The 72,089-nt window shown below is 36.7% G+C and overlaps 3 protein-coding genes across 6 annotated transcripts in view; 1 reads left to right on the top strand and 2 right to left on the bottom strand.

Moving 5' to 3' along the window:
• The window catches only part of plekhg5b (pleckstrin homology domain containing, family G (with RhoGef domain) member 5b), a 209,339-nt gene extending 198,552 nt beyond the window's left edge, over positions 1-10,787 (bottom strand). For both annotated transcript variants that reach the window (XM_061925156.2, XM_061925166.1), the window contains exon 1: positions 9,903-10,787. In XM_061925156.2, coding sequence (XP_061781140.1) covers positions 9,903-9,984 — 82 coding nt within the window. In that variant the 5' untranslated portion in view covers positions 9,985-10,787. The remainder of the gene's footprint in view (positions 1-9,902) is intronic.
• Positions 10,788-18,558: 7,771 nt separating this feature from the next.
• nol9 (nucleolar protein 9) lies at positions 18,559-49,122 on the bottom strand. The gene is made up of 13 exons (XM_061925133.1): positions 48,666-49,122; positions 48,010-48,447; positions 43,679-43,889; positions 39,715-39,845; positions 37,563-37,698; positions 36,181-36,277; positions 36,014-36,111; positions 32,309-32,476; positions 31,764-32,016; positions 21,497-21,611; positions 21,221-21,395; positions 21,010-21,143; positions 18,559-18,825 (listed from the first exon to the last, which is right to left on the bottom strand). Exons 2-13 carry the CDS (start codon positions 48,430-48,432, stop codon positions 18,706-18,708), a joined length of 2,061 nt encoding a protein of 686 aa, XP_061781117.1. The 5' UTR covers positions 48,433-48,447; positions 48,666-49,122; the 3' UTR covers positions 18,559-18,705.
• A 2,021-nt stretch (positions 49,123-51,143) lies between these two features.
• Positions 51,144-72,089, top strand: part of zbtb48 (zinc finger and BTB domain containing 48) — a 29,532-nt gene continuing 8,586 nt past the window's right edge. Inside the window, exons 1-6 of one of the 3 annotated variants that reach the window (XM_061925118.1) lie at positions 51,144-51,171; positions 55,276-55,880; positions 65,519-65,772; positions 65,834-65,939; positions 67,723-67,815; positions 70,585-70,671. In XM_061925118.1, the coding sequence (XP_061781102.1) occupies positions 55,278-55,880; positions 65,519-65,772; positions 65,834-65,939; positions 67,723-67,815; positions 70,585-70,671 (1,143 nt within the window). In that variant the 5' untranslated portion in view covers positions 51,144-51,171; positions 55,276-55,277. Of the gene's footprint in view, positions 51,172-51,305; positions 51,385-55,272; positions 55,881-65,518; positions 65,773-65,833; positions 65,940-67,722; positions 67,816-70,584; positions 70,672-72,089 lie in introns of those variants that run through there. The other 2 variants (XM_061925099.1, XM_061925109.1) reach the window with 2 other exon arrangements.

The following is a 72,089-nucleotide window of genomic DNA, read 5'->3' as shown; positions in this document are numbered from 1 at the left end:
GCTAGGTTAGCAACACTAGCATAGCTATGTGAGCTACATGCTAACATTATATTTTAACACCATGCTAGGTTAGCAACAATAGCATAGATATGTGTACATCCTAATATTACATTCTAACATCATGCTAGGTTAGCAACACTAGCATAGCTATGTGAGCTACATGCTAACATTACATTTTGACACCATGCTATGTTAGCAACACTAGCATAGCTATGTGAGCTACATGCTAACATTACATTTTGACACCATGCTATGTTAGCAACACTAGCATAGCTATATGAGCTACATGCTAACATTACATTTTAACATCATGCTAGAGTAGCAACACTAGCAGAGCTATGTGAGCTACATGCTAACATTATATTTTGACATCATGCTAGGTTGGCAACATTAGCATAGCTATGTGTACATGCTATAATTACATTTTGACATCATGCTAGGTTAGCAACACTAGCATAGCTATGTGAGCTACATGCTAACATTACATTTTAACACCATGCTAGGTTAACAACATTAGCGTAGCTATGTGTACATGCTAATATGACATTTTGACATCATGCTAGATTAGCAAAGCTAGCATAGCTATGTGAGCTACATGCTAACATTACATTTTAACATCATGCTAGTTTAAAAACATTAGCGTAGCTATATGAGCTACATGCTAACATTACATTTTTACATCATGCTAGGTTTGCAACAATAGCATAGCTATGTGAGCTACATGCTAACTAGAAATCTCTCACAAGGTATTAAGAAGGTATTAAGTTGTTTTTTATGCTATATTAAAATATTTTAACCCATATTTAAGAACTCCTACCTCACATAATTGTATTTGACTAATAGATCTTCAATGATTGCTTGGTGTTAATGTTAGCCTTAGCCCACAAGGTTGGAATTGGGGGTTAAATCACCAAAAATGATTCCCGGGCGTGGACACCGCTGCTGCTCACTGCTCCCCTCACCTCCCAGTGGGTGGAACAAGGGTGATGGGTCAAATGCAGAGAGTAATTTCTGTGTGTGACTATCAGTGGTACTTTAACTTGACTTGAATGAGCATGAAAAAGTGTGACCTTTAAGTGAAGTTCTGTCCCGAACAGTTTTTGAGTCTGGAAGACTTTAAGGAGTCCCAGGCCAGCGGACTCTTAAGTCGGTCTTAAAAGTCGCCGCTCTAATCTGCAGCCAGATGTCTGCTCTGCTCTGCGTCCAAACACCAAGATCCCAGAAGCCTGGGAGTTCCGGGACGTCGGCCATCATCAGAACACACGGCATGTCCAAATAGTCTGTTCCGGGGTCAAACTGTGGCCAGCATTTTGTCTGAAAATGTTGCCTATCATTCAAAATCCTGATGTAAGACAAGAACACGTCTATTTTTTTTAATGCATTCTAACTCGTAACTAAACGTAAAAAGTCAGCTAACAATGAAGTTTGTTTAATTTCATTCATTTAAAGTGAAAAAAAAAAAGCCAAAAACCAGTGAAGTTGTCACGTTGTGTAAATGGTAAATAAAAACAGATTTGCAAATCATTTTCAACTTATATTCAATTGAATAGACCGCAAAGATAAGATATTTAAAGTTCTAACTGGAAAATGTTATTTTTTGCAAAAAGTAGCTCATTTGAAATTAGATGCCTGCAGCATGTTTCAAAAAAGCTGGCACAAGTGGCAAAAAAGACTGAGAAAGTTGAGGAATGCTCATCAAACACAGGTGAACAGGCTAATTGGGAACAGGTGGGTGCCATGATTGGGTATAAAAGCAGCTTGCGTGAAATGCTCAGTCATTCACAAACAAGGACGGGGCGAGGGTCACCACTTTGTCCACAAATGCCTGAGCAAATCGTTTAAGAACAACATTTCTCAACCAGCTATTGCAAGGAATTTAGGGATTTCCCCATCTACGTTCTGTAATATCATCAAAAGGTTCAAAGAATCTGGAGAAATCACTGCACGTAAGCCATGATATTACACACCTTGGATCCCTGCATCAAAAAGCGACATCAGCGTGTAAAGGATATCACCACATGGGCTCAGGAACACTTCAGAAAACCACTGTCAGTAACTACAGTTGGTCGCTACATCTGTAAGTGCAAGTTAAAACTCTACTATGCAAAGCGAAAGCCATTTATCAACAACACCCAGAAACGCCGCCGGCTTCTCTGGGCCCCGAGCTCATCTAAGAAGGACTGATGCAAAGTGGTAAAAGTGTTCTATGGTCTGACGAGTCCACATTTCAAATTGTTTTTGGAAACTGTGGACGTCGTGTCCTCCGGACCAAAGAGGAAAAGAACCATCCGGATTGTTATAGGCGCAAAGTGTAAAAGGCAGCATGTGTGATGGTATGGGGGTGTATTAGTGCCCAAGACATGGGTAACTTACACATCTGTGAAGGCGCCATTAATGCTGAAAGGTACATACAGGTTTTGGGGGCAACACATGTTGCCATTCATGGACGCCCCTGCTTATTTCAGCAAGACAATGCCAAGCCACGTGTTACATCAACGTGGCTTCATAGTAAAAAGAGTGCGGGTACTAGACTGGCCTGCCAGTGTGTGTGGCACATTATGAAGCCTAAAATACCACAACGGAGCATGCATCTCACCTGGATAGTAGAAGGCTGTGGTCATAAACCGAGAAGTTAGTTAACTTTGACATACACGAAAAGTTACCCTATACGAGGTTTATGAATAATTCTTCATCTAAACGGGGAGATATGACTCTCCCATGAGTTGGCGTCCCAGTGAACGCAGAAGTTGTACAGTAAGTGATTGTTTTTGTTATGTTCGTCGGCTCTCATGTAGTCTGCATGATTGATAACAGTTGTTGAATTATATATATATATATATATATATATATATATATATATATATATATATATATATATATATATATATAGATAGAACTTTATTGATTCCTTCAGGAGAGTTCCCTTAGGAAAATTAAAATTCCAGCAGCAGTGTACAGATTTCCTTTTTAAAAAGTAAAAAGTAAATAATAAATAATGGTAAGAAAACAACAAAATATACATTTTTTGGTTATTTATTTACCAAATTTGTAAACAATGGCTTTATCCTTTTAACATTGGGAACACTATAATAATTCTGCCCACCTTAATCAACATTAAACTGCCTCAAGTTGTTGCTCAGATTAAATAAAATGACAAAACTTTTCTTCTACATATAAAAAGTGCAACATAAACAGTTTCAACAACTCATCATGCTTAATTTACTACAGCTTTTGTAGCCTGTAGTTGATTTTTATTATGTAAATATTATATTTTTATCATCATGTGATAGCAGGGACCCTGCCATTCAAAACTAGGCTGCTGCATTACTAATGATTTATGTAACTATAGCTGAAAAAAATAGTACAATAGCAATAGGAGAGACTATTCATCCCTGAACACCATGGAGTTCATGTAGGCTTAATGATGCAGTTACATTATTATATCAACTATCAGAGACAGAAACTCTTCATTTAACATAATGTCCTTTTTTGCTGCTTCAACACAGCTCAATCAACACAGAAAAAGGTAAAGTGAAATAACAGACAGACAGGGCTTTGTTGTCCGTAACGCACGCACCAAAAAAGAGCAGTTCCCCTTTAACCGGTGACTTTTTAAGTGTCTTTAAAAGCTGAACTAATATCTAAAAACAATAAAAGTCTTAAAATGCTGCTACGCAAAAAGTTATTGATCTCACTGTTTTGTCATATACACCAAAAAAAAAAAAGTAAAAAAAAAAAAAAAAAAGGTGAATCGCTGGTAATAAGAATGACTAAATATTAAGGGCGCACAAAAAAAATATCTTCACATCCAAATTGCGATTCTCCTTCATCCCGATTGCATGATTAATAATTGTTGTTGAAGAGAAAAGCGAAGTTGTTGAGATTAATACACCACTTTATGCTTAAAATGAGCAAAACACGTAAACATTAAGTCATTATGACCGTGCCTGGCTGTTACTACATAACATATATACTTAAAGCATGTTTATAAAACGAAGGTATTTGCATCATATCCAAATTCAGATTCTCCTTTACTTCGATTGTAAATCGGGTCCTAATTTTCAAAAATCGGGAATCGAAAAAAAGTAACTTTAAAATTGTTTTAATCGTTTAAGGCCCTCTCCATGCAACCAGAAGTTGCTGTAACTTGTTCTGAAAAAGGTTCATTATAACTACACCAAATAACACGGTTTGAATCCAGAATTGATTCTGAATCAAATAGTCACCCCAGGAATCAGAATTAGATCCACTTGTTCGCTGCCCAAAGATTCACACCCCTATTATTAAATATGGTAGCACATTTAGGTTTTTACTGTTGAATATACTTTTTCAGTTAGAAACTGAGAAGTATGATCAAATAAGCTCTTTGATCACATGCTCTTTGATGCTTTCATATTCTTAACTGCCAAAGTAAAATAAAAAAAGTTATATTATGTTCAAATTGTACGATTTGTTGATGTTCTTCTAGTATACAGTCTAGTACACTGTATACTAGACTATTTATGTTATTCACATGTGAATAATGCTGTATAATAGACTATATCCTTCACATGTGAATAATGCTGTATAATAGAATGTATTTATATTATTCACATGTGAATAATGCTGTATAATAGACTGTATTTATATTATTCACATGTGAATAATGCTGTATAATAGACTATTTATATTATTCTCATGTGAATAATGCTGTATATAGACTGTATTTATATTATTCACATGTGAATAATGCTGTATAATAGACTGTATTTATATTATTCACATGTGAATAATGCTGTATAATAGACTGTATTTATATTATTCACATGTGAATAATGCTGTATAATAGACTGTATTTATATTATTCTCATGTGAATAATGCTGTATAATAGACTGTATTTATATTATTCACATGTGAATAATGCTGTATAATAGACTATTTATATTATTCTCATGTGAATAATGCTGTATATAGACTGTATTTATATTATTCACATGTGAATAATGCTGTATAATAGACTGTATTTACATTATTCACATGTGAATAATGCTGTATAATAGACTGTATTTATATTATTCACATGTGAATAATGCTGTATAATAGACTATTTATATTATTCTCATGTGAATAATGCTGTATATAGACTGTATTTATATTACTCACATGTGAATAATGCTGTATAATAGACTGTATTTATATTATTCACATGTGAATAATGCTGTATAATAGACTGTATTTATATTATTCACATGTGAATAATGCTGTATAATAGACTGTATTTATATTATTCTCATGTGAATAATGCTGTATAATAGACTGTATTTATATTATTCACATGTGAATAATGCTGTATAATAGACTATTTATATTATTCTCATGTGAATAATGCTGTATATGGACTGTATTTATATTATTCACATGTGAATAATGCTGTATAATAGACTGTATTTACATTATTCACATGTGAATAATGCTGTATTACATATATTCATCATTACATATGAATAATGCTGTATTACAGCATTATTCACATGTGAATAATGTAAATACAGTCTATTATAAAGCATTATTCAATGATATAATTACAGTCTATTATAAAGCATTATTCACATGTAAATAATATAAATACAGTCTATTATACAGCATTATTCAATGATATACAGTCTATTATACAGCATTATTCACATGTGAACAATATAAATACAGTCTATTATACAGCATTATTCACATGTGAATAATATAAATACAGTCTATTATACAGCATTATTCACATGTGAATGATATAAATACAGTCTATTATACAGCATTATTCACATGTGAAGGATATAAATACAGTCTATTATAAAGCATTATTCAATGATATAAATACAGTCTATTATACAGCATTATTCACATGTGAATAATATAAATACAGTCTATTATACAGCATTATTCAATGATATAAATACAGTTTATTATACAGCATTATTCACATGTGAATAATATAAATACAGTCTATTATACAGCATTATTCACATGTGAACAATATAAATATAGTCTATTGTAAAGCATTATTCACATGTGAATAATATAAATAGTCTATTGACATGTGAATAATATAAATACAGTCTATTATACAGCATTATTCACATGTGAACAATATAAATACAGTCTATTATACAGCTTTATTCACATGTGAATAATATAAACACAGTCTATTATACAGCATTATTCACATGTGAACAATATAAATACAGTCTATTATACAGCATTATTCACATGTGAATAATATAAATACAGTCTATTATACAGCATTATTCACATGTGAATAATATAAATACAGTCTATTATACAGCATTATTCACACGTGAATGATATAAATACAGTCTATCATACAGTATTATTCACATGTGAATAATATAAATACAGTCTATTATGAAGCATTATTCAATGATATAAATACAGTCTGTTATACAGCATTATTCACATGTGAATAATATAAATACAGTCTATTGTACAGCATTATTCACATGTGAATAATATAAATACAGTCTATTATACAGCATTATTCACATGTGAATAATATAAATACAGTCTACTGTACAGCATTATTCACATGTGAATAATATAAATACAGTCTATTCACATGTGAATAATATAAATACAGTCTATCACACAGCATTATTCACATGTGAATAATATAAATACAGTCTATTATACAGCATTATTCACATGTGAATAATATAAATACAGTCTATTATACAGCATTATTCACATGTGAATGATATAAATACAGTCTATTATACAGCATTATTCACATGTGAAGGATATAAATACAGTCTATTATAAAGCATTATTCAATGATATAAATACAGTCTATTATACAGCATTATTCACATGTGAATAATATAAATACAGTCTATTATACAGCATTATTCAATGATATAAATAGTTTATTATACAGCATTATTTACATGTGAATAATATAAATACAGTCTATCATACAGCATTATTCACATGTGAATAATATAAATACAGTCTATTATACAGCATTATTCACATGTGAACAATATAAATATAGTCTATTGTACAGCATTATTCACATGTGAATAATATAAATAGTCTATTGACATGTGAATAATATAAATACAGTCTATTATACAGCATTATTTACATGTGAACAATATAAACACAGTCTATTATACAGCATTATTCACATGTGAATAATATAAACACAGTCTATTATACAGCATTATTCACATGTGAACAATATAAATACAGTCTATTATACAGCATTATTCACATGTGAATAATATAAATACAGTCTATTATACAGCATTATTCACATGTGAATAATATAAATAGTCTATTATACAGCATTATTTACACGTGAATGATATAAATACAGTCTATCATACAGCATTATTCACATGTGAATAATATAAATACAGTCTATTATAAAGCATTATTCAATGATATAAATACAGTCTGTTATACAGCATTATTCACATGTGAATAATATAAATACAGTCTATTGTACAGCATTATTCACATGTGAATAATATAAATACAGTCTATTCACATGTGAATAATATAAATACAGTCTATCACACAGCATTATTCACATGTGAATAATATAAATACAGTCTATTATACAGCATTATTCACATGTAAATAATATAAATACAGTCTATTATACAGCATTATTCACATGTGAATGATATAAATACAGTCTATTATACAGCATTATTCACATGTGAAGGATATAAATACAGTCTATTATAAAGCATTATTCAATGATATAAATACAGTCTATTATACAGCATTATTCACATGTGAATAATATAAATACAGTCTATTATACAGCATTATTCAATGATATAAATAGTTTATTATACAGCATTATTTACATGTGAATAATATAAATACAGTCTATCATACAGCATTATTCACATGTGAATAATATAAATACAGTCTATTATACAGCATTATTCACATGTGAACAATATAAATATAGTCTATTGTACAGCATTATTCACATGTGAATAATATAAATAGTCTATTGACATGTGAATAATATAAATACAGTCTATTATACAGCATTATTTACATGTGAACAATATAAACACAGTCTATTATACAGCATTATTCACATGTGAATAATATAAACACAGTCTATTATACAGCATTATTCACATGTGAACAATATAAATACAGTCTATTATACAGCATTATTCACATGTGAATAATATAAATACAGTCTATTATACAGCATTATTCACATGTGAATAATATAAATACAGTCTATTATACAGCATTATTTACACGTGAATGATATAAATACAATCTATCATACAGCATTATTCACATGTGAATAATATAAATACAGTCTATTATAAAGCATTATTCAATGATATAAATACAGTCTGTTATACAGCATTATTCACATGTGAACAATATAAATACAGTCTATTGTACAGCATTATTCACATGTGAATAATATAAATACAGTCTATTCACATGTGAATAATATAAATACAGTCTATCACACAGCATTATTCACATGTGAATAATATAAATACAGTCTATTATACAGCATTATTCACATGTGAATAATATAAATACAGTCTATTATACAGCATTATTCACATGTGAATGATATAAATACAGTCTATTATACAGCATTATTCACATGTGAAGGATATAAATACAGTCTATTATAAAGCATTATTCAATGATATAAATACAGTCTATTATACAGCATTATTCACATGTGAATAATATAAATACAGTCTATTATACAGCATTATTCAATGATATAAATAGTTTATTATACAGCATTATTTACATGTGAATAATATAAATACAGTCTATCATACAGCATTATTCACATGTGAATAATATAAATACTGTCTATTATACAGCATTATTCACATGTGAACAATATAAATATAGTCTATTGTACAGCATTATTCACATGTGAATAATATAAATAGTCTATTGACATGTGAATAATATAAATACAGTCTATTATACAGCATTATTTACATGTGAACAATACAAACACAGTCTATTATACAGCATTATTCACATGTGAATAATATAAATACAGTCTATTATACAGCATTATTCACATGTGAATAATATAAATACAGTCTATTATACAGCATTATTCACATGTGAATAATATAAATACAGTCTATTCACATGTGAATAATATAAATACAGTCTATTCACATGTGAATAAAATACAGTCTATTAAACAGCATTATTCACATGTGAACAATATAAATACAGTCTATTATACAGCATTATTCACATGTGAATAATATAAATACAGTCTATTATACAGCATTATTCACATGTGAATAATATAAATACAGTCTATTATACAGCATTATTCACATGTGAACAATATAAATACAGTCTATTGTACAGCATTACTCACATGCGAATATTATAAATACAGTTTCCATGTGGCCCCCGATCTAAAATGAGTTTGACACCCCTGAGTTAGAAACTGAGAAGTATGATCACGTGGTCTTTGATGCTTTGATATTCTTCTTTGATATACTTAACTGCCTAAGTAAAACAAAAAATGGTATGCCTTTAGAGACTTATTCTACTGTCCACGACTGATCATCAGCACAAATAAAGTATGAAATGATGCTAAGCTAACGTTTATATTAAGTGTGCTAAGGGAAGGATCACGTGACTAAGACAAAAAACCGACACACCGGCCTCCAATTGCGATGATTAATTGCCTGCTTGATTGCAGTGAAGAACCTCGTTGAAAAAACATGACATTTAAGCCACGTTAGCGGTGATAAAGGCGCATTTTAAGCAAAGCTAGCAGCGAAACCCACAATAGAACCTCGTTGAAAAATCAGCACATTTAAGCCGAGCTAACAGCAATGAGAGAAAAAAAAAAACGTCGACTTACGGATTCGCAACTTGAGTCCCAGCCAGCTCCGAGGCGGCGACTTGTGAAGCGCGGAGTTCTTGGTCCACTTGTTGGGCACCATGGAAGCATGCGGCGCTTCTTCCTCCGCCTGGTGACGGTGAGAAGACGGCGGCAGAAGCCGGTAAATCCCTCCCGCAGGTTAGCGTGCCAGTCCGCTCCGACGCTAATTCGCTTAGCAGTCCTTAGTCCTGTCCGCGGACGTCCTCCATTGTCCAAAAAAAACAAACAAAAAACTACAAACACATCAGAAAAGTCTCACTTTTTTAAGCAAAACTCCACAAAAAGTCCAACTTTTTTTTTTTTAAGCACTTTGATGATGCGTTTAAGGAAAATCCGAAATAACGTCCTGGGTGCTGTTTTGTTTTGTAAAGTCCGTCAGCAGCCTGCGATAAAATATATATTTTAAACAAAAGTGCTGCTTTTTAAATATATATTAAAGAAAAGTGCTGCTTTTTAAATACATTTTAAAGAAAAAAGTGCTGCTATTATGAAATGTTCCCTCCGAACGAGCAAGCTGCTTCCATTCATTCACTGCGAGGCTGCACTGATGGTGGGCCGTTCGCGAACGATCCGCTTTTTCAAAAACCGGCTCTTTGAACCTTCTTTGAAGTTAAAAGAGCCGTTTTTTTTCCCCCTTTGTCTTTGTTTCTGCTAAATAAAAAAAAACCCACACGTGATTGGTCCAAAAGTGTGGTGCCGAATGTGTCGTCACTTTTATTTTTCTTCCACCTATTGTGGGCTACTTTTAGGTGTGCGTTAGCGCCACCTGCTGACACGGAGTGATAATGCTACATTTTAGGGGTGTCGAACTCCTTGTCATTGAGGGCCAAATAATTAATGAATTTGATTATTTTACATGTACAGCGTAAAAAATAAAAAAATAAAAATCTGTGGATTTTACCACTGTTTTTACGGATTTTTTTTTTTTTTTTTTACTGTAAAATACTTTTTTTTTTTTTTTAAAGTTAAAGTTAAAGTTAAAGTACCAATGATTGTCACACACACACGAGGTGTGGCGAAATTATTCTCTGCATTTGACCCATCACCCTTTATCACCCCCTGGGAGTTGAGGGGAGCAGTGAGCAGCAGCGGTGGCCGCGCCCGGGAATCATTTTTGGTGATTTAACCCCCAATTCCAACCCTTGATGCTGAGTGCCAAGCAGGGAGGTAATGGGTCCCATTTTTATAGTCTTTGGTATATTACTGTAAATAGAAAAACAGTACCACTGTTTTAATTTTATTTTGGCAACTCATCTGCCAGTTTTTTTTTTTTTACCAAAATGAAATGTAGGTTGCATTTACAGTAATACAGGTTTTATTAAAAAAAACAAAAAAACTGACAGCTCAGTCGACAATTTTACTGAAAAAAAAAAATAAACATCAGTCGTTTTTACGGAAAAATCTGGCAGCATAGTTGCCAGACTTTTACTGTAAAATAGATGGGTTATTTGTTTTTTTACAGCATATGTACTGTAAATAGAAAAATAGTACCACTGTTTAATTTTATTTTAGCAACTCAGCTGCCATTTTTTGTACCATAATAAAATGTGATACTGTTATTCCATTTACAGTAATACACTGTAAAATCCTCAACCGAGGATTTTACGGTAAAAAACAAAAAAACTGACAGCTCAGTCGCCAGAATTTTACTGTAAAAGAAACAAACTGGTCGTTTTTACCACTGTTTTTACGGAAAAATCTGGCAGATTAGTTGCCAAACTTTTACTGTAAAATAGATGTTTTTTTTTTGTTTTTTTACAACATATAACTGTAAATAGAAAAAATAGTACCACTGTTTAATTTTATTTTAGCAACTCAGCTGCCATTTTTTTTTACCATAATAAAATGTGATACTGTTATTCCATTTACAGTAATACACTGTAAAATAATCAACTGTGGATTTTACTGTAAAAAAACAACAACTGACTGCTCAGTCGACAGAATTTCACAGTAAAAAAAACAAACATTGGTTGTTTTTACGGAAAAAACTGGCAGCTTAGTTGACAGACTTTTACTGTAAAATAGAAGTTTTTTTAATTATTTTTTTTACAACATATGTACTGTAAATAGAAAAATAGTACCACTGTTTAATTTTATTTTAGGAACTCTGCTGCCATTTTTTTTACCATAATAAAATGTGATACTGTTATTCCATTTACAGTAATACACTGTAAAAAACAAAACAAAACCTGACAGCTCAGTCGCCAGAATTTTACTGTAAAAGAAACAAACATTGGTCGTTTTTACCACTGTTTTTTTACGGAAAAATCTGGCAGATTAGTTGCCAGACTTTTACTGTTAAATAGACCCCCCCCCCCCCCCCCCCCCATATTACTGTAAATAGAAAAACAGTACCACTGTTTAATTTTATTTTGGCAACTCATCTGCCAGTTTTTTTCCCCCCCAAAATGAAATGTATATTGCATTTACAGTAATACAGGTTTTATTAAAAAAAAACAAAAAAAAAACAGACAGCTCAGTCGACAATTTAAAAATAAACTGGTCGTTTTTACGGAAAAATCTGGCAGCTTAGTTGACAGACTTTTACTGCAAAATAAATGGGTTATTTTTTTTATTACAACATACTACTGTAAATAGAAAAACAGTACCACTGTTTAATTTTATTTTAGCAACTCAGCTGCCATTGTTTTTACCATAATAAAATGTGATACTGTTATTCCATTTACAGTAATACACTGTAAAATCCTCAACCGAGGATTTTACGGTAAAAAACAAAACAAAAACTGACAGCTCAGTCGCCAGAATTTTACTGTAAAAGAAACAAACATTGGTCGTTTTTACCACTGTTTTTACGGAAAAATCTGGCAGATTAGTTGCCAAACTTTTACTGTAAAATAGATTCCCCCCCCCCCCCCCCCCCCATATTACTGTAAATAGAAAAACAGTACCACTGTTTAATTTTATTTTGTCAACTCATCTGCCAGTTTTTTTTTCTCCCCCAAAATGAAATGTATATTGCATTTACAGTAATACAGGTTTTATTAAAAAAATTAAAAAAAATAAAAACTGACAGCTCAGTCGACAATTTTACTGTAAAAAAAATAAACTGCTTGTTTTTACGGAAAAATCTGGCAGCTTAGTTGACAGACTTTTACTGTAAAATAGATGGGTTATTTATTTTTTTTATTTTTTTACAACATATTACTGTAAACAGAAAAACAGTACCACTGTTTAATTTTATTTTAGCAACTCAGCTGCCAGTTTTTTTTTCTCCCCCAAAATGAAATGTATATTGCATTTACAGTAATACAGGTTTTATTTAAAAAAAAAAAAAAAAAAAAAAACTGACAGCTCAGTCGACAATTTTACTGTAAAAAAAATAAACTGGTTGTTTTTACGGAAAAATCTGGCAGCTTAGTTGACAGACTTTTACTGTAAAATAGATGGGTTATTTTTTTATTTTTTTATTTTTTACAACATATTACTGTAAACAGAAAAACAGTACCACTGTTTAATTTTATTTTAGCAACTCATCTGCCTTTTTTTTTTTACCATAATAAAATGTGATACTGTTATTCCATTTACAGTAATACACTGTAAAATCCTCAACCGAGGATTTTACGGTAAAAAACAAAACAAAAACTGACAGCTCAGTCGCCAGAATTCTACTGTAAAAAAAAAAAAAACATTGGTCGTTTTTACCACTGTTTTTACGGAAAAATCTGGCAGATTAGTTGCCAGACTTTTACTGTAAAATAGATTCTCCCCCCCCCCATATTACTGTAAATAGAAAAACAGTACCACTGTTTAATTTTATTTTGGCAACTCATCTACCAGTTTTTTTTTTCCCCCAAAATGAAATGTAGATTGCATTTACAGTAATACAGGTTTAAAAAAAAACAAAAAAAACTGACAGCTCAGTCGACAATTTTACTGTAAAAAAAAAAAAACATTGGTCGTTTTTACGGAAAAATCTGGCAGCTTAGTTGCCAGACTTTTACTGTAAAATAGATGGGTTATTTTTATTTTTTTTACAACATATAACTGTAAATAGAAAAACAGTACCAGTGTTTAATTTTATTTTAGCAACTCAGCTGCCTTTTTTTTTACCATAATAAAATGTGATACTGTTATTCCATTTACAGTAATACACTGTAAAATCCTCAACCGAGGATTTTACGGTAAAAAACAAAAAACATTGGTCGTTTTTACCACTGTTTTTACGGAAAAATCTGGCAGATTAGTTGCCAGACTTTTACTGTAAAATAGATCCCCCCCCCCCCCCCCTATATTACTGTAAATAGAAAAACAGTACCACTGTTTAATTTTATTTTGGCAACTAATCTGCCAGTTTTTTCCCCCCAAAATGAAATGTAGATTGCATTTATAGTAATACAGGTTTTATTAAAAAATTAAAAAAATCAAAATAAAAACTGACAGCTTAGTCGACAATTTTACTGTAAAAAAAAAAAAACATTGGTCGTTTTTACGGAAAAAAATGGCAGCTTAGTTGACAAGACTTTTACTGTAAAATAGATGGGTTAATTGTTTTTTTACAACATATGTACTGTAAATAGAAAAAATAGTACCACTGTTTAATTTAATTTTAGCAACTCAGCTGCCATTTTTTTACCATAATAAAATGTGATACTGTTATTCCATTTACAGTAATACACTGTAAAATCCTCAACCGAGGATTTTACGGTAAAAAACAAAACAAAAACTGACAGCTCAGTCGCCAGAATTTTACTGTAAAAAAAACAAAAAACATTGGTCGTTTTTACCACTGTTTTTACGGAAAAATCTGGCAGATTAGTTGCCAGACTTTTACTGTAAAATAGATCCCCCCCCCCCCCATATTACTGTAAATAGAAAAAGAGTACCACTGTTTAATTTTATTTTGGCAACTCATCTGCCAGTTTTTTTTCTTCCCCAAAATGAAATGTAGGTTGCATTTACAGTAATACAGGTTTTATTAAAAAAATAAAAATAAAATAAAAACTGACAGCTCAGTCGACAATTTTACTGTAAAAAAAATTAAACATTGGTCGTTTTTACGGAAAAAACTGGCAGCTTAGTTGCCTGACTTTCACTGTAAAATAGATGGGGTTTTTTTACAACATATAACTGTAAACAGAAAAACAGTACCACTGTTTAATTTTATTTTAGCAACTCATCTGCCTTTTTTTTTTTACCATAATAAAATGTGATACTGTTATTCCATTTACAGTAATACACTGTAAAATCCTCAACCGAGGATTTTACGGTAAAAAACAAAACAAAAACTGACAGCTCAGTCGCCAGAATTTTACTGTAAAAAAAACAAAAAACATTGGTCGTTTTTACCACTGTTTTTACGGAAAAATCTGGCAGATTAGTTGCCAGACTTTTACTGTAAAAAATCATCAACCGTGGATTTTACTGTAAAAAAAACAACAACCTGACGGCTCAGTCGACAGAATTTCACAGTAAAAAAAACAAACATTGGTTGTTTTTACGGAAAAATATGGAGGTTTAGTTGCCAGACTTTTACTGTAAAATATAAGTTTTTTAAATTTTTTTTTTTTACAACATATTACTGTAAATAGATAAACAGTACCACTGTTTAATTTTATTTTGGCAACTCATCTGCCAGTTTTTTACCATAATGAAATGTGGATTGCAATTACAGTAATACAGGTTTTTTTTTAAATAAATAAAAACGTGACAGCTCTGTTGACATAATTTTACTGTAAAAAACCCAAACATTGGTCGTTTTTACAGAAAAATCTGGCAGCTTAGTTGCCAGACCTTTACTGTAAAATAGATGGGTTCCCCCCTACCCCCCATATTACTGTAAATAGAAAAACAGTACCACTGTTTATTTTATTTTGGCAACTCAGCTGCCAGTTTTTTTTTTTTACCATAATAAAATTTGGTACCGTTATTTAATTTCCAGTAATACACTGTAAAATCATCAACCGTGGATTTTACATTAAAAAAACTAACAAAAACTGACAGTTAAGTCGACAGAATTTTACTGTAAAAAAACAAACATTTGAAGTTTTTTTTCCCCCACTGAAAAACCTCACTAAATTTTACAGTAAAATCTATCGGTCATTTTTATGATGTACAATTTGATGGATAACTTGCTTCGAAATCATAAGTTAAGCAGATATTTATTTGAATTTTGACCAAAATTTACATATTTGTTGCAATATTTGACACTATTTTTTCCCTTTCAAAATGGGAAAAAAACAATACCTCTAGTAAGAAAGTAAAGAAAGTACAAGCATCATCACTGCCATATTACCCAAAAATATAACATAAGTTTTGATTATTTTATACATTTCTCATTTTCAAAAGCTACACTATATTGACAAAAGTATTTGGCCACCCATCCAAATGACCAGAATCAGGTGTACTAATCAATAAATGTAAATAAATAAATAAATCACAGGTGTATAAAATCAAGCACTTAGGCATGGAGACTGTTTCTACAAACATTTGTGAAAGAATGGGCCGCTTTCAGTGATTTCCAGCGTGGAGCTGTCACAGGATGCCACCTGTGCAACAAATCCAGTCGTGAACTTTCTGATGGACCAGTCTGGGTTTGGAGGTTGCCAGGAGAACGCTACATTTCGGACTGCATTGTGCCGAGTGTGAAATTTGGTGGAGGAGGAATTATGGTGTGGGGTTGTTTCTCAGGAGTTGGACATGGCCCCTTAGTTCCAGTGAAAGGAACTTTGAATGCTACAGGATACCAAAACATTTTGGACAATTCCATATTCAACAGTTTGGAGCATGACTGTGCACCAGTGCACAAAGCAAGGTCCATAAAGACATGGATGACAGTGTCTGGTGTGGATGAACTTGACTGGCCTGCACAGAGTCCTGACCTGAACCCAATATAACACCTTTGAAATGAATAAGAACGGAGACTGAGAGCCAGGCCTTCTCCGCCAACATCAGTGTGTGACCTCACCAATGCGCTTTTGGGAAAAATGGTCAAAAAATTCCTATAAACACACTCCGCAACCTTGTGGACAGCCTTCCCAGAAGAGTTGAAGCTGTAATAGCTGCAAAAGGTGGGCCGACATCATATTGAACCCTATGGGTTAGGAATGGGATGGCACTTCAAGTTCATATGTGAGTCAAGGCAGGTGGCCAAATACTTTTGGCAATATAGTGTATTTTTAAGTGTCTTAATGGGTTTGTTTATTCAAAATATATATTTTTAACTGTCTTCCATTAAAAATAATTTTTAGTCCTTTTCATGCCCGACTAATTGTAAAATGTACTCTCAAGTCATAAAATATTAGGTCTGTGAATCTTTTGGGCTAACTATTTGATTCAGAATATATTCCATTCAAAATCAATACGTTTTAATAACATTAGGTGCCAGTTCTGTGATTAACTACATAAATAGATGAACAGATGTGATACATTTCCGTATTACTTAAAAGAAAACTGGTTGTTTAATAAAATTCAACCTAAACATTTAATAAAGTTAAATACAAATAAGGCAGCGAGAGAAGTATCCCACACTTCTCTTGTCCAAAGATATGATCACCTAGAGCAGAGGTGTCAAAGTGGTTTTCACTGAGGGCCACATCGCAGTTATGTTTGGCCCCAGAGGGCCGCTTCTTACGTTGAATACTTTGATTACGAACATTTTTTAATGCATTTTATTAGATTTTTTTTAAAACTAAAATGTAAAAAAAATATTGTAAGTTGTAATAATTTCACCTCAAAATGTAGTGTATATTACTGTAAATGGAAAATAAACCTCAAAATGTAGTGTATATTACTGTAAATGGAAAATAAACCTCAAAATGTAGTGTATATTACTGTAAATGGAAAATAAACCTCAAAATGTAGTGTATATTACTGTAAATGGAAAAATAAACCTCAAAATGTAGTGTATATTACTGTAAATGGAAAAATAAAAAATGGAACAATAAACCTCAAAATGTACTGTAAATGGAAAAATAAATCTCAAAATGTAGTGTATATTACTGTAAATGGAACAATAAACCTCAAAATGTAGTGTATATTACTGTAAATGGAAAAAGAAACCTCAAAATGTAGTGTATATTACTGTAAATGGAAAAAGAAACCTCAAAATGTAGTGTGTATTACTGTAAATTGAAAAATAAACCTCAAAATGTAGTGTATATTACTGTAAATGGAAAAATAAACCTCAAAATGTAGTGTATATTACTGTAAATGGAAAAAGAAACCTCAAAATGTAGTGTATATTACTGTAAATGGAAAATTAAACCTCAAAATGTTGCTAAGTGCTAACATAGCATGGTGTTGAAATGTAATGTTAGCATGTAGCTCATATAGCTATGCTAGTATTTTTAACCTAGCATGATGTCAAAATGTATTGTTAGCATGAAGCTCACATAGCTATGCTAATGTTGCTAAGTGCTAACCTAGCATGGTGTTGAAATGTAATGTTATCATGTAGCTCCCATAGCTATGCTCGTGTTGCTAACCTAGCCTGATGTTGAAATGTAATGTTAGCATGTAAGCATATGAAGCCACGCTAGTGTTTGTAACCCAGCATGATGTTAGCATGTAGCTATGCTGGCATGTTGTTACATTTGCTGTCCCCGAGCTGCACCCTGAAACAATCCAGTAAATGTAAATGTGTGTTCTCTCCAAAAAAAAAAGCAGAGTGCTAACAAATAATTTGTGTATTTATTATGAGAGTTTGAGTGTGGGAATGGCGCCTGTACAAAATAACCAACCGTGTCGCTGACGTTAAAAAATCTCAGTCCTGTACAATCCGATCCCCCAGAGCCGAGACCAGGATGGAGACTTGGGGCGTCGGTCAGTGTGTCCCCATTTGACTCGGTCTCTGCAGGCCCTTGTAGACTCGCAGCTTTCCTGCTCCGGTCAGCTGGAAGCTGTAGTCTGAAGTCACGTAGGGAGGCTCTCCCTCAACACCCTCCTGGACACACACTTCATTACTGGACTTGTCATACACAGATTACACAGTTTCAAAATACTTGGAGTAAACACTACTGTGTGTGTGTGTGTGTGTGTGTGTGTGTGTGTGTGTGTGTGTGTGTGTGTGTGTGTGTGTGTGTGTGTGTGTGTGTGTCTGTGTGTGTGTGTGTGTGTGTAACCTAATATATATCGCATACAACAACCTCACATCCAAACACTAGCATAGCTATGTGAGCTACATGCTAACATTACATTTTAACATCATGCTAGGTTAGCAACGCTAACATAGCTATGTGAATTACATGCTAACATTACATTTTAATGTCATGCTAGGTTAGCAAAACTAGTATAGCCATGTGAACTACATGCTAACATGAAATGTTAACATCATGCTAGGTTAGCAACACTAGCATGGCTACGTGAGCTACATGCTAACATTACATTTTAACATCATGCTAGGTTAGCAACACTAGTATGGCAATGTGAGCTACATGCTAACATTACATTTTAACATCATGCTAGGTTAGCAACGCTAACATAGCTATGCGAATTACATGCTAACATTACATTTTAACGTCATGCTAGGTTAGCAACACTAGTATAGCCATGTGAACTACATGCTAACATGAAATGTTAACATCATGCTAGGTTAGCAACACTAGCATAGCTATATTAATTACATGCTAACATGAAGTTTTAACATCATGCTAGGTTAGCAACGCTAGCATGGCTATGTGTGCTACATGCTAACGTTACATTTTAACATCATGCTAGGTTAGGAACACTAGCATGGCTACGTGAGCTACATGCTAACATTACATTTTAACATCATGCTAGGTTAGCAACACTAGCATGGCTATGTGAGCTACATGCTAACATTACATTTTAACATGCTAGGTTAGCAACGCTAGCATAGCTATATGAATTACATGCTAACATGAAGTTTTAACATCATGCTAGGTTAGCAACACCAGCATGGCAATGTGAGCTACATGCTAACATTACATTTTAACATCATTCTAGGTTAGCAATGTGAGCTTGGCTATGTGAACTACATGCTAACATTACATTTTGACATCTTGCTAGGTTAGCAACACTAGCATAGCTATGTGAACTACAAGCCAACATTACATTTTAACGCCATGCTAGGTTAGCAACACTAGCATAGCTATGGGAGCTACAAGCTAACATTACATGTAAACATGCTAGGTAAACAACATTAGCATAGCTATGTGAACTACATGCCAACATTACATTTTGACATCATGCTAGGTTAGCAACATGTGAACCACGTGCTAACATTATATGTTAACGTCATGCTGGGTTAGCAACACTAGCATGGCAATGTGAGCTACATGCTAACATTACATTTTAACATCATTCTAGGTTAGCAATGTGAGCTTGGCTATGTGAGCTACATGCTAACATTACATTTTGACATCTTGCTAGGTTAGCAACACTAGCATAGCTATGGGAGCTACAAGCTAACATTACATGTAAACATGCTAGGTAAACAACATTAGCATAGCTATGTGAAATACATGCAAACATTACATTTTAACATCATGCTAGGTTAGCAACATTAGCATAGCTATGTGAGCTACATGCAAACATTACATTTTAACATCATGCTAGGTTAGCAACATGTAAACCACGTGCTAACATTACATTTTAACATCATGCTGGGTTAGCAACATTAGCATAGCTATGTGAGCTACATGCAAACATTACATTTTAACATCATGCTAGGTTAGCAACATGTGAACCACGTGCTAACATTACATTTTAACATCTTCCGCTCGAACGCAGCTTGTATAGGATCCAGCCACCCCTCCGAATTTGCGAGGAACAAGCGGTAGGAAATGGATAGCTCATGCTAGGTTAGCAACATTAGCGCCGCTATGTGAACTACATGCTAACATCACACTTTAAAATCACGCTGGGTAAATATAGAGGAAAAACGTGTCAACTAGATCAAACTTACAACTCCTACATCTGATGGACCAACACATAAATAGTTGGCAGAGCTGAATTTTAAGATGTGTAGCGAAGCCTTTTTTTTTTTCTTTTTTTTTTTAATGCTTAAATGTATGATGTATTCATGAGTGACATAACACATCAGAATGACAGGACATCAACAAGAAGTACTTTAAAGTGAGTCAAATGTGACTTCAAAACATCTGACCTGTGTGGTCAGCACGTAGGAGGGCAGAGTGGTGGTGCCCAGCAGGAGACAGTTGACCTTGCGGAGGAGGGCGGGGTCCAGCGGGGTCAAGACAAAGTAGAGACCCCTGGCCATGTCGATGCCTCGCAGCACGCCTGCAAAGATGGCGGGGTGTGAAGATGTAGACCCCCACAGCGTATCCCAGCAGGCAGAGCAAAGAGGAGGTTCCTACCCAGACCCACACAGGGACAGACGGGAGGACGGGACAGCAGGACGGGGCGTCCATTACTGGTCACCTTGTCCGCCATGCAGCACAGGCCCACCACGCCGGCGTTGGCGGCGTACAACATGTCGCTGGGCGCCACCTCGAAGTGCAGCACGCCCAACGCCACCGCTGTGTGCGCCACCTGTGGTACCATGGTTTATAAAAGGTACTTAGCTAAGTCATACCTTTTATAGCTTTAGTACTTAGTTGGTTAGTACCTGGTACAGCTGTAGTACTTCTTACCTGGTACGGTGTGAGAGAGTGTAGAGGTCTAACAGGTCCTGGATCAGCAGACTGCAGCTGACTGAGGTAAGCCAACAGTGCCATGTCTCTCAGCTCATTGGACCGCTGGTGCCTCCTGTACACACAACACTAACGTAAGTCACAAACGCCAACAACACCATGAAACACCCACAAACAACACGATGGAAACCCCGCAAAGAACACGATAAATCACCCACAAACAACACGATAAAACGGCCGCCAACAACACGATAAATCGACCTCCAACAACACGATAAATCGGCCGCCAACAACACGATAAATCGGCCGCCAACAACACGATAAATCGGCCGCCAACAACACGATAAATCGGCCGCCAACAACGCAATAAATCGGCCGCCAACAACGCGATAAATTGGCCGCCAACAGCACGATAAAAGGAGCGCCAACAGCACGATAAAAGGAGTGCCACAAATACGATAAAACAAGTGCTAACAACACGATAAAAGGAGCGCCAACTCCACGATAAAAGGAGCGCCAACAACACGATAAATCGGCCGCCAACAACACGATAAATCGGCCGCCAACAACGCAATAAATCGGCCGCCAACAACGCGATAAATTGGCCGCCAACAGCACGATAAAAGGAGTGCCACAAATACGATAAAACAAGTGCTAACAACACGATAAAAGGAGCGCCAACTCCACGATAAAAGGAGCGCCAACAACACGATAAATCGGCCGCCAACAACACTTTAAAACGAACGCCAACAACACGTTAAAACGAACGCCAACAACACGATAAAACTCCCACAAACACGATAAATCAGCCGCCAACAACACGATAAATCGGCCGCCAACAACACGATAAATCGTCCGCCAACAACACGATAAATCGTCCGCCAACAACACGATAAATCGTCCGCCAACAACACATTAAAACGAACGCCAACAACACATTAAAACGAACGCCAACAACACCATAAAACACCCGTCAACAACACGATGGAAACCCCGCAAAGAACACGATAAATCACCCACAAACAACACGATAAATCGGCCGCCAACAACACGATAAATCGGCCGCCAACAACGCGATAAATCGGCTGCCAACAACACGATAAATCGTCCGCCAACAACACATTAAAACGAACGCCAACAACACCATAAAACACCCGTCAACAACACGATGGAAACCCCGCAAAGAACACGATAAATCACCCACAAACAACACGATAAATCGGCCGCCAACAACACGATAAATCGGCCGCCAACAACGCGATAAATCGGCTGCCAACAACACGATAAATCGTCCGCCAACAACACATTAAAACGAACGCCAACAACACCATAAAACACCCGTCAACAACACGATGGAAACCCCGCAAAGAACACGATAAATCACCCACAAACAACACGATAAATCGGCCGCCAACAACACGATAAATCGGCCGCCAACAACGCGATAAATCGGCTGCCAACAACACGATAAATCGTCCGCCAACAACACATTAAAACGAACGCCAACAACACCATAAAACACCCGTCAACAACACGATGGAAACCCCGCAAAGAACACGATAAATCACCCACAAACAACACGATAAAACGGCCGCCAACAACACGATAAATCGGCCGCCAACAACACGATAAATCGGCCGCCAACAACACGATAAATCGGCCGCCAACAACACGATAAATCGGCCGCCAACAACGCAATAAATCGGCCGCCAACAACGCGATAAATCGGCCGCCAACAACGCGATAAATTGGCCGCCAACAGCACGATAAAAGGAGCGCCAACAGCACGATAAAAGGAGTGCCACAAATACGATAAAACAAGTGCTAACAACACGATAAAAGGAGCGCCAACTCCACGATAAAAGGAGCGCCAACAACACGATAAATCGGCCGCCAACAACACTTTAAAACGAACGCCAACAACACGTTAAAACGAACGCCAACAACACGATAAAACTCCCACAAACACGATAAATCAGCCGCCAACAACACGATAAATCGGCCGCCAACAACACGATACATCGGCCCCCAACAACACGATAAATCGTCCGCCAACAACACGATAAATCGTCCGCCAACAACACATTAAAACGAACGCCAACAACACATTAAAACGAACGCCAACAACACCATAAAACACCCGTCAACAACACGATGGAAACCCCGCAAAGAACACGATAAATCACCCACAAACAACACGATAAATCGACCGCCAACAACACGATAAATCGGCCGCCAACAACGCGATAAATCGGCTGCCAACAACACTTTAAAACGAACGCCAACAACACGTTAAAACGAACGCCAACAACACGATAAAACTCCCGCAAACGCGATAAAACACCCACAAACACGATAAATCGGCCGCCAACAACACGATAAATCGTCCGCCAACAACACATTAAAACGAACGCCAACAACACCATAAAACACCCGTCAACAACACGATGGAAACCCCGCAAGGAACACGATATATCACCCACAAACAACACGATAAAACGGCCGCCAACAACGCGATAAATCGGCCGCCAACAACGCGATAAATTGGCCGCCAACAGCACGATAACAGGAGCGCCAACAGCACGATAAAAGGAGTGCCACAAATACGATAAAACAAGTGCTAACAACACGATAAAAGTAGCGCCAACAACACGATAAAAGTAGCGCCAACTCCACGATAAAAGGAGCGCCAACAACACGATAAATCGGCCACCAACAACACTTTAAAACGAACGCCAACAACACGTTAAAACGAACGCCAACAACACGTTAAAACGAACGCCAACAACACGATAAAACTCCCACAAACACGATAAATCAGCCGCCAACAACACGATAAATCGTCCGCCAACAACACGATAAATCGTCCGCCAACAACACGATAAATCGTCCGCCAACAACACGATAAATCGTCCGCCAACAACACATTAAAACGAACGCCAACAACACATTAAAACGAACGCCAACAACACCATTAAACACCCGTCAACAACACGATGGAAACCCCGCAAAGAACACGATAAATCACCCACAAACAACACGATAAATCGGCCGCCAACAACACGATAAATCGGCCGCCAACAACGCGATAAATCGGCTGCCAACAACACTTTAAAACGAACGCCAACAACACGTTAAAACGAACGCCAACAACACGATAAAACTCCCGCAAACGCGATAAAACACCCACAAACACGATAAATCGGCCGCCAACAACACGATAAATCGTCCGCCAACAACACATTAAAACGAACGCCAACAACACCATAAAACACCCGTCAACAACACAATGGAAACCCCGCAAAGAACACGATAAATCGGCCGCCAACAACGCGATAAAAGGAGCGCCAACAGCACGATAAAAGGAGTGCCACAAATACGATAAAACAAGTGCTAACAACACGATAAAAGGAGCGCCAACTCTACGATAAAAGGAGCGCCAACTCCACGATAAAAGGAGCGCCAACTCCACGATAAAAGGAGCGCCAACAACACGATAAATCGGCCGCCAACAACACTTTAAAACGAATGCCAACAACATGTTAAAACGAACGCCAACAACACGATAAAACTCTCGCAAACGCGATAAAACACCCACAAACACGATAAATCGGCCGCCAACAACACGATAAATTGTCCGCCAACAACACATTAAAACGAACGCCAACAACACCATAAAACACCCGTCAACAACACGATGGAAACCCCGCAAGGAACACGATATATCACCCACAAACAACACGATAAAACGGCCGCCAACAACGCGATAAATCGGCCGCCAACAACGCGATAAATTGGCCGCCAACAGCACGATAACAGGAGCGCCAACAGCACGATAAAAGGAGTGCCACAAATACGATAAAACAAGTGCTAACAACACGATAAAAGTAGCGCCAACTCCACGATAAAAGGAGCGCCAACAACACGATAAATCGGCCACCAACAACACTTTAAAACGAACGCCAACAACACGTTAAAACGAACGCCAACAACACGTTAAAACGAACGCCAACAACACGATAAAACTCCCACAAACACGATAAATCAGCCGCCAACAACACGATAAATCGGCCGCCAACAACACGATAAATCGTCCGCCAACAACACGATAAATCGTCCGCCAACAACACGATAAATCGTCCGCCAACAACACATTAAAACGAACGCCAACAACACATTAAAACGAACGCCAACAACACCATTAAACACCCGTCAACAACACGATGGAAACCCCGCAAAGAACACGATAAATCACCCACAAACAACACGATAAATCGGCCGCCAACAACACGATAAATCGGCCGCCAACAACGCGATAAATCGGCTGCCAACAACACTTTAAAACGAACGCCAACAACACGTTAAAACGAACGCCAACAACACGATAAAACTCCCGCAAACGCGATAAAACACCCACAAACACGATAAATCGGCCGCCAACAACACGATAAATCGTCCGCCAACAACACATTAAAACGAACGCCAACAACACCATAAAACACCCGTCAACAACACAATGGAAACCCCGCAAAGAACACGATAAATCGGCCGCCAACAACGCGATAAAAGGAGCGCCAACAGCACGATAAAAGGAGTGCCACAAATACGATAAAACAAGTGCTAACAACACGATAAAAGGAGCGCCAACTCTACGATAAAAGGAGCGCCAACTCCACGATAAAAGGAGCGCCAACTCCACGATAAAAGGAGCGCCAACAACACGATAAATCGGCCGCCAACAACACTTTAAAACGAATGCCAACAACATGTTAAAACGAACGCCAACAACACGATAAAACTCCCGCAAACGCGATAAAACACCCACAAACACGATAAATCGGCCGCCAACAACACGATAAATTGTCCGCCAACAACACATTAAAACGAACGCCAACAACACCATAAAACACCCGTCAACAACACGATGGAAACCCCGCAAGGAACACGATATATCACCCACAAACAACACGATAAAACGGCCGCCAACAACGCGATAAATCGGCCGCCAACAACGCGATAAATTGGCCGCCAACAGCACGATAACAGGAGCGCCAACAGCACGATAAAAGGAGTGCCACAAATACGATAAAACAAGTGCTAACAACACGATAAAAGTAGCGCCAACTCCACGATAAAAGGAGCGCCAACAACACGATAAATCGGCCACCAACAACACTTTAAAACGAACGCCAACAACACGTTAAAACGAACGCCAACAACACGTTAAAACGAACGCCAACAACACGATAAAACTCCCACAAACACGATAAATCAGCCGCCAACAACACGATAAATCGGCCGCCAACAACACGATAAATCGTCCGCCAACAACACGATAAATCGTCCGCCAACAACACGATAAATCGTCCGCCAACAACACATTAAAACGAACGCCAACAACACATTAAAACGAACGCCAACAACACCATTAAACACCCGTCAACAACACGATGGAAACCCCGCAAAGAACACGATAAATCACCCACAAACAACACGATAAATCGGCCGCCAACAACACGATAAATCGGCCGCCAACAACGCGATAAATCGGCCGCCAACAACGCGATAAATCGGCTGCCAACAACACTTTAAAACGAACGCCAACAACACGTTAAAACGAACGCCAACAACACGATAAAACTCCCGCAAACGCGATAAAACACCCACAAACACGATAAATCGGCCGCCAACAACACGATAAATCGTCCGCCAACAACACATTAAAACGAACGCCAACAACACCATAAAACACCCGTCAACAACACAATGGAAACCCCGCAAAGAACACGATAAATCGGCCGCCAACAACGCGATAAAAGGAGCGCCAACAGCACGATAAAAGAAGTGCCACAAATACGATAAAACAAGTGCTAACAACACGATAAAAGGAGCGCCAACTCCACGATAAAAGGAGCGCCAACTCCACGATAAAAGGAGCGCCAACAACACGATAAATCGGCCGCCAACAACACTTTAAAACGAATGCCAACAACATGTTAAAACGAACGCCAACAACACGATAAAACTCCCGCAAACGCGATAAAACACCCACAAACACGATAAATCGGCCACCAACAACACGATAAATCGGCCGCCAACAACACGATAAATCATCCGCCAACAACACATTAAAACAAACGCCAACAACACGATTAAACACCCGCCAACAACACGATAAAACACCTGCAAACAACATGCTAAAACACCCAAAAACAACACGATAAAACGGCCGCCAACAACACGATAAATCGGTCGCCAACAACACGATAAATAGGCCGCCAACAACACGATAAATCGGCTGCCAACAGCACGATAAAAGGAGCGCCAACAACACGATAAAAGGAGCGCCACAGCACAATAAAAGGAGTGCCACAAATACGATAAAACAAGTGCTAACAACATGATAAAAGGAGCACTAACAACATGATAAAACAAGTGCTAACAACCAATAAAAGGAGCGCCAACAACACGATAAATCGTCCGCCAACAACACGATAAATCGTCCGCCAACAACACGATAAATCGTCCGCCAACAACACGATAAATCGTCCGCCAACAACACATTAAAACGAACGCCAACAACACATTAAAACGAACGCCAACAACACCATTAAACACCCGTCAACAACACGATGGAAACCCCGCAAAGAACACGATAAATCACCCACAAACAACACGATAAATCGGCCGCCAACAACACGATAAATCGGCCGCCAACAACGCGATAAATCGGCTGCCAACAACACTTTAAAACGAACGCCAACAACACGTTAAAACGAACGCCAACAACACGATAAAACTCCCGCAAACGCGATAAAACACCCACAAACACGATAAATCGGCCGCCAACAACACGATAAATCGTCCGCCAACAACACATTAAAACGAACGCCAACAACACCATAAAACACCCGTCAACAACACAATGGAAACCCCGCAAAGAACACGATAAATCGGCCGCCAACAACGCGATAAAAGGAGCGCCAACAGCACGATAAAAGGAGTGCCACAAATACGATAAAACAAGTGCTAACAACACGATAAAAGGAGCGCCAACTCCACGATAAAAGGAGCGCCAACTCCACGATAAAAGGAGCGCCAACTCCACGATAAAAGGAGCGCCAACAACACGATAAATCGGCCGCCAACAACACTTTAAAACGAATGCCAACAACATGTTAAAACGAACGCCAACAACACGATAAAACTCCCGCAAACGCGATAAAACACCCACAAACACGATAAATCGGCCACCAACAACACGATAAATCGGCCGCCAACAACACGATAAATCATCCGCCAACAACACATTAAAACAAACGCCAACAACACGATTAAACACCCGCCAACAACACGATAAAACACCTGCAAACAACATGATAAAACACCCAAAAACAACACGATAAAACGGCCGCCAACAACACGATAAATCGGTCGCCAACAACACGATAAATAGGCCGCCAACAACACGATAAATCGGCTGCCAACAGCACGATAAAAGGAGCGCCAACAACACGATAAAAGGAGCGCCACAGCACAATAAAAGGAGTGCCACAAATACGATAAAACAAGTGCTAACAACATGATAAAAGGAGCACTAACAACATGATAAAACAAGTGCGAACAACGCGATAAAAGGAGCGCCAACAACACGATAAATCGGCCGCCAACAACACGATAAATCGGCCGCCAACAACACGATAAATAGGCCGCCAACAACACGAAAAAACTCTCGCAACCACGATAAAACTCCCGCAAACAACACGATAAATCTGTCGCCAACAACAGGATAAAACACCCACAAACAACACGATAAATCTGTCGCCAACAACAGGATAAAACACCCACAAACACGATAAATCGGCCACCAACAACACGATAAATCGGCCGCCAACAACACGATAAATCATCCGCCAACAACACATTAAAACAAACGCCAACAACACGATTAAACACCCGCCAACAACACGATAAAACACCTGCAAACAACATGATAAAACACCCAAAAACAACACGATAAAACGGCCGCCAACAACACGATAAATCGGTCGCCAACAAAACGATAAATAGGCCGCCAACAACACGATAAATCGGCTGCCAACAGCACGATAAAAGGAGCGCCAACAACACGATAAAAGGAGCGCCACAGCACAATAAAAGGAGTGCCACAAATACGATAAAACAAGTGCTAACAACATGATAAAAGGAGCACTAACAACATGATAAAACAAGTGCTAACAACGCGATAAAAGGAGCGCCAACAACACGATAAATCGGCCGCCAACAACACGATAAATCGGCCGCCAACAACACGATAAATAGGCCGCCAACAACACGAAAAAACTCTCGCAACCACGATAAAACTCCCGCAAACAACACGATAAATCTGTCGCCAACAACAGGATAAAACACCCACAAACAACACGATAAATCTGTCGCCAACAACAGGATAAAACACCCACAAACACGATAAATCGGCCACCAACAACACGATAAATCGGCCGCCAACAACACTATAAATCATCCGCCAACAACACATTAAAACAAACGCCAACAACACGATTAAACACCCGCCAACAACACGATAAAACACCTGCAAACAACATGATAAAACACCCAAAAACAACACGATAAAACGGCCGCCAACAACACGATAAATCGGTCACCAACAACACGATAAATAGGCCGCCAACAACACGATAAATCGGCTGCCAACAGCACGATAAAAGGAGCGCCAACAACACGATAAAAGGAGCGCCACAGCACAATAAAAGGAGTGCCACAAATACGATAAAACAAGTGCTAACAACATGATAAAAGGAGCACTAACAACATGATAAAACAAGTGCTAACAACGCGATAAAAGGAGCGCCAACAACACGATAAATCGGCCGCCAACAACACGATAAATCGGCCGCCAACAACACGATAAATAGGCCGCCAACAACACGAAAAAACTCTCGCAACCACGATAAAACTCCCGCAAACAACACGATAAATCTGTCGCCAACAACAGGATAAAACACCCACAAACAACACGATAAATCTGTCGCCAACAACAGGATAAAACACCCACAAACACGATAAATCGGCCAACAACAACACGATAAATCGGCCGCCAACAACACTATAAATCATCCGCCAACAACACATTAAAACAAACGCCAACAACACGATTAAACACCCGCCAACAACACGATAAAACACCTGCAAACAACATGATAAAACACCCAAAAACAACACGATAAAACGGCAGCCAACAACACGATAAATCGGTCACCAACAACACGATAAATAGGCCGCCAACAACACGATAAATCGGCTGCCAACAGCACGATAAAAGGAGCGCCAACAACACGATAAAAGGAGCGCCACAGCACAATAAAAGGAGTGCCACAAATACGATAAAACAAGTGCTAACAACATGATAAAAGGAGCACTAACAACATGATAAAACAAGTGCTAACAACGCGATAAAAGGAGCGCCAACAACACGATAAATCGGCCGCCAACAACACGATAAATCGGCCGCCAACAACACGATAAATAGGCCGCCAACAACACGAAAAAACTCTCGCAACCACGATAAAACTCCCGCAAACAACACGATAAATCTGTCGCTAACAACAGGATAAAACACCCACAAACAACACGATAAATCTGTCGCCAACAACACGATAAAACGGCCGCCATCAACACGATATATCGGCCACCAACAACACATTCAAACACCCGCCAACAACACGATAAAACACCCGCCAACAACACGATAAAACACCCGCCAACAACACGATAAAACACCCGACAACAACACGATAAAACACCCGCCAACAACACGATAAAACACCCACAAACAACACGATAAATCGGCCGCCAACAACACGATAAATCGTCCGCCAACAGCACGATAAAAGGAGCGCCAACAACACGATAAAAGGAGCGCCAACAACACGATAAAAGGAGAGCCAACAGCACGATAAAAGGAGTGCCACAAATACGATAAAACAAGCGCTAACACGATAAAAGGAGCACTAACAACATGATAAAACAAGCGCTAACACGATAAAAGGAGCGCCAACAACATGATAAAACAAGTACTAACAACACGATAAAAGGAGCGCCAACAACAGGATAAAAGGAGCGACAACAGGACAAAAGGAACGCCAACAACACCATAAAAGGAGAACCAACAACACCATAAAAGGAGCGCCAACAACAGGATAAAAGAAGCGCCAACAACACGGTAAAAGGAGCGCCAAGCACTTACGTTCTTATTTGGCAGCCCGCTCCTTGGTACTGGTTGTTGACGCTGAGGTGGACGTAGCTTTGAGGTGGGCTGTGGCTCTCGGTGAACTCCTCCAGCGCCGTCTGGGCAGGCGGGTGCGTCTGCACGCCGTTGGCCGTTCTGAGGAAGTCCGGGGTGAGGTCGGGGCACTGGCCCACGCCGTCGTGAGAGATCTGGACGACGTGCGACACCGGGAGGAAGCGCAGCAAGTCCACCAGCAGCTGCAGTCCAAAACCTGTACAAATGACAATGAAGGTAAATATGTTGTAATAGCACTAAACTGCTGAGTCAGCACTAAACATTTGATTGAAAACAACAGGACAACAAATGCTGGCCACTCATCACACCACCAATGCAGCTACCGCCATCTAAGTGGAGTTCATTCAACAAAAAAAAAACTGTCGGGAGGTTGCCTACAGCCACAGCTGTTTACGCCACTACTATTTAAAGATGCACTCACTACAGGGGATTGTGGGGTTAATTGAAGACAGGCCTTAATTGGGCAATGTTTTGCTGATGACGCTGACCTTTGACCCAGCCCATGGTGTTGATGACGACGGGCGTCTCTCTGGTCGGCGAGCGCTTCCTCCACAAGGACTTGATGCTCTCCATGTAGAGAATCATGTCTGACTCGCACGTGGACTGGCCGTAGTAAACCATGTGATCAGGGGCACGCTGGTGTGTGAAGGGGGGGCCTGTGGAAACAAACACAGTACTACTGAGTCTACTACTGTAATCCTTTAACACATTGTACTGCAATACTAACACACAATGTACTGCAATACTACTGTAACACTTTAACACAGTACACTGTAGACCAGGGGTGTCCAAAGTACAGCCCGCGGGCCAATTTGTCAAAAGTATAACATTTTAAATGCCGCTATTTTGACACAATCTAGTGGACAACATGAGTTTTTCCTGGTCAAAGACTTTTTATGGTTGGAATGTGCAGCATCTATTTATATGACCAAATGCAAACAACCTTCCCTAGTCATGGTGCAAAAATAAATTTAAAAAAATGGAAAAAAATCCAACCAACACAAAATGTAAACAGACATGGTCACTGAACTTTGTGGCTATTACAATAAAATGTCAAATCGCCATAAAAATGTCAAAAAATTACAAAGCATGATGGGAAAATGCTTAAGACTCTCCATACTTATCCATGTTTGGTGCATTTTAGCTGCTTGATAATTCTGATTGATTACAAAACTTTAAGGAGGTTGTCACAGAAGTAAACAAGGTAGAAGTCAAATTTGTGCATACTCTTATTATCCAATTATATTATAATTAATATAATGTGTATATATATATATATATATATATATATATATATATATATATATATATATATATATATATACATATATATATATATATATATATATATATATATTTATTTATTTATTTTTTTTAGCCCAATGCGGCCCCCAAGTCAAAATGTTTGGACACCCCTGCTCTAAACACAATAGTACTGTAATACTTAAACACAATGTACTACGACTCGACTGTAATACTTTAAGACATTGTACTGCAATACTTTATCACGGTGTAATGTAGACAAAATAGTACTGCAATACTTTAACACTGTGTAGGTAAATACTACTGTACTACTTTTATCACAGTGTACTGTAATACTACTGTAATACATTAACACACAATGTAGTGCAATACTACTGTAATACTTAATCTGTGTACTGTAGACGCATCCATCCATCCATTTTCTACTGCTTGTACCTATTGTAATACTTTAACAATGTAGTAAAATACCACTGTATTACTTTTGTCCGTGTACTGCAATACTACTGGAATACTTTTAAACTCTGTACTGCAATACTACTGTAATACTTTAACACTGTGTGCTACAATACTATTGTAATATTTTAATACAGTGTACTGCAATACTACTGTAACACAGTATTAGAATACGATTGTTTTTTTATACAGTTCACTGCCACACTACTGTAATCCTTTAACATCGTATACAATACTACTGTAATACTTTAACACAGTATTAGAATACTATTGTAATATTTTAATACAGTGTACTGCAATACTACTGTAATACAGTATTAGAATACGATTGTTTTTTAATACAGTTCACTGCCACACTACTGTAATCCTTTAACATCGTATACAATACTACTGTAATACTTTAACACAGTACTACAATGCTATTGTAATAATTGAACACAGAGTATTACAATATAACTGTGACACTTTACCCCAGTGTACTACAATACTACAGTAATACTTTAACACTGTCTGCTACAATACTTTTGTAATACTTTAATCAGTGTACTGCAATACTACTGAAATACTTGAACACAGTATTAGAATACTATTGTAATATTTTAATACAGTGTACTGCAATACTACTGCCATACTTTAACACAGTATTAGAATACGATTGTAATTTTTTAATACAGTGTACCGCCATACTACTCTATTCCTTTAACACCGTATACAATACTACTGTAATACTTTAACACAGTACTGCAATACTATTGTAATAATTGAACACAGAGTATTACAATATTACTGTGACACTTTAACCCAGTGTACTACAATACTACCATAGTACTTTAACACTGTGTGCTACAATACTAATGTAATACTTTAATACAGTGTACTGCAATACTACTGCAATACTTGAACACAGTATTAGAATACTATTGTAATATTTTAATACAGTGTACTGCAATACTACTGTAATACTTTAACACAGTATTAGAATACGATTGTAATTTTTTTAATACAGTGTACCGCCATACTACTCTAATCCTTTAACACCGTATACTACTGCAATACTTTAACATAGTACTGCAATACTATTGTAATAATTGAACACAGAGTATTACAATATTACTGGGACACTTTAACCCAGTGTACTACAATACTACCGTAATACTTTAACACTGTGTGCTACAATACCAATGTAATACTTTAATACAGTGTACTGCAATACTACTGTAATACTTTAACACAGTATTAGAATGCTATTGTAATATTTTAATAGTGTACTGCAATACTACTGTAATACTTTAACACAGTACGGTATTAGAATACGATTGTAATTTTTTAATACAGTGTACTGCCATACTACTCTAATCCTTTAACACCATATACAATACTACTGTAATACTTAACATAGTACTGCAATACTATTGTAATAATTGAACACAGAGTATTACAATATTACTGTGACACTTTAACCCAGTGTACTACAATACTACCGTAATACTTTAACACTGTGTGCTACAATACCAATGTAATACTTTAATACAGTGTACTGCAATACTACTGTAATACTTTAACACAGTATTAGAATACTATTGTAATATTTTAATACAGTGTACTGCAATACTACTGTAATACTTTAACACAGTATTAGAATACTATTGTAATATTTTAATACAGTGTACTGCAATACTACTGTAATACTTAACAGTATTAGAATACAATTGTAATGTTTTAATACAGTGTATTGCAATACTACTCTAATCCTTGAACACCGTATACAATACTATACTACAATACTATTGTAATAATTGAACACATAGTATTACAACATTACTGTGACACTTCACCCCAGTGTGGTACAATACTACTGTAATACTTTAACACACAATGTAGTGCAATACTACTGTAACAGAGTATACTGTAGACACAATGTACTACGACACTCAACTGTAATACTTTAGGTCACAATGTACTGCAATACTTCATCACATTGTACTGTAGACACAATAGTACTATAATACTTTAACACAGTTTAGTTAAATACTACTCTACTACTTATATCACAGTGTACTGTAATACTACTGTATTACTTTAACACATAATGTAGTGCAATACTACTGTAATACTTTTAACACAGTACTACAATACTATTGTAATATTTTAATACAGGGTACTCCAGACATAATACTACTGTGTGTACTGCAGACACATGAAGGCAACGGTATATAGGGGCGGCGTGGCTCGGTTGGTAGAGCGGCCGTGCCAGCAACTTGAGTGCTCCAGGTTCGATTCCCGCTTTGGCCGTCCTAGTCACATCCGTCGTGTCCTTGAGCAAGACACTTGACCCACCTGCTGCCAGTGCCACCCACACTGCTTTAAATGTAGTTTAACCATGTAGATAATGGCTGTCACTATGGAAACTTCTATAGCATCCAGTGAGTGCTTATTAAATATCGTGTGGTGAGAAGGTAGAGGAGTACACAACATACCTAGTAGAGGTTCTCTGACGGTCAGCAAAGAAAGGCAACCAGCTGGAGTGAACTCTGTTTGACCCAGATCTGCTTCTAAATAATCTACACCTGTGGTACTGTACACACACACACACACACAGATGAGTATGTGCTATTTTTCCACAAAAGATGATGAACATACTTACTGATTTAGTAAAGTATTGATGAGGACGCGGATGTACGTGGACTTGCCCACATTCCTGGCGCCGTACACCAGGACGACAGCGCTGCCGTCCATGTCACCTGTGACACACACACACACACACGTGCATAGTTGGGTCATGAATGTCAGCATCTGCTTAGTGGCCTTGTGGTTAGAGTGTCCGCCCTGAGATAGGTAGGTCGTGAGTTCAAACCCCGGCCGAGTCATACCAAAGACTATAAAGCTACGAACAATGGGAGACCGGGCTTTCTGCTCCGCCGCTCCCAGTGTGTGGAACGCTCTCCCTGACCACCTGGGGGCACCACAGACTGTGGATGCTTTCAAAAAAGGCAGGACCCGACTCCCCTACAGGGGCCTCTTCTTTGAACTGTTTTACAACCTTTTCTGTGAACTGTTCTGTAACCGAAGACGATGGCTGTTTACGACCCCTGCCCCTTAGAAACAGATGTTGCCATGTAATCAGGGAAAGTCCAAATAAAAGAGGTGGCGTACAATCTTTCGCCAGAGCGTGTTGAGACACTGTGCAAGGGCACAGTGTCCAGGCGTCTCTCCTCAATTGAGCCAAATTTAATTCTGTCTCTGTTTAATTCTTTGCTTCTTGTCTTGTTTAATAGATGTCATCAGTGTTTGAACCTGACACTTACAAAAAAGTGGGACCCCAAAAATTGAGCCAAATTTAATTCTGTTTCTGTTTAATTCTTTGCTTCTTGTCTTGTTTAATAGATGTCATCAGTGTTTGAACCTGACACTTACAAAAAAGTGGGACCCCAAAAATTGAGCCAAATTTAATTCTGTTTCTGTTTAATTCTTTGCTTCTTGTCTTGTTTAATAGATGTCATCAGTGTTTGAACCTGACACTTACAAAAAAGTGGGACCCCAAAAATTGAGCCAAATTTAATTCTGTTTCTGTTTAATTCTTTGCTTCTTGTCTTGTTTAATAGATGTCATCAGTGTTTGAACCTGACACTTACAAAAAAGTGGCACCCCATTTTCATGACTTGATGGGGTCCATTTTGAAAATTCCTAGTGCCAACACTGTGTGATGTGAACCATAGAACAGAAAATTGAACGTATTGCCACATAGTACAGGTTCTGGCTGCTCAGTACAACATAAGCGCTACAAATTGTTGAATATGTGTATCTATAACGCTAATGTCAGATGATAAACTACACGACACCGTTTGACAGTATTGTTGCTGTTCCCACTCCATCGCATCTTCAATATTTTACACTGGTTAACTTCTTTTTACACTTGTATGACAGTTAAGAACATCCAAACAAGTTTTTATGATGGACACAGTTTGATTAGAAATTAATTATGTGTTGTCTCTTTTACATCTGTAATGTTGTTTTGGGGTTGTTTACCTCTGCAGGCGCCGACCACCGCGTCGAGGGATTCCTGGCAGCTGGGGGACACCTTCAGGCCCTCGATGTCGTCGGGCAAAGGAACCATGCCCAGACCGTTAAGGGGCGTGTCCAAGATGGCCGACATGAGTTCAGTCTGTAGAGAAGATGTTTACATTTGTATATTATACATAAAGACATTCATCATAATTATTTATCAATACTATATTTTTCTGTAGTATATATACATCATAATTCATCCGACGTATTCTCTAGTATTTACTGATACCATATTTTCTGTACTATCTATTTATATTGTATTATGCACTGTATATCTTTTTTTGTAGTATTTATAGGGACTGTATTATTTATGCCATATTATTCTTTAGTATTTATTTATACAGCATTACAGGGCTCAAATTTAACGGAGCCAAGTGCTTGGTTTTACATCATTTTCCCTCGCTTCCCGTCGTGTGTTTAAGAGCGCACTGCTGTGTTTAGATGGAGACAGGTGTGGACAATATTGGAGACACTTGTCCCCACACTAAAAGTATACAGTGAAGGAGAAAAACCATTTGATGTTGCTTTTATTTTCTCAATACAGCGTTCATCAGCTGCTGTGACTGAGAGTTAATGAGATGAGGAAACATGCAGCAGGCGATATGTCGTGAACGTTGTCACAACTAGTTTATAAAGTCTTTAGTTTGTTGACGGGGATGTTCACGCCTCCTTTATTTAACTGCAAACTGTATCAGTGTTCAAATAACATTAATACCAGCTCAAATGTTTTGTCTTCTCATCGAATTGAACGGAGGCTGTGAAGATTATGTATTCGATGTGTATGGTGTCGCTCCTCTTTATTTTTGTTGGCCAAACAGTTGTACTGATGGGAGGCGTTGGAGAAGAACAAAGCTTGTTTATTTGACCTTATCTTCATTAGCCAAACTGCTTTTATTTTGATATCAAAATGTAAACACCAGGTTTTTTTTACATTACTTGTGTTTTTTTTAATGTCACAAAGGTATTACTTCGAAAACCATTCTTCTGACACATCATTTTGTTAATGTTTTATTGTGTATAGTTAATTGTGGGTGTAAGGAACAGTAACTCGGCCTGTCGCCATCACGTCTCCACCTCATTGCTGCCACCACAGCCTGGGGGGGGCAATAGACTACAGACTGTGGTGAAGTAGGCCGGCTTCGTCGCATGAAGAAGCCTACAATTTTTGCTTGTGTTTTCGGCTCCATTTGCTGAATGGCGATATACGATATATATCTCAATATTTTTTTCCGTAAAGTAAAAACACAACACAAAACAGTCCTAAGTACCTGAGATACTAAGTATGTCATTATTTTGACTTAGTAAGTCAATTTACTAAGTCAAAATAATGACTAAGTCAAAATAATGACTTACTAAGTCAAATCAATGACTTACTATAAGTAAGCGTTGCAAAAAAGAGTTAAAAGTGGGGCCACATGCTGACATATGCTCAACTCATCATGCTTAATTTATTACAGCATTTGGGAAGCCTGAAGTTGATTCTTATTATGTAAATGTTATACTTTTATCAACATGTGATAGCAGGGACCCTGCCATTCAAAACTAGGCTGCTACATTACTAATGATTAATGTAACTATAGCTGAAAAAAATGGTACAATAGCAATAGGAGAGACTATTCATCCATGAACACCATGGAGTTCATGTAGGCTTTATGATGCAGTTACATTATCAAATCAACTATCAGAGACAGAAACTCTTCATTTAACATAATGTCTTTTTTTGCTGCTTCAACACAGCTCAATCAACACAGAAAAAGGTAAAGTAAAATGACTTTGTTGTTAACTGTAGGTCAATAATGCTTGTCTTTCTTTCAGACAGACAGGGTTTTGCTGTCCGTTTCATGTGGGGCGCGCGCGCACACATGCACGCACGTATGTACGCACAGTGAGCTAACGTTACGCTTTGTTGTTAAGGCGACCGTCTTGACAACAAAGCGCTGTGGGAAACCCTGGCATATAAATGTACATAACTTAAATAAATAATAATAAATACATTAGGAGGATAGTCAATGAATTGAGGAAAAATGGAGTACACAGATGTGCTATTAATTCAGTCTTGCATTCACATTGTTATTTATCAAGCATTACGACAACAAAGTTTGGTGTCACTTACCACCGGGGGGTTGAACAGTCCTCCGAGTTCCGAGAAGCTGGAGAGGAAGCGCGTCAGCGGCGTCTCCATCGGCTCCAGCAGGATGATGGCGGAGTTGGGAAGCACTTTCTTCAGCAGCTTCTTCCGAGATGCTGTCGAGACAAAGTCAGGACTGTACTTTTTCTAAATGATACTGTGTATTCACTTTTTACAATTTGTGACAGTTGAAAATGTTAAAATATAAAACTAAAGCCAGCACACCTTAAAAATGAGGGGTTTGTTGTACGTGAGAACACATTTAAGTAATATACTGTATGAATGATTGTATAATATATAGTCTATTATTTACACTTTCGGCTATAATTAGTTTGAAAAACATCTTAAATATAGCAAAAATTTTCCTCGATGCTTAACTTTTTAAAATTGAGCATCTGAAGATGTACTTTAAGGGGGTCAAATTACAGCTCAAAGAGGCAAAAATGACTGTTTTTAGTACATTTTTGTCTTGAAGGGGGAATTGCCACTTTCCTGTTGTTTTGTTCGCGTTTATGTACCGGTATGTGTGCGTCAAATTTGGTGAGTTTTGAAGCATGTTAAGGGGGTCAAAGTACAGCGCAAAGCTGAGGAAGAATAATAAAGAATAATAATAAAACCTTAGAAAAACAATAGGGTCCTCTGTCCCATTGTAAAAGGACTCCCTTCGGGATTCCTTTTACAATGGGCCATGCGGGCCCTAATAAAGAATAAAACCTTACAAATTCAATAGGTCCTTATGTCCCATTGTAAAAGGACTCCCGTTGGGATTCCTTTTACAATGGGCCATGCGGGCCCTAACTAGGGTTGTACGGTATAACGGTACTAGTATACTACTGATGATCTTCAAGTACACCTGTGAAGTGAAAACCATTTCAGGTGACTACCTCTTGAAGCTCATGGAGAGAATGCCAAGAGTGTGCAAAGCATTAATCAGAGCAAATGGTGGCTATTTTTGAATAAACTAGAATATAAAACATGTTTTCAGTTATTTCACCTTTTTTTTTGTTAAGTACATAACTCCACATGTGTTCATTCATAGTTTTGATGTGACAATCTACAATGTAAATAGTCGTGGAAATAAAGAAAATGCTTTGAATGAGAAGATGCGTCCAAACTTTTGGTCTGTACTGTATATATTAGAGGTGGGGAAAATAATCGATTTTTAGATTCATTGCAATTTGGACATGGACAATTATAAAACCGATGAGTAAACTAATAATCGATTCATTTATTGTAAATAAAATAATGCAGAAAGTTCTTAGCCACCTCACCGAGAGATCCGACCTGCTCCTTTATTTTAGGGCACTTATGTTCCAGTTTTGCACACATTTCCATTAATTTAATAAATGTGATAGGAATCGATTCAACTGTTTCTTATTGCAAATGCAGTTTTTTTTAAGTTGCAAGTAGAGATCTCCGATGTGTCGGGCTGCCGATATTATCGCTTTAAAATGTAATATCGGAAATGATCGGTATCGGTTTCAAAGTTATCGGTATCGGTTTCAAAAAGTAAAATGTATGACTTTTTAAAACGCTGCTGTGTACACGGACGTAGGGAGAAGTACAGAGCGCCAATAAACCTTAAAGGCACTGCCTTTGAGTGTCGGCCCAGTCACATAATATCTACGGCTTTTCACACACACAAGTGAATGCAATTCATACTTGGTCAACAGCCATACAGGTCACACTGAGGTTGGCCGTATAAACAACTTTAACACTGTTACAAATACGCGCCACACTGTGAACCCACACCAAACAAGAATGACAAACACATTTCGGGAGAACATAACACAACATAAACACAACAGAACAGAACAAATACCCAGAACCCCTTGCAGCACTAACTCTTCCGGGACGCTACAATATACACCCCCCACCCATAAAACCCCGCCCACCTCAACCTCCTCATGCTCTCTCAGGGAGAGCATGTCCCAAATTCCAAGCTGCTGTTTTGAGGCATGTTAAAAAAAAATAATGCACTTTGTGACTTCAATAATAAATATGGCAGTGCCATGTTGGCATTTTTTTCCATAACTTGAGTTGATTTATTTTGGAAAACCTTGTTACATTGTTTAATGCATCCAGCGGGGCATCACAACAAAATTAGGCATAATAATGTGTAAGGCTGAAACGACGCGTCGACGTAGTCGACGTCATCGGTTACGTAAATACGTCGACGCCGTTTTTGTGCGTCGGCGCGTCGCATATTTACGTCACTCTACTTTACTGTCATGGCGGAGCGCAAAGCAGACGATGCGAGCGAGGGGAAAAAAGCACGCCAAAAGTCGTCAAAAGTGTGGGAGTATTTCAATAAACGGCCTAATAATGTTGTTGTATGCACACTGTGTCGAGCGGAAATGGCCTATCATAGCAGCACAACGGCTATGAACGAACATTTGAAAAGAAAACCCCCGACAGCGTTCTTGCCATCACCATCAACAAGTCAATCGTCCGCGTGCGTATACGTTGTCATTATTACACAAAAACATAAATGTGTCATTTGTATCTGCGTTGTAAATTCATAAACTAAAGCACCGTTTCGCTCTGAGAGGCGCGTTTGGCGTGCCTGTTCAGTGTTTACAAAGACGCGCTCCTCTTTAACGCTGTGGAGAGGCGGCGGCGGCGAGCGAGCGGCGAGGCGGGGCGCGCCGGGAGCGACGCCGCAATCGTGCCCAGGTGCGCGATCCGCGCAGTTGGAAGAGAAAAGACTTTGTGTAAAATTAAAAGATTGTAAACCTGGCAAAGCCGTCTGGCGTTCAGTCTGTCGGTCCTGAAAGAACCCCACGGCACAAGACGTGTCACAAACGCTAACGTTAATTAGTTGTGCAAATACCTTTTACAACATTAACAGTTACATATACTATGTACAAACCAACAATTAACTTTCACTTTAATCATACTATCATTGTTGTGTTATTAAGCAAAATAAGCAATACTTTTACTTTTGTTGAAATGTTTACACTGTACACTTTTTTGTATTGGATGTTTAGCTTTATTTTTGCACATTTTAGCAAATAAGCAATACTTTTACTTTTGTTGAAATGTTTACACTTGTTACAGAATATTTCTGTTTTGCACTTTTTTGTATTGGATGTTTATCTTTATTTTTGCACATTTTAAAGCAAAATAAGCAATACTTTTACTTTTGAAATGCTTATACTATTCCAGAATATTAAGATTTGCACTGGATGTTTACTTTTATATTTGCACATTAAAAAGCAAATAAGCTACTTTTAATTTTGTTAAATGTTAAAAGTTTTAAATGTTTACATTGTTACAGAATATTTTGTCATGTTGTCAATGTTGACTGAGTGGCCATACTTTTTTTTTTGTAAATAAAAGCCATGCCTTTTGAAAAAACTGGCCTACATTTATTTCTTCCTCTTCATTTTAAATTAAAAAAAAAATCGGTAAAAGGAAAAATAATCTATAGATTAATCGAAAAAATAATCTATAGATTAACCGATTAATCGAAAAAATAATCTATAGATTATAGATAATCGTTAGCTGCAGCCCTAATAATGTGTTAATTCCACGACTGTATATATCGGTATCGGTTGATATCGGAATCGGTAATTAAGAGTTGGACAATATCGGCAAAAAAGCCATTATTGGATATCTCTAGTTGTGAGTTCAAACCCCGGCCGAGTCATACCAAAGACTATAAAAATGGGAGCCATTACCTCCCTGCTTGGCACTCAGCATCAAATGTTGGAATTGGAGGTTAAATCACCAAAAATTATTCCCGAGCGCGGCCACCGCTGCTGCTCACTGCTCCCCTCACCTCCCAGGGGGTGGAACAAGGGGATGGGTCAAATGCAGAGAGTAATATCACCACACCGAGTGTGTGTGTGTGACTATCAGTGGTACTTTAACTTTACTTTTTAGTACAAAACAGATTGTGATCGACATTAAGACAGCGCTTTCTTGTCAGACATCCGTGACTTACCGGGCGAAAGGTAATTGTTGAGGATGTCCTCGGCGTCGCTCCTGTGGTCCTCGGCGTCGCGGCAGCCGTCCTCGGCTCTGACGGTCAGCGGGGAATGCGAGGCGGGGGAGAAGAGCGGGTACGACTGCTGGCCCTCTTCGATGGTGAAGCCCATCACTTCCACGCGCCCGTACAGGCAGGTCAGAAAGCACTTCCCGCGGAAACACAGCGTCTGGAAGAGAACACGTGAGTGGAGTGGACTCCACGCTGCACACTTTAGACAAGAACAAGACAGTTTGCTCATATTACGCCTATACTGTACATACCTTTATATACCTATACACATACATATATACCTATACGGGCTCACCTGCACTGGCTTCCTGTGCACTTAAGATGCGCCTTTAAGGTTTTACTACTTACGTATAAAATACTACACGGTCTAGCTCCATCCTATCTTGCCGATTGTATTGTACCATATGTCCCGGCAAGAAATCTGCCTTCAAAGAACTCCGGCTTATTAGTGATTCCCAGAGTCCAAAAAAAGTCTGCGGGCTATAGAGCGTTTTCTATTGGGGCTCCAGTACTATGGAATGCCCTCCTTAAGAGATGCTACCTCAGTGGAAGCATTTAAGTGGCATCTTAAAACTCATTTGTACACTCTAACCTTTATATAGACCCTCCTTTTAGACCAGTTGATCTGCCGTCTCTTTTTCTGCTCAGATTAGGTGACCACAGATGAAGTGCTAGCTGTTCAAAATCAGGACCCGGGGTGGATTGATTGATTGAGTTTGATTGAGAAGTTTATTGACATATTTTAAAGAATTGAATCCATGTAATGGCTTTAAAAAAAAAAAAAGGCTTGTTTCCATTGTGGTCCATATATTGTGGACTACTCATCTGTGCATCAGTTGGGGACGTCTCTGCACTGCTGACTTGTCTTCACCCAAGACGATCTCCTGCTGGCCCCACTATGGACTGGACTCTCACACTATTATGTTAGATCCACTATGGACTGGACTCTCACACTATTATGTTAGATCCACTATGGACTGGACTCTCACAATATTATGTTAGATCCACTATGGACTGGGCTCTCACACTATTATGTTAGATCCACTATGGACTGGACTCTCACTATTATGTTAGATCCACTATGGACTGGACTCTCACAATATTATGTTAGATCCACTATGGACTAGACTCACACTATTATGTTAGATCCACTATGAACTGGACTCTCACACTATTATGTTAGATCCACTATGGACTGGACTCTCACAATATTATGTTAGATCCACTATGGACTGGGCTCTCACACTATTATGTTAGATCCACTATGGACTGGACTCTCACTATTATGTTAGATCCACTATGGACTGGACTCTCACAATATTATGTTAGATCCACTATGGACTAGACTCACACTATTATGTTAGATCCACTATGGACTGGACTCTCACACTATTATGTTAGATCCACTATGGACTGGACTCACACTATTATGTTAGATCCACAATGGACTGGACTCTCACAATATTATGCTGGCTCCACTATGGACTGGACTCACACTATTATGTTAGATCCACTATGGACTAGACTCACACTATTATGTTAGATCCACTATGGACTGGACTCTCACAATATTATGTTAGATCCACTATGGACTGGACTCTCACACTATTATGTTAGATCCACTATGGACTGGACTCTCACACTATTATGTTAGATCCACTATGGACTGGACTCTCACACTATTATGTTAGATCCACTATGGACTGGACTCTCACACTATTATGCTAGATCCACTATGGACTGGACTCTCACACTATTATGTTAGATCCACTATGGACTGGACTCTCACACTATTATGTTAGATCCACTATGGACTGGACTCTCACACTCTTATGTTAGATCCACTATGGACTGGACTATCACTATTATGTTAGATCCACTATGGACTGTACTCTCACACTATTATGTAAGATCCACTATGGACTGGACTCACACTATTATGTTAGATCCACTATGGACTAGACTCACACTATTATGTTAGATCCACTATGGACTGGACTCTCACAATATTATGTTAGATCCACTATGGACTGGACTCTCACAATATTATGTTAGATCCACTATGGACTGGACTCTCACAATATTATGTTAGATCCACTATGGACTGGACTCTCACACTATTATGTTAGATCCACTATGGACTGGACTCTCACAATATTATGTTAGATCCACTATGGACTTCTTGGTCATCGCCGCTGCCGCCGCCACCCCCCGCCCCCCGACCACACCACCACAAATAGATAGATGCCTGCCCTGTGGGAAACACTGCTCACACTATTATGTTAGATCCACTATGGACTGGACTCTCACACTATTATGTTAGATCCACTATGGACTGGACTGTCACACTATTATGTTAGATCCACTATGGACTGGACTCTCACACTATTATGTAAGATCCACTATGGACTGGACTCACACTATTATGTTAGATCCACTATGGACTAGACTCACACTATTATGTTAGATCCACTATGGACTGGACTCTCACAATATTATGTTAGATCCACTATGGACTGGACTCTCACACTATTATGTTAGATCCACTATGGACTGGACTCTCACACTATTATGTTAGATCCACTATGGACTGGACTCTCACACTATTATGTTAGATCCACTATGGACTGGACTCTCACACTATTATGCTAGATCCACTATGGACTGGACTCTCACACTATTATGTTAGATCCACTATGGACTGGACTCTCACACTATTATGTTAGATCCACTATGGACTGGACTCTCACACTATTATGTTAGATCCACTATGGACTGGACTCTCACACTCTTATGTTAGATCCACTATGGACTGGACTATCACTATTATGTTAGATCCACTATGGACTGTACTCTCACACTATTATGTTAGATCCACTATGGAATGGACTCTCACTATTTTGTTAGATCCACTATGGACTGGACTCTCACAATATTATGTTAGATCCACTATGGACTGGACTCTCACACTATTATGTTAGATCCACTATGGACTGGACTCTCACACTATTATGTTAGATCCACTATGGACTGGACTCTCACACTATTATGCTAGATCCACTATGGACTGGACTCTCACACTATTATGTTAGATCCACTATGGACTGGACTCTCACACTATTATGTTAGATCCACTATGGACTGGACTCTCACACTATTATGTTAGATCCACTATGGACTGGACTCTCACACTCTTATGTTAGATCCACTATGGACTGGACTATCACTATTATGTTAGATCCACTATGGACTGTACTCTCACACTATTATGTTAGATCCACTATGGAATGGACTCTCACTATTTTGTTAGATCCACTATGGACTGGACTCTCACAATATTATGTTAGATCCACTATGGACTGGACTCTCACAATATTATGTTAGATCCACTATGGACTGGACTCTCACACTATTATGTTAGATCCACTATGGACTGGACTCTCACAATATTATGTTAGATCCACTATGGACTGGACTCACACTATTATGTTAGATCCACTATGGACTGGACTCTCACAATATTATGTTAGATCCACTATGGACTGGACTCTCACACTATTATGTTAGATCCACTATGGACTGGACTCTCACTATTATGTTAGATCCACTATGGACTGGACTCTCACACTATTATGTTAGATCCACTATGGACTGGACTCACACTATTATGTTAGATCCACTATGGACTGGACTCTCACACTATTATGTTAGATCCACTATGGACTGGACTCACACTATTATGTTAGATCCACTATGGACTGGACTCTCACACTATCCCACATCTGTGGTCCCCTCCAAGGTTTCTCATTGTCATCCCATTGGGTTGAGTTTTTTCTTGCCCTGATGTCGGGTCTGACTTGAGGATGTCGTTGTGGCTTGTGCAGCCCTTTGAGACACTTGTGATTTAGGGCTATATAAATAAACTTTGATTGATTGATTGATTGCTTGCACCTGCGCTGATTGGAGTAGCGGCAGCCAATCCAAAGGGCTCTTAAAGTCAGCTGACAAGTCATCTTTAAACAGTGTGATGTGTGATGTGGGTTACACTGGAATTAATAGTGTGACACCCAGTGGACACATTTAGAACAGCAGTTGCTTTCATTAAACAATTTGCAGCTAGTTTTTGCACTTTGCAGACTCATTTTCCATTTCTGTGGTCCCCTCCGAGGTTTCTCATTGTATCTCACTTGGTTGAGTTTTTTTCTTGTGCAGCCCTTTGAGACACTTGTGATTTAGAGCTATATAAGTAAACTTTGATTGAAAGCGCTGAAGCTCACCTGTCCCTGCTGCATGACCAGCACCGCGTGCTTCCTCTGGTCATCCCTCGCCGCACAGTGGTGGAGGGAATTCCCGTCCAGCCGACAAGTCCGCACGTCCTTGGAGGCGCCCGGCGTCCGGACCCCGTTTGCCTGCACGGTTTGGGAATACTCCTTCCACTCCCGAGACTCGTCGGAATCCAGCTCCATGGCGCCGTTGGCGAAGGACTTGCTCACGGCCACCGGCTTCGCCTTGGTCTTCAGTCTCTTCACGGCGGGCTTCTTCCTGGTGGTCTCCTGGTGCTCCTTGATCACGCTGGCCATGACGGGACTGGACTGGAGGTCAGATGGCTCGATGGGGGGTCTGCAACGTTTGCCTCTCACGTCCTTCCACTTCTGGGATTTCCTGCTGCCCTTTGAATGATTGCCTCGCTTGGCCTTCATTATGCCGAGTGGACGCTGTGCAACAATTCACATATTATTAACGCAACATTTTTAAACATCCATTTCCTACCGCTTGTCCCTTTCGGGGTCGCGGGGGGTGCTGGAGCCTATCACAGCTGTACATATCATGCATTATTAGTTTGGGTCATAAACTTATTATGCATTATTACTTTGGACCACAAATATATTAAGCATTATTAGTTTAGGTCATAGTTGACGTTTTATCAACTTACCTTCGAGGAGGAACAATATGGCGACGACAACAACAGAAATAGCCGGGCTAAGCTAACGTTGCATTGCCTGCTAATGCTGTTGGACTCCCACCGAGGGAAACGACGTCAACAATAAAATATTAATAATATAACACTAAAGTATTTTGCCGCTACTAAAGCACTTTAAATGTTGTTGTTTATTTTTTTTTACCGCTAGCCAAAGTTAGCCGACGAGCTAACATGTGTGCAGCCTACTGTTTTGTCGGTGGCCAACTATGACTCTTCACGGAGTGACAGTCGTTACAAGATGAGACTAATCAACGTAATTGTCGCGTTTTCTCCAGTCGTGTCGTGATATTAAATACCCGAATTAAAAGTCAGAAACGCGCTCACTTTTTTGTGTTTAATTATGTTTTTGTATGAGTATCTTAACTGTAGTGCGACTACTAAACCCGTCATTTCTATTCCGGAGTTCGGCCAGTCGTGACGTCACTTCCTTTTCCGGTTCCAGTTGCGCGCTTACAAACTTTTTTATTTTTATTTTATAAACCTTTATTTATAAATTACAACATTTACAAACAATTGAGAAATAATAATAATAATCAAATAGACGAAGTAGACATAGAAAGGGTAAAATAAATTAGATTTTTGGGAGTATTAATAGATGATCAAATGAACTGGAAAACTCATATACAAAACATACAACATAAGGTGGCAAAAAACATTTCAATAATGAATAAAGCAAAATATGTCCTGGGCCAAAAATCACTACATATTCTCTACTGCTCGCTAGTGTTACCATATCTGAGTTATTGTGCAGAAATATGGGGAAATACCTACAAATGTGCGCTACATTCGCTAACCGTGTTACAAAAAAGATCAGTTAGAATAATACATAATGTTGGATATAGAGAACATACAAACCCTTTATTTATTAAGTCAGAAATATTAAAGTTTGGTGATTTGGTAAAATTGCAAACAGCTAAAATGATGTACAAAGCAAACTATAACCTGCTACCAAAGAATGTACAACAATTCTTCTCAACTAAAGAGGAGAAATATAACCTTAGAGGAAAAAATAATTTTAAACATTTATATGCACGTACAACACTTAAAACTTTTAGCATATCAGTATGTGGAATTAAATTATGGAATGGATTAAGTAAAGAAGTTAAAAAATTGTACTGATATGATCCAGTTTAAGAGGTTGTTCAAAATAATAGTGCTTACAGAGTACAAAAAAGAAGAATTATGAGAAATACTTTCAACCTTATTGAAAATAAGATATTCTTCATCTCAGTATGTTAATAATGACTGAATTAATTAATTAATTACATATTACAAAACTGTTGTATACTAATTCATAGATGTTATTTTATTATATAAAAAGGTCAGTAAATGATTCTATATATTTGTAAACGCTTGAAGTGGGAAAGGGGTAGGATTAAATAAGCTTTGCTTCTTCCTACTCCTTTTCGGGCATGATGTAAAATGAAATGATATGAAATTGTGTGATGTATTATGATGTAAGTGTGTTCATGTTCCAAATAAACTAAAGAAAGAAAGAAAGAATCAAAATAAGTACACAAACAGTACAAAACAGCGCCTTTGCAAAGTACAAAGCTTTTCTGGTTACAGTTGCGAGCCGACATGAAGGAAAATGGAGCTAGTTTTGCTCTCTTTCAGCAAAGTACGCAGTCGTTGCCGCGTTAAGTGTTACCGTGCAGCTTTTTAAAAAATTATATTTTTGTGTGAGTGTAACCTATTTTTATGGGCTTTCCTCTTTGTGATGTTAAGTTCCTGTTATACGCTGTTATACAGTATATGCCTTGAGCTCTTACTTTGAAGGCGCTAGGAGCGGAAGTGATGACACGTTGTAGTGGAGCGGAGGTTTTGGAAAGAAATAAAATAAAGTGGTCCTCGTGTAAAACTGGAGTCTCTGTGTTTGTTATTTTGTAGTTTTATACAGTATAGGCGACATTTATAAACCCTCGGTTACGTGAGTATCTCTACTGCAGTGCGACTACTAAACCCATCATTTCTATTTTGGAGTTCGGCCAGTTGTGACGTCACTTCCTTTTCCGGTTCCAGTTGCGAGCCGACAAGAAGGAAAATAAGGTAAATGGAGCTAGTTTTGCTCTCTTTCAGCAAAGTACGCCGTCGTTGTGACGTTAAGTGTTAATGTGCCGCTTTTTAAAAATTATATTTTTGTATGAGTATCTCTACTGTGGTACAACTACTAAACCCTTCATTTCCATTCCGGAGTTCTCACTTCCTTTTCCGGTTACAGTTTTTTTAAATAAACCTTTATGTTTAAATTGCAACATTTACAAACAATTGAGGAATAACAATAATCAAAATAAGTACAAAAACAGTAAAAAAAAACAAAAAAACCCAGTACAAAACATCACCAGGGGGTTGTAAACTCAATAAAGTAACTATAATAGAATGCAATATATATATATATATATAACAAAGTGAAAAGCTTTTCCGGTTACAGTTACGAGCCGACAAGAAGGAAAATAAGGTAAATGGAGCTAGTTTTGCTCTCTTTCAGCAAAGTACACCGTCATTGCCGCGTTAGGTGTTACCGTGCCGCTTTTAAAAAATTATATTTTTCTGTGAGTATTGCTACTGTGGTACAACTACTAAATCCGTCATTTCCATTCCGGAGTTCGGCCTGTCGTGACGTCACTTCCTCTTCCGGTTACAGTTGCGAGCCGACAAGAAGGAAAAGAAGGTAAATGGAGCTAGTTTTGCTCCCTTCCAGTAAATAACGCCGTCGTTGTTGTTTTGAGTGTTACCGCGTAGCTTATACGTAGTTACAAGTCAACATTAAGGTTTCGTCCGTGTTCGTAGAGCTTTTAAAAAGCGGCTGCTGCGCGCCATAATAGCTAAGGGAGCGTCTTGAAAAATGCATGCTACGAAATAAACGTCGAGGTTCCCCATTAATTGTTGTATCTATATAATGGAAATGTACGATAAATATTAGGCTGATATGAGGAATTACGTCATAACACCGATAACCATGAAAATGTATGACCTAACAAGATTGTGCTGTGCGTGGGTGAGGCCAGGTGAGCATATCAGGCGCTCCCTTTCCCTAGCCCGTGCCGTAAACAGCCTGTCGTAAAACTCTGTCCCGAGTAAACAAACATGGCAGAGAATAATAATAATAGATTTTATTTGTAAAAAGCACTTTACATTGAGTAAACAACCTCAAAGTGCTACAGTGTATTAGAAAAATAAAAAGATAATACAAAATAAGTAAACAATTTTAAAAGCATCCACAGTCTGTGGTGCCCTCAGGTGGTCAGGGAGAGCGTTCCACAGATTGGGAGCGGCGGAGCAGAAAGCCCGATCTCCCATAGTTCGTAGCTTTGTCCTCGGAGGTTGGAGGAGGTTAGCCTGTCGTGTGGAGGATTTGGGGGTGAGTAGTTCTTTGAGGTAGAGGGGGGCATTTCCATGGAGGCACTGGTTTTGAGAGTTATGTTTCTGGTTGGAAATATTGTATTATACTACTGAATATTATTTTTGACAATTTAGTAAGCACGTCTGTAGAAATGCTCGGTCAAAGACAACCAATATGTATCCCACTGGACAGCCATTAAAAAAAAAATATATATATATACTGTTAATACACAGGTGTCAAACTCAAGGCTAGGGGCCAAATTTGGCCCAGCGTATTATTTTATGTGGCCCTTGAAAGCCTGGAAATAATATACGTTAATAAAATGCTTAATCTTTTCTTACTAAATTATTAGTTTTTTCCCTTTTGACATTAAAAAAGCATGTGCTGCATGCAATTGCATATCTTTTAAAATGCAGTGTTATAAAAATGTAAATATATTATCATGTATTCCAAAAATATTGTTTGTTAAAATAAAGATAAAATACTGTACTTAAATATCTGCATGACTTCTGATTTCAAAACAAATCAAATTGTAGAATGTAAAATTGACAATAGATTTTACGGTCAAATTCCGCTGACTTGAGTTCCATCCATCTTCTTCGACTTATCCGAGGTCGGGTCGCGGGGGCAGCAGCCTAAGCAGGGAAGCCCATACTTCCCTCTCCCCAGCCACTTCGTCCAGCTCCTCCCGGGGGGATCCCAAGGCGTTCCCAGGCCAGCCGGGAGACATAGTCTTCCCCGTGGCCTCCTACCGGTCGGACATGCCCGAGACTTTTAGAGTTTTTAACCATAAAATCAACTTTGGAACTGTTTTTTTCCATATACACTAAAACATTAAAAAATAAACATTAAAACAGCAAGATTTTACGGTCTAAACTAAACTGGCTGCTTTGTTGCTTGATTTTCCATATACACTAAAACATTAAAAAACAAACAAACAAAAAACATTAAAACTGCAAGATTTTACGGTAAATACTAAACTAAACCGGCAGCTCTGTTGCTTGATTTTTCCTGCTAAAAACAGTGGTATTGTTTTTACATTTATTAAAACATTTTATATGCTGTAAAAACAAACACTGCTTTTACTGTCAAATTCTGGTGACTGAGCTGCCAGTTTTTAAAGTAAAATGTAAATATTTTTTTTTTGCAGCTTATGTAAAAAAAATATATTGTTAATGTATTTTATGTATGTATATATATATATTCATATTACTCACAGAAAGATTTTACGGTAAAAACTAAACTAAACTGGCAGCTCCGTTGCTTGATCTTTTCCCGCTAAAAACAGTGGTATTGTTTTTACATTTATTTCATTTTTTTATAAGCTGTAAAAAAAAACAACTGCTTTCACTGTAAAATTCTAACACTAAAACATTAAAAAACAACATTAAAACAGCAGGGTTTTATGGTAAAAACTAAACTAAACTGGCAGCTCCGTTGCTTGATTTTTCCCGCTAAAAACAATGGTATTGTTTTTACATTTATTAAAAAATTGTATATGCTGTAAAAAAAAACCCCACTGCTTTTACTGTAAAATTCTAACACTAAAACATTAAAAAAAACATTAAGAGCAGGGTTTTATGGTAAAAACTAAACTAAACTGGCAGCTCTGTTGCTTGATTTTTCCCGCTAAAAACAGTGGTATTGTTTTTACATAACATTTTTTATATGCTGTAAAAAAAAAACCCACTGCTTTTACTGTAAAATTCTAACACTAAAACATTGAAAAACAAACATTAAAACAGCAGGGTTTTATGGTAAAAACTAAACTAAACTGGCAGCTCCTTTGCTTGATTTTTCCCGCTAAAAACAATGGTATTGTTTTTACATTTATTAAAAAATTGTATATGCTGTAAAAAAAAACCCACTGCTTTTACTGTAAAATTCTAACACTAAAACATTAAAAAAAACATTAAGAGCAGGGTTTTATGGTAAAAACTAAACTAAACTGGCAGCTCTGTTGCTTGATTTTTCCCGCTAAAAACAGTGGTATTGTTTTACATAACATTTTTTATATGCTGTAAAAAAAAAACCCACTGCTTTTACTGTAAAATTCTAACACTAAAACATTGAAAAACAAACATTAAAACAGCAGGGTTTTATGGTAAAAACTAAACTAAACTGGCAGCTCCGTTGCTTGATTTTTCCCGCTAAAAACAGTGGTATTGTTTTTACATAACATTTTTTTATATGCTGTAAAAAAAACAACCCACTGCTTTTACTGTAAAATTCTAACACTAAAACATTAAAAAACAAACATTAAAACAGCAGGGTTTTATGGTAAAAACTAAACTAAACTGGCAGCTCCGTTGCTTGATTTTTCCCGCTAAAAACAGTGGTATTGTTTTTACATTTGTTAAATTTTTGTTTTTGTTGTTAAAACACTGCTTTTACTGTAAATTTCTGGTGACTGAGCTGCCAGTTTTTAAAGTAAAATGTAAATATTTTTTTTGCAGCTTATGTAAAAAAAAAAAATATATATTGTTAATGTATTATATATATTTAAATATATATATATATACATATAATATATAAATATATATATAAATGTATGTATGTATATATATATATATATATATATATAAAAAACAAATATATATATATATATATATAATATTTATATATACTGTATATATATACATATACCGGTATATATGTATGTATGTGTGTGTATATATATATATACATTTTTATATATATATATATATTATAAAATATATATATATATATATATATAAAAACAAATATATATATATATATATATATAAAATATTTATGTTTATACTGTATATATATATATATATATATATATATATATATACATACATGTGTGTATATATATATATATATATATATATATATATATATATACACATTACATATATATATATATATACATGTGTATATATATATATATATATATATATATATATATATATATACACATTACATATATATATATATATATATATATATATATATGTATATATATATATATATATATATATATATATATATATATGTATATATATATATATATATATATATATATATATATATATATATATATATATATATACACATATATACATGTATATACATATATTACTCATTGTTAAAAGCGACAACCATAACTGCGCTGTGTTTGATACCCCCTGTGTTAATATGTAAACATATGTTGAGGTAATATAAAAAAAAAAAGTGCATTTGTTTCAGTAGAAATGCGCGCTGCCACGCACGCCCAGCGTGTCCTGTCCACCTTGAACCAGCAGAGGGCGGCAGGGAGTTTCTGCGACACCCTGCTGAAAGTGTCGGACGGCGCCATCTACGCCGCCCACCGCGGCGTCCTCGCCTGCTTCAGCCGCGCCTTCCAGGGCGCCGACATGTCCGCCGCCAAAGAGCTGAGCCTCCAGGAGTGCTGCGGCGAGGGCCTGGAGGTGCTGCTGGACTTTGTCTACACGGGACAACTCAAGCTGGACCCCGGCGTCCTGGACAAGGTGCAGAGCGCGGCGGACAGCCTGTGCGTCCCCGAGGCGCTGGCGCTGTGTCAGCGATTCCGCGACACGCCCGCGGACGCTCCTCTCAAGCGGGGGCGAGGCAGGCCGAGAAAGACGGAGACGGACGTCTTTTTGGAAGATAAAACGGCGACGAGCGCCAAAGAGGAGTGCGGCTCGGACGCGCTCGCAGGAAGCGTGAACGCGCTCGCCACCACCCGCTCCGGTCGAGTGGTCAAAGGTCCCAGACGGCTGATGGCGGACGAGGACGATGGAGCCCCGCCTACTTTTTGCCACGACATCGCTGAGCAGACGACGGGTGAGAGTCAGGTAAGTGCATCAAAGACATCATTTCAACACAACACGCCTGTTTGGTAGGAAGTCTTCGCCAAAAGCTGCCTAGCAAATTATCATTTTCAATTTTATAAGAAATCACCTATTACCATTTTTTATTTTTTTTATACAAGCATACAAAATATTGTACTACAAAAAAGGGAATTTATTAATGTAATTTTCAAGTCATAACATTAAAAAATATTTCACATGAATGACATTACGGAAAAAAAAAACAAGCATAATTCTTCGAAGAAAAGTTGTAACTTAATGAGACTTGTGTCATAATACGATAAAAACATGTTTAATTATACAAGAGTATTAGAAAAATATAAACATTAAGAAAGTCGTAACGTACAAAAAAATATTTCACATGAATAAAATTGGAATTTTGAGAGATTTGTCATAACATTACGAAAGGTATTTATGCTCTTCGTGTTTTCTTGTTAAGTAAACTTGTCTTTTTTTCTACGTAATGTTACGGATTATGAGTTTCATTAAATTACGATTTAGAATAATTATCCTTAGTTTTCTTGTAATTTAATGACAAGAGTCTTGTAAATTTACAATCCTATTCTGGAAGAAAAAAAAATTCTTATGTTTTGACTTTTTAAAATATATTTTTACAATACATGAGTATATTCTCGTAATGCAACTTTTTATCGCAATGTCTCATTAAATTACGACTTTGAAGAATTATCGTTAGTTTTCTTGTAATTTAATGACAAAAGTCTTGTAAATTTACAATCCTATTCTGGAAGAAAAAACAATTCTTATGTTTTGACTTTTTAAAATATGTTTTTACAATACATGGGTATATTCTCGTAATACAACTTTTTATCGCAATGTCTCATTAAATTACGACTTTGAAGAATTATCGTTAGTTTTCTTGTAATTTAATGACAAAAGTCTTGTAAATTTACAACCCTATTCCGGGAAAAAAAATTCTTATGTTTTGACTTTTTAAAATATATTTTTACAATACATGAGTATATTCTCGTAATGCAACTTTTTATCGCAATGTCTCATTAAATTACGACTTTGAAGAATTATCGTTAGTTTTCTTGTAATTTAATGACAAAAGTCTTGTAAATTTACAATCCTATTCTGGGAAAAAAAATTCTGATGTTTTGACTTCTTAAAATATATATTTTTCATTTACTTTTTTACAATACATGAGTATATTCTCGTAATACAACTTTTTATCGCGATGTCTCATTAAATTACGACTTTGAAGAATTATCATTAGTTTTTTTGTAATTTTATGACAAAAGTCTTGTAAATTTACAATCCTATTGTGGAAGAAAAAAAATTCTTATGTTTTGACTTTTTAAAATATATTTTTACAATACATGAGTATATTCTCGTAATACAACTTTTTATCGCGATGTCTCATTAAATTACGACTTTGAAGAATTATCGTTAGTTTTCTTGTAATTTTATGACAAAAGTCTTGTAAATTTACAATCCTATTCCGGGAAAAAAAATTCTTATGTTTTGACTTTTTAAAATATATTTTTACAATACATGAAGTATATTCTCGTAATACAACTTTTTATCATAATGTCTCATTAAATTACGACTTTGAAGAATTATCGTTAGTTTTCTTGTAATTTTATGACAAAAGTCTTGTAAATTTACAATCCTATTCCGGGAAAAGAAATCCTTATGTTTTGACTTCTTAAAATATATTTTTTTCATTTACTTTTTTACAATACATGAGTATATTCTCGTAATACAACTTTTTATCGCGATGTCTCATTAAATTACGACTTTGAAGAATTATCGTCAGTTTTCTTGTAATTTAATGACAAGAGTCTTGTAAATTTACAATCCTATTCTGGAAGAAAAAAAAATTCTTATGTTTTGACTTTTTAAAATATGTTTTTACAATACATGAGTATATTCTCGTAATATAACATTTTATCGCAATGTCTCATTAAATTACGACTTTGAAGAATTATCGTTAGTTTTCTTGTAATTTTATGATAAAAGTCTTGTAAATTTACAATCCTATTCTGGAAGAAAAAAAAATTCTTATGTTTTGACTTTTTAAAATATATTTTTACAATACATGAGTATATTCTCGTAATGCAACTTTTTATCGCAATGTCTCATTAAATTACGACTTTGAAGAATTATCGTTAGTTTTCTTGTAATTTAATGACAAAAGTCTTGTAAATTTACAATCCTATTCTGGGAAAAAAAATTCTGATGTTTTGACTTCTTAAAATATATATTTTTCATTTACTTTTTTACAATACATGAGTATATTCTCGTAATACAACTTTTTATCGCGATGTCTCATTAAATTACGACTTTGAAGAATTATCATTAGTTTTTTTGTAATTTTATGACAAAAGTCTTGTAAATTTACAATCCTATTGTGGAAGAAAAAAAATTCTTATGTTTTGACTTTTTAAAATATATTTTTACAATACATGAGTATATTCTCGTAATACAACTTTTTATCGCGATGTCTCATTAAATTACGACTTTGAAGAATTATCGTTAGTTTTCTTGTAATTTTATGACAAAAGTCTTGTAAATTTACAATCCTATTCCGGGAAAAAAAATTCTTATGTTTTGACTTTTTAAAATATATTTTTACAATACATGAAGTATATTCTCGTAATACAACTTTTTATCATAATGTCTCATTAAATTACGACTTTGAAGAATTATCGTTAGTTTTCTTGTAATTTTATGACAAAAGTCTTGTAAATTTACAATCCTATTCCGGGAAAAAAAATTCTTATGTTTTGACTTTTTAAAATATATTTTTACAATACATGAAGTATATTCTCGTAATACAACTTTTTATCATAATGTCTCATTAAATTACGACTTTGAAGAATTATCGTTAGTTTTCTTGTAATTTTATGACAAAAGTCTTGTAAATTTACAATCCTATTCCGGGAAAAGAAATCCTTATGTTTTGACTTCTTAAAATATATTTTTTTCATTTACTTTTTTACAATACATGAGTATATTCTCGTAATACAACTTTTTATCGCGATGTCTCATTAAATTACGACTTTGAAGAATTATCGTCAGTTTTCTTGTAATTTAATGACAAGAGTCTTGTAAATTTACAATCCTATTCTGGAAGAAAAAAAAATTCTTATGTTTTGACTTTTTAAAATATGTTTTTACAATACATGAGTATATTCTCGTAATACAACATTTTATCGCAATGTCTCATTAAATTACGACTTTGAAGAATTATCGTTAGTTTTCTTGTAATTTTATGATAAAAGTCTTGTAAATTTACAATCCTATTCTGGAAGAAAAAAAAATTCTTATGTTTTGACTTTTTAAAATATATTTTTACAATACATGAGTATATTCTCGTAATGCAACTTTTTATCGCAATGTCTCATTAAATTACGACTTTGAAGAATTATCGTTAGTTTTCTTGTAATTTAATGACAAAAGTCTTGTAAATTTACAATCCTATTCTGGGAAAAAAAATTCTGATGTTTTGACTTCTTAAAATATATATTTTTCATTTACTTTTTTACAATACATGAGTATATTCTCGTAATACAACTTTTTATCGCGATGTCTCATTAAATTACGACTTTGAAGAATTATCATTAGTTTTTTTGTAATTTTATGACAAAAGTCTTGTAAATTTACAATCCTATTGTGGAAGAAAAAAAATTCTTATGTTTTGACTTTTTAAAATATATTTTTACAATACATGAGTATATTCTCGTAATACAACTTTTTATCGCGATGTCTCATTAAATTACGACTTTGAAGAATTATCGTTAGTTTTCTTGTAATTTTATGACAAAAGTCTTGTAAATTTACAATCCTATTCCGGGAAAAAAAATTCTTATGTTTTGACTTTTTAAAATATATTTTTACAATACATGAAGTATATTCTCGTAATACAACTTTTTATCATAATGTCTCATTAAATTACGACTTTGAAGAATTATCGTTAGTTTTCTTGTAATTTTATGACAAAAGTCTTGTAAATTTACAATCCTATTCCGGGAAAAGAAATCCTTATGTTTTGACTTCTTAAAATATATTTTTTTCATTTACTTTTTTACAATACATGAGTATATTCTCGTAATACAACTTTTTATCGCGATGTCTCATTAAATTACGACTTTGAAGAATTATCGTCAGTTTTCTTGTAATTTAATGACAAGAGTCTTGTAAATTTACAATCCTATTCTGGAAGAAAAAAAAATTCTTATGTTTTGACTTTTTAAAATATGTTTTTACAATACATGAGTATATTCTCGTAATACAACATTTTATCGCAATGTCTCATTAAATTACGACTTTGAAGAATTATCGTTAGTTTTCTTGTAATTTTATGATAAAAGTCTTGTAAATTTACAATCCTATTCTGGAAGAAAAAAAAATTCTTATGTTTTGACTTTTTAAAATATATTTTTACAATACATGAGTATATTCTCGTAATGCAACTTTTTATCGCAATGTCTCATTAAATTACGACTTTGAAGAATTATCGTTAGTTTTCTTGTAATTTAATGACAAAAGTCTTGTAAATTTACAATCCTATTCTGGGAAAAAAAATTCTGATGTTTTGACTTCTTAAAATATATATTTTTCATTTACTTTTTTACAATACATGAGTATATTCTCGTAATACAACTTTTTATCGCGATGTCTCATTAAATTACGACTTTGAAGAATTATCATTAGTTTTTTTGTAATTTTATGACAAAAGTCTTGTAAATTTACAATCCTATTGTGGAAGAAAAAAAATTCTTATGTTTTGACTTTTTAAAATATATTTTTACAATACATGAGTATATTCTCGTAATACAACTTTTTATCGCGATGTCTCATTAAATTACGACTTTGAAGAATTATCGTTAGTTTTCTTGTAATTTTATGACAAAAGTCTTGTAAATTTACAATCCTATTCCGGGAAAAAAAATTCTTATGTTTTGACTTTTTAAAATATATTTTTACAATACATGAAGTATATTCTCGTAATACAACTTTTTATCATAATGTCTCATTAAATTACGACTTTGAAGAATTATCGTTAGTTTTCTTGTAATTTTATGACAAAAGTCTTGTAAATTTACAATCCTATTCCGGGAAAAGAAATCCTTATGTTTTGACTTCTTAAAATATATTTTTTTCATTTACTTTTTTACAATACATGAGTATATTCTCGTAATACAACTTTTTATCGCGATGTCTCATTAAATTACGACTTTGAAGAATTATCGTTAGTTTTCTTGTAATTTAATGACAGGAGTCTTGTAAATTTACAATCCTATTCTGGAAGAAAAAAAAATTCTTAGGTTTTGACTTTTTAAAATATATTTTTACAATACATGAGTATATTCTCGTAATACAACTTTTTATCGCAATGTCTCATTAAATTACGACTTTGAAGAATTATCGTTAGTTTTCTTGTAATTTAATGACAAAAGCCTTGTAAATTTACAATCCTATTCTGGAAGAAAAAAAAATTCTTATGTTTTGACTTTTTAAAATATATTTTTACAATACATGAGTATATTCTCGTAAAACAATTTTTTATCGCGATGTCTCATTAAATTACGACTTTGAAGAATTATCGTTAGTTGTCTTGTAATTTTATGACAAAAGTCTTGTAAATTTACAATCCTATTCTGGAAAAAAAAACAATTCTTATGTTTTGACTTTTTAAAATATATTTTTTTCATTTACTTTTTTTACAATACATGAGTATATTCTCGTAATAAAACTTTATCGCAATGTCTCATTAATTGTTCATCTATATGCCAAGAGAGTTCTGTTGTTTTTAAAGGTCTTCTGTAAAAATGCTAGTCAAAGATTCTCTGTGTAACAGTAGTGATCTGCTATTTTTAAGGGTGTACTGCAAACACACAAGTCAAAGATCATCTATACAACAAAAACAGCCGTCAACAATCCTCTAAATGACGACAATTTAAGAAATCTACTGCAAACACACGAGTCATAAATCCTCTCTATGACATAAGTACTTGTCAAAGATCCTCAATGACAAAACACTAGCCAAAGATCCTTTATATGACAAGAGAGTTCTGCTGTTTTTTAAAGAGCTACTGCAGAAATGCTAGTCAAAGATCATCTAAATGACAAAAGCCCTCTGCTGTTAAGAATCTACTGCAAAAACACTAGTCAAAGATCCTCTATACGACAAGAAAGTTCTACTGTTTTTAAAGATCTACTGTAAAAATGCTAGTCAGAGAGCCTCAAAATGACAAAAATGCTGGTCAAATATCCTCTGTAACATGAGAGCTATATGTTGTTTTAAAGGATGTACTGCAAAAACACTAGTCAAAGATCCTCTATATGACAAGAGGGTTCTACTGTTTTTAAATATCTACTGTAAAAATGCTAGTCAAAAATCCTCAAAATGACAAAAATGCTGGTCAAAGATCCTCTGTAACATGAGAGAGATCTGTTGTTTGTAAGGATGTACTGCAAAAACACCAGTCAAAGATCTTCTACATGGCATAAGTACTAGTCAAGGATCCACCATGACAAAAACACTAGTCAAAGATCCTTTATATGACAGGAGTTTTAAAGATCTACCGTAGAAATGCTTGTCAAGGATCCTCTATATGACAAGAGGGTTTTACGGTTTTTAAAGATCTAATGTAAAAATGCAAGTCAAAGATCCTCGAAATGACAAAAATGCTGGTCAAAGATCCTCTAACATGAGTGATCTGTTGTATTTAAGGATGTACTGCAAAAACACCAGTCAAAGATCCTCTATATGACAAGAGGGTTCTACTGTTTTTAAAGATCTACTGTAAAAATGCTAGTCAAAGATCCTTGAAATGACAAAAATGCTGGTCAAAGATCCTCTAACATGAGAGTGATCTGTTGTATAAGGATGTACTGCAAAAACACTAGTCAAAGATCCTCTATATGACAATAATTTTCTACTGTTTTTAAATCTACTGTAAAAATGCTAGTCAATGATCCTCGAAATGACAAAAATGCTGGTCAAAGATCCCCTATATGACAAGAGGGTTCTACTGTTTTTAGAGATTCACTGTAAAAATGCTAGTCAAAGATCATTGAAATGACAAAAATGCTGGTCAAAGATCCTCTAACATGAGAGTGATCTGTTGTTTTTAAGGATGTACTGCAAAAACACTAGTCAAAGATCCACTATATGACAAGAGGGTTCTACTGTTTTTAAAGATCTACTGTAAAGATGCTAGTCAATGATCCTCGAAATGACAAAAATGCTGGTCAAAGATCCTCTATATGACAAGAGGGTTCTACTGTTTTTAGAGATCTACTGTAAAAATGCTAGTCAAAGATCATTGAAATGACAAAAATGCTGGTCAAAGATCCTCTAACATGAGAGTGATCTGTTGTTTTTAAGGATGTACTGCAAAAACACAAGTCAAAGATCCTCTATATGACAAGAAGGTTCTACTGTTTTTAAAGATCTACTGTAAAAATGCTAGTCAATGATCCTCAAAATGACAAAAATGCTGGTCAAAGATCCCCTATATGACAAGAGGGTTCTACTGTTTTTAGAGATCTACAGTAAAAATGCTAGTCAAAGATCCTTGAAATGACAAAAATGCTGGTCAAAGATCCTCTAACATGAGAGTGATCTGTTGTATTTAAGGATGTACTGCAAAAACACGAGTCAAAGATCCTCTATATGACAAGAAGGTTCTACTGTTTTTAAAGATCTACTGTAAAAATGCTAGTCAATGATCCTCAAAATGACAAAAATGCTGGTCAAAGATCCTCTATATGACAAGAGGGTTCTACTGTTTTTAGAGATCTACTGTAAAAATGCTAGTCAAAGATCCTCTAACATGAGAGTGATCTGTTGTTTTTAAGGATGTACTGCAAAAACCCTAGTTAAAGATCCTCTATATGACAAGAGGGTTCTACTGTTTTTAAAGATCTACTGTAAAGATGCTAGTCAAAGATCCTCAAAATGACAAAAATGCTGGTCAAAGATCCTCTATATGACAAGAGGGTTCTACTGTTTTTAGAGATCTACTGTGAAAATGCTAGTCAAAGATCATCGAAATGACAAAAATGCTGGTCAAAGATCCTCTAACATGAGTGATCTGTTGTATTTAAGGATGTACTGCAGAAACACGAGTCAAATATCCTCTATATGACAAGAGGGTTCTACTGTTTTTAAAGATCTACTGTAAAGATGCTAGTCAAAGATCCTCTAACATGAGAGTGATCTGTTGTTTTTAAGAATGTACTGCAAAAACACTAGTCAAAGATCCTCTATGACAAGAGTGTTCTACTGTTTTTAGAGATCTACTGTAAAAATGCTAGTCAAAGATCCTTGAAATGACAAAAATGCTGGTCAAAGATTCTCTAACATGAGAGTGATCTGTTGTATTTAAGGATGTACTGCAAAAACAATAGTCAAAGATCCTCTATATGACAAGAAGGTTCTACTGTTTTTAAAGATCTACTGTAAAAATGCTAGTCAAAGATCCTCGAAATGACAAAAATGCTGGTCAAAGATCCCCTACATGGCAAGAGGGTTCTACTGTTTTTAGAGATCTACTGTAAAATTCTAGTCAAAGATCATCGAAATGACAAAAATGCTGGTCAAAGATCCTCTAACATGAGTGATCTGTTGTATTTAAGGATGTACTGCAAAAACACTAGTCAAAGATCCTCTATATGACAAGAGGGTTCTACTGTTTTTAAGATATACTGTAAAAATGCTAGTCAAAGATCCTCGAAATGACAAAAATGCTGGTCAAAGATCCTCTATATGACAAGAGGGTTCTACTGTTTTTAGAGAGCTATTGTAAAAATGCTAGTCAAAGATCATCGAAATGACAAAAATGCTGGTCAAAGATCCTCTAACATGAGTTATTTGTTTTTAAGGATGTACTGCAAAAACACTCGTCAAAGATCCTCTATATGACAAGAGGGTTCTACTGTTTTTAAAGATCTACTGTAAAGATGCTAGTCAAAGATCATCGAAATGACAAAAATGCTGGTCAAAGATCCTCTAACATGAGAGTGATTTGTTGTTTTTAAGGATGTACTGCAAAAACACTAGTCAAAGATCCTCTATAACAAGAAGGTTCTACTGTTTTTAAAGATCTACTGTAAAGATCCTCGAAATGACAAAAATGCTGGTCAAAGATCCTCTATATGACAAGAGGGTTCTACTGTTTTTAGAGATCTACTGTAAAAATGCTGGTCAAAGATCCTCTAACATGAGAATGATCTGTTGTATTTAAGGATGTACTGCAAAAACACTCGTCAAAGATCCTCTATTTGACAAGAGGGTTCTACTGTATTTAAAGAGCTGTAAAAATGCTGGTCAAAGATCCTCTGTAACATGACAGTGTTTGGAAGGATGTACTGCAAAAACACCATTCAAAGATCTTCTATACGGCATAAGTACTAGTCAAGGATCCACCATGACAAAAACACTAGTCAAAGATCCTTTATATGACAGGAGTTTTAAAGATCTAGCGTAGAAATGCTAGTCAAAGATCCTCCATGTGATTTGGCAGACAGGAAGTTATTTCTAAAAACGGCACTTTTATGTTATATTTCAATCTGCTGTTTTAAAATGTGTAAAAGGTCACAGCGCCACCATGTGGACACAACACACAATGACACCGTGCCACCTGCAGGCCAGCGAGCAGCCGAGCGACACCAACGACACAGACGCGGGTGAGGACTTTGACACAACCGTCCCGGACTCCGACGAGGAGTACGTTCCCGTCCACCAGTCCGGTCCCGGCGAGACCGCGTCCCTCGCAGCCTCCCAGCCGGAGACCAACGGGGACGACGGCGAAGCGGCGGAGGACGAGTCCAGCAACTCCGTGCAGTGTCCCGTCTGCCGCAAAGTGTTCAAGAGCAAATACTACCTCAAAGTCCACAACAGGTAGAAGACCGTGTTGTTAGCATTGTGGAACTAAAGTCTCATGCTGTTTTTTTTGTCCAAGACGACACACTGGAGAGAAACCCTTTGGTTGCCAGAAATGTGGGAAGCGTTACTTCCGGAAGGAGAATCTGATGATCCATGAGGTCAGACATTGCACCACACCACAGGTGAGGACGATGACATCGTTTATACGCTATATTAAAAGTATTTGGCCATATGAACCTGAAGTGCCATCCCATTCCTAACCCATAGGGTTCAAAATGATGCCGGTCCACCTTTTGCAGCTATTACAGCTTCAGCTCTTCTGGGAAGGCTGTCCACAAGGTTGCGGAGTGTGTCTATAATTTCAAAAGCGCATTGGTGATGTTGGTGGAGAAGTCCTGGCTCTCAGTCTCCGTTCTAATTCATCCCCAAGGTGTTCTATTGGGTTCAGGTCAGGACTCTGTGCAGGCCAGTCAAGGTCATCCACACCAGACTCTTGTCATCCATGTCTTTATGGACCTTGCGTTGTGCACTGGTGCACAGTCATGTTGGAAGAGGAAGACGCCAAACTGTTCCCACAAGGTTGGGAGCATGGAATTGTCCAAAATGTTTTGGTATCCTGGAGCATTCAAAAAGTTCCTTTCACTGGAACTAAGCGGCCGAGCCCAACTCCTGAAAACAACCCCACGCCATAATTCCTCCTCCACCAATGCAGTCCGAAATGTAGCGTTCTCCTGGCAACCTCCAATAGGAGACAGGTCTGGACTACAGGCAGGCCAGTCTAGTACCCGCACTCTTTTACTATGAAGCCACGTTGATGTAACACGTGGCTTGGCATCGTCTTGCTGAGATAAGCAGGGGCGTCCATGGTAACGTTGCTTGGATGGCAACATATGTTGCTCCAAAACCTGTATGTACCTTTCAGCATTAATGGCGCCTTCACAGATGTGTAAGTTACCCATGTCTTGGGCACTAATACACCCCCATACCATCACACATGCTGCCTTTTACACTTTGTGCCTAGAACAATCCGGATGGTTCTTTTCCTCTTTGGTCCGGAGGACACGACGTCCACCGTTTCCAAAAACAATTTGAAATGTGGTCTCGTCAGACCACAGAACACTTTTCCACTTTGTATCAGTCCATCTTAAAAGAGCTCGGGCCCAGCGAAGCCGGCGGCGTTTCTGGGTGTTGTTGATAAGTGGCTTTCGCTTTGCATAGTAGAGTTTTAACTTGCACTTACAGATGTAGCGACCAACTGTAGTTACTGACAGTGGGTTTCTGAAGTGTTCCTGAGCCCATGTGGTGATATCCTTTACACACTGATGTCGCTTTTTGATGCAGTACCGCCTGAGGGATCGAAAGTCACGGGCTTAGCTGCTTACGTGCAGTGATTTCTCCAGATTCTCTGAACCTTTTGATGATATTACAGACAATAGAGGGTGAAATCCCTAAATTCCTTGCAATAGCTGGTTGAGAAATGTTGTTCTTAAACAATTTGCTCAGGCATTTGTTGACAAAAGTGGTGACCCTCGCCCCATCCTTATTTGTGAATGACTGAGCATTTCATGGAATCTACTTTTATACCCAATCATGGCACCCACCTGTTCCCAATTAGCCTGTTCACCTGTGGGATGTTCCAAATAAGTGTTTGATGAGCATTCCTCAACTTTCTCAGTCTTTTTTGCCACTTCTGCCAACTTTTTTGAAACATGCTGCCGGCATCAAGTTCCAAATGAGCTAATATTTGCAAAAAATAACAACGTTTACCAGTTCAAACGTTAAATATTCAATTGAATATAAGTTGAAAAGGATTAGTAAATCATTGTATTCTGTTTTTATTTACCATTTACACAACGTGACAACTTCACTGGTTGTGGGTTTGTATTGACATGGTTTACAAGGAGAGGTTTCAGCCATGTCTTTGAAATGTGATGGATGATGCGTTTGTGTTGGTGTGCATCACAGACCTACACCTGTCCCACCTGCTCCTCCACCTTTCCAGGCAAAGAGGAGCTGCGTGCACACGTGGTGTCACACACGGGACACACGCCCTACAAGGTACGTGCAGGTGACGTCACGCCGCTTAGTGCTGCTGGACTTTTTGTCTTCTAGTGTTGTCCTTTTGTCTTCTAGTGTTGTCTTTTTGTCTTCTAGTGTTGTCTTTTTGTCTTCTAGTGTTGTCTTTTTGTCTTCTAGTGTTGTCCTTGTGTGTTCTAGTGTTGTCTTTTTGTCTTCTAGTGTTGTCCTTTTGTCTTCTAGTGTTGTCCTTTTGTCTTCTAGTGTTGTCTTTTTGTCTTCTAGTGTTGTCCTTTTGTCTTCTAGTGTTGTCCTTTTGTCTTCTAGTGTGTTTTGTCTTCTAGTGTTGTCCTTTTGTCTTCTAGTGTTGTCTTTTTGTCTTCTAGTGTTGTCTTTTTGTCTTCTAGTGTTGTCTTTTTGTCTTCTAGTGTTGTCTTTTTGTCTTCTAGTGTTGTCATTTTGTCTTCTAGTGTTGTCCTTTTGTCTTCTAGTGTGTTTTGTCTTCTAGTGTTGTCCTTTTGTCTTCTAGTGTTGTCTTTTTGTCTTCTAGTGTTGTCTTTTTGTCTTCTAGTGTTGTCTTTTTGTCTTCTAGTGTTGTCCTTTTGTCTTCTAGTGTTGTCTTTTTGTCTTCTAGTGTTGTCCTTTTGTCTTCTAGTGTTGTCTTCTAGTGTTGTCCTTTTGTCTTCTAGTGTTGTCTTTTTGTCTTCTAGTGTTGTCTTTTTGTCTTCTAGTGTTGTCTTTTTGTCTTCTAGTGTTGTCCTTGTGTGTTCTAGTGTTGTCTTTTTGTCTTCTAGTGTTGTCCTTTTGTCTTCTAGTGTTGTCCTTTTGTCTTCTAGTGTTGTCATTTTGTCTTCTAGTGTTGTCCTTTTGTCTTCTAGTGTGTTTTGTCTTCTAGTGTTGTCCTTTTGTCTTCTAGTGTTGTCTTTTTGTCTTCTAGTGTTGTCTTTTTGTCTTCTAGTGTTGTCTTTTTGTCTTCTAGTGTTGTCCTTTTGTCTTCTAGTGTTGTCTTTTTGTCTTCTAGTGTTGTCCTTTTGTCTTCTAGTGTTGTCTTCTAGTGTTGTCCTTGTGTCTTCTAGTGTTGTCTTTTTGTCTTCCGGTGTTGTCTTCTAGTGTTGTCCTTGTGTGTTCTAGTGTTGTCTTTTTGTCTTCTAGTGTTGTCCTTGTGTCTTCTAGTGTTGTCCTTGTGTCTTCTAGTGTTGTCTTTTTGTCTTCTAGTGTTGTCCTTGTGTCTTCTAGTGTTGTCCTTGTGTCTTCTAGTGTTGTCCTTTTGTTTTCCAGTGTTGTCTTTTTGTCTTCTAGTGTTGTCCTTGTGTCTTCTAGTGTTGTCCTTTTGTCTTCCAGTGTTGTCTTTTTGTCTTCTAGTGTTGTCCTTTTGTCTTCCAGTGTTGTCTTTTTGTCTTCTAGTGTTGTCCTTTTGTCTTCCAGTGTTGTCTTTTTGTCTTCTAGTGTTGTCCTTGTGTGTTCTAGTGTTGTCTTTTTGTCTTCCAGTGTTGTCCTTTTGTCTTTTAGTGTTGTCCTTTTGTGTTCTAGTGTTGTCCTTGTGTCTTCTAGTGTTGTCCCTGTGTCTTCTAGTGTTGTCCTTTTGTCTTCCAGTGTTGTCTTTTTGTCTTCTAGTGTTGTCCTTGTGTGTTCTAGTGTTGTCTTTTTGTCTTCCAGTGTTGTCCTTTTGTCTTCTAGTGTTGTCCTTTTGTGTTCTAGTGTTGTCCTTGTGTGTTCCAGTGTTGTCTTTTTGTCTTCCAGTGTTGTCCTTTTGTCTGCTAGTGTTGTCTTTTTGTCTTCTAGTGTTGTTTTTTTGTCTTCTAGTGTTGTCTTCTAGTGTTGTCCTTGTGTCTTCTAGTGTTGTCTTTTTGTCTTCCGGTGTTGTCTTCTAGTGTTGTCCTTGTGTCTTCTAGTGTTGTCCCTGTGTCTTCTAGTGTTGTCTTTTTGTCTTCTAGTGTTGTCTTTTTGTCTTCTAGTGTTGTCTTTTTGTCTTCTAGTGTTGTCCTTTTGTCTTCCAGTGTTGTCCTTTTGTGTTCTAGTGTTGTCTTTTTGTCTTCTAGTGTTGTCCTTTTGTCTTCTAGTGTTGTCCTTTTGTGTTCTAGTGTTGTCCTTGTGTGTTCCAGTGTTGTCTTTTTGTCTTCCAGTGTTGTCCTTTTGTCTGCTAGTGTTGTCTTTTTGTCTTCTAGTGTTGTTTTTTTGTCTTCTAGTGTTGTCCTTTTGTCTTCTAGTGTTGTCCTTTGTCTCCTAGTGTTGTCCTTTTGTCTTCCAGTGTTGTCCTTTTGTGTTCTAGTGTTGTCCTTGTGTGTTCTAGTGTTGTCTTTTTGTCTTCCAGTGTTGTCCTTTTGTGTTCTAGTGTTGTCCTTGTGTGTTCTAGTGTTGTCCTTGTGTGTTCCAGTGTTGTCTTTGTCTTCCAGTGTTGTCTTTGTCTTCCAGTGTTGTCCTTTTGTCTGCTAGTGTTGTCCTTTTGTCTTCTAGTGTTGTCCTTTTGTCTTCTAGTGTTGTCTTTTTGTCTTCTAGTGTTGTCCTTTTGTCTTTTAGTGTTGTCCTTTTGTCTTCTAGTGTTGTCTTTTTGTCTTCTAGTGTTGTCCTTTTGTCTTCTAGTGTTGTCTTTTTGTCTTTTAGTGTTGTCCTTTTGTCTTCTAGTGTTGTCTTTTTGTCTTCTAGTGTTGTCCTTTTGTCTTCTAGTGTTGTCTTTTTGTCTTCTAGTGTTGTCCTTTTGTCTTCTAGTGTTGTCCTTTTGTCTTCTAGTGTTGTCTTTTTGTCTTCTAGTGTTGTCCTTTTGTCTTCTAGTGTTGTCCTTTTGTCTTCTAGTGTTGTCTTTTTGTCTTCTAGTGTTCAACGTGTGCAGAACACTTCATGTACAAGAAGAACCTGACGGCTCACATGATGAAGGTCCACGGACACCCCAAACCACACGCTGTGAGTCCATTTAGGCAATCACAGATGCCACCAGTGGACCTCAAAGATCCTCTACATAACACCAGAGTCCTCTGCTGTTCTTAGGAAGCTACAGCAAAAACACTGGTCAACAGTAATCTATATTATGATAAAAACACTAGTCAAAGATCCTCTATATTATGACAAAAATACTAGTTAAAGTTCCTCTATATGACAGGAGCTGTTTTCAAGCATGTACGGTACTGCAAAAACTCCAGACAAAGATCCTCTATATGAAAAAAATTGTAGTCAAAGATTCTCTTTAATGACAGGTGCCCTCTGCTGTTTTTAGGAAGCCACAGCAAAAATACTAGTCAAAGATCCTCTATATTATGACAAAACACTAGTTAAAGATCCTTTATATGACAGGAGTGATCGGCTGTTATCAAGGATGTACTGCAAAAACTCCAGACAAAGATCCTCTATGTGACAAAAATTATAGTCAAAGATTCTCTTTATTGACAGGAGCCCTCTGCTGTTTTATAAGAAGCTACAGCAAAAACACTAGTCAAAGATCTTCTATATAACACAGAGTCCTCTGCTGTTTAATAGGAAGCTACAGCAAAAACACGAGTCAACAGTCCTCTATATTATGACAAAAACACTAGTTAAAGATCCTCTATATGATTAAAAACACTAGTCAAAGATCCTCTATATTTCACCAGAGTCATCTGCTGTCTTTAGGAAGCTACAGCAAAAACACTAATCAACAGTCCTCTATATTATGACAAAAACACTAGTCAAAGATCTTCTATATGACAAAAATTCTAGTCAAAGATCCTCTATATGACAAAAATTCTAGTCAAAGATCCTCTATACATCACCAGAGTCCTCTGCTGTCTTTAGGAAGCTACAGCAAAAACACTAATCAACAGTCTTCTATATTATGACAAAAACACTAGTCAAAGATCCTCTATATGAAAAAAATTCTAGTCAAAGATCCTCTATACATCACCAGAGTCCTCTGATGTCTTTAGGAAGCTACAGCAAAAACACTAATCAACAGTCTTCTATATTATGACAAAAACACTAGTCAAAGATCCTCTATATGAAAAAAATTCTAGTCAAAGATCCTCTATACATCACCAGAGTCCTCTGATGTCTTTAGGAAGCTACAGCAAAAACACTAGTCAAGATCTTTTATATAACACAGAGTCCTCTGCTGTTTAATAGGAAGCTACAGCAAAAACACGAGTCAACAGTCTTCTATATTATGACAAAAACACTAGTTAAAGATCCTCTATGTGACAAAAACACTAGTCAAAGATCCTCTATATGATTAAAAACACTAGTCAAAGATTCTCTATATATCACCAGAGTCATCTGCTGTCTTTAGGAAGCTACAGCAAAAACACTAATCAACAGTCCACTATATTATGACAAAAACACTAGTCAAAGAT

This window comes from Nerophis lumbriciformis, linkage group LG01 (assembly GCF_033978685.3).
Source record: "Nerophis lumbriciformis linkage group LG01, RoL_Nlum_v2.1, whole genome shotgun sequence".
In the NCBI taxonomy this organism is placed as follows: Eukaryota; Metazoa; Chordata; class Actinopteri; order Syngnathiformes; family Syngnathidae; genus Nerophis; species Nerophis lumbriciformis.
The sequence above is the reverse complement of the archived record's forward strand: the minus strand, read 5'-3'. Positions and strand labels throughout refer to the sequence as shown.

Coding starts and splice junctions, on each gene's coding strand:
- nol9 (XM_061925133.1), bottom strand. CDS start 48,432: ATGAAGGCCAAGCGAGGCAATCATTCAAAGGGCAGCAGGAAATCCCAG. Junction 32,017..32,308: donor CACCATGGGCTGGGTCAAAG/GTCAGCGTCATC, acceptor TCATTTGTACAG/GTTTTGGACTGCAGCTGCTG. Junction 18,826..21,009: donor CCTACGTGCTGACCACACAG/GTCAGATGTTTT, acceptor GTGTGTGTCCAG/GAGGGTGTTGAGGGAGAGCC.